The 63,437-nt window shown below is 44.7% G+C and overlaps 3 protein-coding genes across 14 annotated transcripts; 2 read left to right on the top strand and 1 right to left on the bottom strand.

The window, feature by feature from the left end:
- Positions 1-2,233: 2,233 nt before the first annotated feature.
- On the top strand, positions 2,234-4,123 carry ACTA1 (actin alpha 1, skeletal muscle; the record flags this gene model as incomplete). Of its 2 annotated transcripts, none has more annotated exons than XM_080616608.1 (6): positions 2,234-2,362; positions 2,660-2,855; positions 2,988-3,149; positions 3,370-3,561; positions 3,680-3,861; positions 3,980-4,123. In XM_080616608.1, 6 exons carry the CDS (start codon positions 2,234-2,236, stop codon positions 4,121-4,123), a joined length of 1,005 nt encoding a protein of 334 aa, XP_080472734.1. The 2 variants fall into 2 exon arrangements, with proteins under 2 accessions (XP_080472734.1, XP_080472733.1); XM_080616607.1 differs by having other exon boundaries at positions 2,531-2,855.
- An 18,805-nt stretch (positions 4,124-22,928) lies between these two features.
- CCSAP (centriole, cilia and spindle associated protein) lies at positions 22,929-36,946 on the top strand. Of its 11 annotated transcripts, none has more exons than XR_013956562.1 (5): positions 22,929-23,294; positions 31,073-31,356; positions 32,937-33,190; positions 34,436-34,515; positions 35,145-35,194. XR_013956562.1 is itself a non-coding variant. In XM_080615018.1 (4 exons), the coding sequence occupies exons 1-3, from the start codon at positions 22,973-22,975 to the stop codon at positions 34,491-34,493; spliced, it is 678 nt and encodes a 225-aa protein (XP_080471144.1). In that variant the 5' UTR covers positions 22,929-22,972; the 3' UTR covers positions 34,494-34,515; positions 35,145-36,946. The 11 variants fall into 11 exon arrangements, 5 of the variants coding, with proteins under 5 accessions (XP_080471144.1, XP_080471142.1, XP_080471141.1 ...); XR_013956563.1 differs by having other exon boundaries at positions 32,937-33,126; positions 34,422-34,515; positions 35,145-35,156; XR_013956560.1 differs by adding an exon at positions 35,947-36,946 and having other exon boundaries at positions 32,937-35,409.
- Positions 36,947-41,167: 4,221 nt separating this feature from the next.
- On the bottom strand, positions 41,168-59,132 carry RAB4A (RAB4A, member RAS oncogene family; the record flags this gene model as incomplete). Its single annotated transcript, XM_080616525.1, has 8 exons — positions 41,168-41,290; positions 43,131-43,291; positions 45,092-45,187; positions 46,168-46,322; positions 47,423-47,485; positions 49,214-49,328; positions 50,503-50,583; positions 59,102-59,132. 7 exons carry the CDS (start codon positions 59,130-59,132, stop codon positions 43,176-43,178), a joined length of 657 nt encoding a protein of 218 aa, XP_080472651.1. The 3' UTR covers positions 41,168-41,290; positions 43,131-43,175.
- Positions 59,133-63,437: the final 4,305 nt, after the last annotated feature.

Raw genomic sequence — 63,437 nt, 5'->3', positions numbered from 1 at the left:
TGATCTTTGTGCCCAGCTCTTTTCTGGAAACTAACTTCAAAACTGAAAATTCCTGGTTTCTACAGCAAAAAGTCTTGTACAAAGAGAGAGTAGAGTTATCTGACAGAATACTTACTTGTTCCTTAAGTTAGCTACACAGGTAGCTTTGAGCAACCTGGTCTAGTGGAGGGTGTCCCTGCCCATGGCAGGGAGGTTGGAACTATATGATCTTTAAGGTCACTTCCAACTCAAACCTTTCTAGGATTCAAATGTTTTCTGACTTGGGACCAAAACCAAATTCATTCAGTGAATGTAAAGCGTTCAGTAAAACATCAGATCTACCTGCTGAAAATGATCTTTTGTGCAGGACTCTAAAAATTTAACATTGCCATTGGGCATTTTGCTGTGAACTAGACTGGGGTAGAGAGAAAGCTAGAAGAAACAGAAGGGACAGAGTGGGTTTATGCTTGTGTCAGGTTCCATTGAAGGATTAAGAATGTTTGTCCTTCAGAGACATTAGGCTTTCTGTTACTTGATTTCTGGTTCAACACAACTGTCTGTATTTTGGAAGCCACAGTGGAGCATTACAGCTCTGTAAATAGATTTGATGGCTGTGATGCCTTTAAGTGCTTTCAGGCTTCAGAGTTTTGTACAGCCAGTTGTTGATGACAGAAATTCTCTTCAACAAGAAGCTGAAGAACAGTATGAGAGATGAGAGTGTTTTGTCCCCAGCATACTTCAATACAGTAACTTGACAGGAATTAAAAATCTGTAGCAGAATGAAACAAGAGATCTGCCAGAGGTAAAGAGGAACACTGCCAAACTGGAAGAAAAGAGAAGAAAAGTTCTCTGCTTCTCTGTTGACCCGTCTGCTCTGCCTTGCAATGGAGGAAGTCTGCTGCAGAAACACCTTCATTTGCAGGAGACTCCTTGCAGCATGAGCCGTTCTGGCTTACCATTTCTTCTTGCTCTTCTCCTGATTCCCTAAATTTTAAATGGCTTTACTCTTGGCCAGTTGTGTCTTCAAAGAAGGTCTTGAAGGTTGATTTGCATCAACTCATTAGCAGGGCTGAAAATCTGCTTGCATTTCTACCTCTTCTTCCCATTGGTAACAGGAATGCCTCTATAGTCTCTCAAGTGTCCCACATGGAATCTCTGCTTAAGCATCTGTAGCTGTATAAGATGTACTGTTCGTCTTCACTTGCATAGTACTTTCATCTCGTCAGAGATGACTTGCCTGTGACACCGCACTCCTTTTGGAAAGGGTGAGCCACAACGATAGCTGGGAGCATCCCCTCGTTGCCCGGCCGAGCTCAGTGGCCATCAGTGGATACTCAGTAATGGCACCAGCATTCACAGCTACGTCAGGGATCAGACGGTTGCTGGGATTAATGCTTCACTGGGTGTCTCTTCAGGTGTTTGTGTAACAGATGTCATCCCATGTGTTTATTTTCCATTTTTAAATCACAGCAAAGAAACAACACACAATGTTTTCTTAATTCAGTTTGTAAAGCTGTGGCCATCACCACATGCAGTGGTGTTACGTGCAAACCGCGGATCTACCTTATCATGTTACCTGCTCTCACAGCCCCTTCTTCCCCCTGGCACCCACCTATACTCAGACGTGAGGTCCGTGCTTCCCTTTGCAGACCCAAACTTCAGGGCCGCGGCAAGTCACGGCCATGCAGCCGAAAGCCCCCCTGCCTCCCCTGGCCCGCTCCGCCCTCACACTCCGCCGGGCCCTGGCCCGAGCCCCCTCCGGCCGCTGCCTCAGCAAGGCCGAGTCCCGGCGCTATCCCCCGCTGGGCGGCGGCGGCGGCCCCCACCTGCCTGTCCCTTAGCGGGCCCTGCAATGCCGGGGGATTATTTCAGCCGCGGCCGCGGGTGGCTGGGGGGGCTCGGCAGACGCGCCTTATACGGCCGGGCCCGGCTCACCTGGGCCGCGGCCAGAAGCGCCTTCTTTGGGCAACGCCGGGCCGGGGCCGCGCCGGGCCCGACACCCAAATATGGCGACGGCCGGGGCCGCATTCCTGGGGGCCGACCGCCGCCGTGATAAAAGGGTCGGTGTCCGGCGGTGGCACATGAGCTACCCTGCGAGCAGCGGGACGCCTCTCTGCCAGCCGTCCGACGCGCCGAGCCGCAGCCAACACAGGTAAGCCCTGCAGAGCCCCGGCCCCGCCGCCCCTCGGCGCGGCTGCCGGCCGGCCGTGAGGCTGAGCCCGCGTCCCCCGTGCTCCCGCAGACAACCGACACCATGTGCGACGAGGACGAGACCACCGCGCTCGTGTGCGACAACGGCTCCGGCCTGGTGAAGGCTGGCTTCGCCGGGGATGATGCCCCGAGGGCCGTGTTCCCCTCCATCGTGGGCCGTCCCCGCCACCAGGTACGCGCCGTCCCCTTCTGAGCCTGCCCTGAGGCTCTGGCGCAGCCAGAGCTCTGGGTCCCCACTGCCTCCCAGCCTGCTGCATGGAGGGAGGATGCCCGGCCTGCTGGGGAGCCCCGTGCTGCTGCCCGTGGAGAGGTTGCTGAGCCCCCGCTTTTCTCCCTGCAGGGTGTCATGGTGGGTATGGGTCAGAAAGACTCCTACGTAGGAGATGAAGCCCAGAGCAAGAGAGGTATCCTGACCCTGAAGTACCCCATTGAGCATGGCATCATCACAAACTGGGATGATATGGAGAAGATCTGGCACCACACCTTCTACAATGAGCTGCGTGTAGCCCCTGAGGAGCACCCCACCCTGCTCACTGAGGCCCCCCTGAACCCCAAAGCCAACCGTGAAAAGATGACCCAAATCATGTTTGAGACCTTCAACGTCCCTGCCATGTACGTGGCCATCCAGGCTGTACTGTCCCTGTATGCCTCTGGCCGTACCACTGGTGAGTGCAGGTGTCCCGCTGGCCCCAAGCAAGGATGCCCAAGACTAGTCCCTGACAGCTGACGAGTGCTCTGTCCCCAGGGCAGGACCCTTCGTGGGCTGTGTCTCAGGTGACTGCTTCTTGTTTCCCCAGGTATCGTGCTGGACTCCGGTGATGGTGTGACACACAATGTCCCCATCTATGAAGGGTATGCCTTGCCCCATGCCATCATGCGCTTGGATCTGGCCGGCCGGGACCTCACTGACTACCTGATGAAGATCCTGACTGAGCGTGGCTATTCCTTCGTCACCACAGGTACGCACTGTTCCGTGCCCCGGAACATCCCCTCTCGCTTCTGACCCTTGCGTGTCTTGGGGTGCTGCAGCTTCTTGCCCCATTGCAAGCCCTGTGAGTGCTCCCTGTTGGGAGTTTGTGTGGTGCTGGGGGTTTGGAGTCCCGGCAGACCCATGGAGAAGGTGCCAGCGTTCCCTGTTTCTCCTTTGCAATCACTGATGCCTTTTCTCCCTCCTGACAGCTGAACGTGAGATTGTCCGTGACATCAAGGAGAAGCTGTGCTATGTGGCGCTGGACTTTGAGAATGAGATGGCCACCGCTGCCTCTTCCTCCTCCCTTGAGAAGAGCTACGAGCTGCCTGATGGGCAGGTCATCACCATTGGCAACGAACGTTTCCGTTGCCCAGAGACTCTCTTCCAGCCTTCCTTCATTGGTGTGTGTGCCCCACTCCCTCTCCTCTCCCCTGCCAGCTCCCGCTCTCCAAGTCCTCCGTAGAGCTCTCGCTATGTTGCTTAACTTGTGCCTGCATTTCCCCTCTTCCCTGCCCTCAGGTATGGAGTCTGCTGGTATCCATGAGACCACCTACAACAGCATCATGAAGTGCGACATTGACATCAGGAAGGACCTGTATGCCAACAATGTCATGTCTGGGGGTACCACCATGTACCCAGGTATTGCTGACCGCATGCAAAAGGAGATCACGGCCCTGGCCCCCAGCACAATGAAGATCAAGGTAAGGCTGGAGCATGAAGGACCCAGATGCAGGAGCAGCCACCTTCTGCCCTTCCACAAACCCTGTGCCATGCAGTGGTTTCATGTTTACTGATCTCTGCTCTCTTGGCTCTTCCTAGATCATTGCCCCACCTGAGCGTAAGTACTCCGTCTGGATCGGTGGCTCTATCCTGGCCTCCCTGTCCACCTTCCAGCAGATGTGGATCACAAAGCAGGAATACGACGAAGCTGGCCCATCCATTGTCCACCGTAAATGCTTCTAAACATGTTTACATGATCACTTTGCCAACCACGCTCAGGATGACAACCTTCTAGGTTGCAGGCTGCCGAGAGCCTGCAACAGCCATGTAACTCTGTTTTGTAGTGATTTCTGGTTACTGTTGCTGCAAAGCTCCACGTGACACAGTGTATGTAAAGTGTACATAAATTAATTTATTTTACCTCGTTTTGTTTGTTTTTAAAACCAATGCCCTGTGGAAGGAGACAAAAAACTTCAAGAAGCATTAAATCACCAGTCATTCTGTCACACCCCTAATGTGATGGTCTGTCTTCATTTGCTTGGGCTCACCCATCGCCCGCTGACATAGGGTGCTGTCTAACCGGAAGGGCAGCGGGTGGTGGGGCTGAACCTCCTCAGACGTGAGTGGGACTGGGGAGGGGACAGAGCCTCAGCCTGAGGGAGCAGCTCTGGGTGACTGGGTTGCAGCTGGCTGGGCAGTGCTGGGAGCAGCCTGGGGCGTGATGCTGTGTGTTGCATCATGCAGGATGGGTGCCCACTGCTCTGCTGTGTGATCCTCCCTGGCGTGGGGAGGAAAGGGTTACCCAGAGCCTTGGCTTGCAGGTGGTTTTATTTGGCTTAGCCTGCCAAAAAAGTAGCCGTGGCACACTCCGAGGGGTGATGGACAAGGCGAGGCTGGGGCTGAGGGGAGGTGGGGGTGCAGGTTAAATAAAGAGCTTTCCACTCCACTTATGGGAAACCCGCCTGCTGCCGTGATGTCCCTGGTGGGCTGGGGGCAGCCAGGGCCACTTCCTCACCCTGCCTGACACGCGTGCCCTTGCCAATGGTCACGCATAAGGGGCTTGCTGCAAAGGGACAACTCCTTCCTCTGCCTTCCCAGAGCTAGATCCTTTGGCCAGGGACTCCCTGGGAGCCCAAAGGAAATCCCCAGGGGCTTCCCTCTGCTGCAGGCTCTCGCCTGCCTGTTTTGCCTGTGAGGAGGCAGAGCAGGGTGATAGGTGGGAAGCTGCTCCTACCTGTCTCACTTCTCTCTTACTGAGGTGGGGGGGCTCCGGAGCACCCTTTTGCTACCACTGCACCCCTCAAACAGGTGCTGAGCTTCCTCAAGGAGGTGCCCTGAAGCCCCTCCATGCTTGGCACATCTCCCTGGGTCAGGGCACACATGCAGGAGCCGGCAGGAGGACTCCTCCTGGAGCACAGGGCCCTGGCAGGAAAGCAGTGCTTGAGTTTTGTGGGATACAGCAGTGCTGGGAGAAAAAGGTGATTTTCAGCTAAATTTCCAGCCCAGGAAGGTGTTTTGCTCTGCTGTAATTATGCTAAGGATGAACTTGGTTTGCATTTTGGCTGGTTTTATCTTCATTACAGTGAGGCCCATACATTAGTATGCTTTTTTTGTCACCCTGTCCCAAAGGAAAGCTTGCAGGAGGATCCTTCCCTGGTATCTGTGGGCAGAGAAGCCCCTGGGCAGCCCTAGGAACTCCTGAGCAAACACTGAGTGTCGGGGCTTGGACTGGAAAGCAGGAACACAGTTGCTTCTTGAAACACAAACAGGAGCTTTTACTTGCCATTTGTGCAAGTTGTTGCATAGTGGCACCATACTTCTTCTGACAGCTCTGTGCTGGGTTTTGGGGAGATGCTTAACTAAGTCTTCAGTACTTGACCCCCGATTTTGGGTTCAGTTGTGGCTTAAGTGGAATTATGAGATGGATTTTAGGACCTGCTTCTGTTATTTGATTAAAAGGCAGTTTCGGAAGCACAGGTGAGATGTGTTTCTTTTGTTTGCCAAAGGGAACTGGCACCCTGACACACTTCTCTTGGGCTCCCAAAATGCAGAAACAAAAAGCACTTTGACCTACAGTATTTATTGGGTTTGGCTTTGCAGAGGGAACCTGAACACTCCCTGAGCACCAACTCCAGTACAGCTCTGCTATGTACTCAGTGAATTCCCCATGAACATTTGGCCAATGATATTTGTTCAGTGAGGTTTAGTAAAAGGATAAAATAGAAGCCACTTGAAAAGTGCAATTATTTTATCGCAGGAAACTCCTAAGCAACAAATCTTTATTTCCGAATCTTTATTTCTGAAAGTGAAGCATTTCAATGCTTCAAAAAACCAAAGCCCTTCAAAGAACAGTTGTTTTAAACTCCAAACACTTGTATTTTATAGGATTTTTTTTTTTTTTTGCTGTTATTTCATTAATCTGCATAAAAATATCATCAAATGGAACACTGCCTGGTAGGGTTTCTTTCTTCCTTTCTTTTTTTTTTTTTTTTTTTGAACCAAACAGGCACTTTCATTTTAAAAATAATTGAAAAGGCTGTTCAGATGTATAGATTGCCATGGTGCATCTCCTGGGGCTAGAAAAAGGAGCACATTGAGGGTGACTGTAACCTATTGATCAGCTGATGGATTTGCAGGCAGTTGCTGGTATGGAGGTGACAGATGTCAGGGTGGGCAGCTTTAGTGATGGGGCCACTGGGAGCATCCCCTGGCCTCAGGCTCTTTCCTGGGAAGCGCTGGCAGCTTTGCAGATCCTCTTCAGTCCCTCGGGGGCAGGAGAGCCTCTGAGGGGACCAAAAGGATGCAGCTTGAAGCCTGGGGAATTAAGGTGTAATTGCAGCTGGCGAAGGCTCTGGCTTATATTTGTTCAGGACTTGAAAAATAAAGCAGCTTCTGATCGCTATGCAGTGAGGAAAGCAGGGATTATTGCTGACTCCCACTGGGGAATGAGAAGATGATGGAGAAACCTTTCATTTCCCAGGGTGTCCTCTTCTCCCCGCTGCCAGGACATCTTGTCACCCTTGAAACTACGCTGCCTGGTGCAGAACCGGGGCCAGCAGGGTGCAAACTGCAGCGATCCTGGGCAGCTTATCCCTTGTGTTTGCAGGGACCACAGCCAAACCCTGTCTTGTCTGAGCTGCTCAAGGCTGTGCTCTGCAACTAAAATGTGCAGCTCGGAGGCAGCTCCGGCCGCCGTTGTTCAGGGAGTGCCACAGGCAGCCCCGGAATGAGCCTCTCTTTAACCCCACCTCGGGGAGCTGCACATATATAGATAGATCCCTGATAGCAGCTTTCTTCCTTGGCACATCCCTGCCACCGGTAATACCCTCTAAATATGTTCTCCCTGCCCTGCTGCGCCCTCACTGCTTGGCTTCCAGCAGCTTCTCTTCCTTCCAGGGAAAACAAGGCTTGAAAGCTGAGAAATCTCACTGCTGGAGGGAAAAGGAGGAGGGAAAAGGGTTCTCACACATGCTCAGCGATGAGCAGCCTAACACCCATGACAACAGGCATCAGTCCTTGACCCTGGCTCCAGGAGGTGTGAGGACCCGAGCTGTATTTGCAAAGGAGGTCATGTCTCGTGGCTCTACTGGTGAGGTTGTCCTCTTTCACCAAAGCAGGAGTGCTTCAAGTAGGGCTTCAGGTCCATGAGTATAAGGGCACATTTGTACGGATGCAGCTCTGTCCTTTTCCCAGGGGAAGAGCTGCACTGGTGCCAGCGCACGCAGGCAGGGACAAAGATGTTCCCACAGACAGTGCAGCTGTGGATAATGACCCTTCATCTCACACCTACTGGTCCCTCAGACACAGATATCACCTAAGCTAGTCGAGTGCAAAATAAAGTGAGTTTACATTGCCATTAACGGCGGCTGGTGCTGAGCTTAGGTTGCTGGTGTTGTGTTGGCTAGGTCAGAGCTGGGAAGGGGACACCCAGAGAACAGGGGAAGGGCTGGTCACCGGCATGGTGCAGGACCCACAGCACTGCCAGCCATGATGGGGAGCAGAGAATGACAAGACAGTCCTGCCATTCCCAACCCCCCCTGTGGCTGCAGGGAAATGGGTGGCTGCAGATAGAGGGATGGGAGCCCAGCAAGTGGAGGCAGATCTGAAGCAGATCAACCCAAAAGAAGCCATCCAGGTTTCTGCTTCTGTAAGGTTTCTTAATTCCCTTTAGCAACTGTAATCCCAAAGAATGGTTAAAATAACAGAGGCATGAAGGCCTAAACTGGTTTGAGTTTGCTGGTGATGAACAGTGCTGTTATGGGCTATCTGCCTGTGGAATACAGCCAAAGAACACTGCAGGGAGCTCTGCGTGCTCAGCGCTACATCCCATGCTGCAAGTGAAGTGGTGCTGGACCTACCTAATCCCAGCAGCACTGCTGCAGGTGATGTGCCATGTTTCTGTGACCACAGGAGCCAAGCAGTTTACACTGGGAAGTTGGTTTCCTCTGTGACCATGAGCAAGTCAACACTCATGGCTCTGTCTGTTGCCAGCAAAGTGGCTTTTCTATCTCAAAGGAAGATAATGAGGAATAGCTAATGCTCATGAAGGGTTTTGAGATGTTGTCATAGAAGGTGCTTGGGGAATGTGAAATACTTGTGATCCCAAATTTAGCTCCGAAAGTCACGCAGCCCAGTTTCCTGGCACAAATACCAGAAAAAGTCTGGAAATCTGAATGTTTTCCAGGCACAGCCACAAGCGGAGGCTGCAGCTGCTGGAGGTGCCAGGGATCTCCGGCTGTGGCTCCAGAGAGTCCATTGCCTTGCCCAGCACTCTTCCTCCCGAGCTGTTCACACCAGCAACCCAGAACACCAGCAGTTCCTGTCCTTGCTCTGGGTGTGATGCCTCCATACTTGGTCTGCAAGAGGATAGGATTATTCTTCACTTAATTAAAGTGGTAAGTTCAGGAAGATTGTAGCGTTAAGGTCCTTTCCAACCCTAACTATTCTATGATTCTGTGATTCTGTGATTCTGTGATTCAATCCAGTCAACTCAGGGAGAATACAAGAAATCTCTCTTGGGATAAATGTTTTAGGAAAACCATGGCAACTGATTTTAGATCTACTACTCTGAGATTTACTTCCTCATTTTGTTTTCTTTAGCTCACCGAAGCCAGCCCATCCTGGCTGAGACTGCACGATCGAGGGGTTATGATCCCTCTGTTAATGTGTGACTGGTTAAATGCCAGACAGGTTAATAAAGAAGATTGATCTGCTTAGACAGCAAAATATGGCATTAAGTGGAAGTGCTAAAATCCAAAGTCCAAGTTAAAAAGGGTATCATTTCATCCATGAGGTGCTTAACCTCTGCTGGCACCTCGCTTTATTTTTTCCTAGTACTTGCTGCACATGTTCGTGTGCGGAGAAGCAACTTGACATAACCCCTGTCATATCTTAACTGCTATCCAGAAGCCAGGGGTAGCTCTGCCTAGACTGGAGGTGCTTGGTTTGGTTCCTCATTGGCTACAGCTTCCCATGGGAAAGGCTGCATCGGGATCGCAGGCAGCCCAGGAGAGCACCTGCTGAGCCTGCATCGCTGCTTGAAAATAAAAGGGGAGAGCAAAGAATAACATGGAAAACATTGCAAGGTCAGCAGACGGCACGGGGAGGGCCTGTGCCTGGGCAGGGGATCTGGGCAAGGACAGGACAAATACCAGAAGCTGCGGACACGGAGACACAGCCAGGTAAGGAGGAGGCGTCTGGGATGATCTGCAGCACAGGAATGACGGGGAAGGCTCCTGTATTGACATTACACTCAGTATTAATGTTTATGATTTGTGCAGGTTAGATTTGACCTACTTCAGCCAAGTTCCAGCCCATTTATCCAGTCTCATCTGCCCTCGATTTAACGATTTGCAAACCTGATTCATGCAAGTGGTCCTCACTGAAGCCACTGAGAAGACAACGGATCTGGTTAATATTTATGTGCTCGTATGATCAGGTCCCACATGAACAAAACAAGGCCATAGCAATAAAAGCAATCAGATGAGAAAGCAGAAGGGAGGAAGAAGGAATAATTCATTTATTGTTGTAAGTTCAGAACCTGGCAGCGCTTGAGCCCATGAAGGAAGAGATTAAAGAATTGTTATTTTCCTGAAACATGTAAGATGCATACATTAAACTATTGCCTGTTCTGTAGTGATTTTATTACTGATTTCACGGTTCATATCCATTTTTCTCCATTTTCTGTGGAAGAATCAGTCTGAATTAAGGACCAGTTGAGCAAATGAGGGTATAGAAGAAAATGGAACGCAGTAAGACCGAAGTCTGGACCACAGGTATTCTGTAGCAGTAGTAGCTTTGGCAAATAAGATAGATCAGAGGGGAAAAAAAAGTGTTTAAGAGAAAAAGCTTTATGACATAGCTGTTGTCCCATTGGTTTTGTGCTGGGAAAGAGCACTGAGCTGCAGAGCTGGAAGCGAGGGCAGGCTCAAGCCCTGAGGAGTTACTTTCCTTCCCAACCCTGGTTTATCTCTGACTGGCAAGATGATAAGTGGCTTCTGAGTAGTTTTGGAGAAATTACCATAAACATACTTACCACATATGGGAACGGTGTTTTTATATGGTAAGTGCAACCGTGAGCAGGGTTTGCTATTGCTAAATGAATATTTAAAGCAAACGTGTGATAAGTTCTTCAGTGGCAGTTTCACTTGTGAGTCACGTTGCACAGTCCCCAGCCATGACCCTCTCTATTTATAAAGCCATGCCTTGCTATATCTGACTTGCTAAATAAGCCTTCCAAATTGCGGAGGGGGTTCTGGTGGCATATTACGGGATGCAGGGAATAATTTAGAAGAGTAAGGGAAGTTAGAAAGGGCATGGTGAATCTCCTCACGCCTGCTGCCTTCTGAGGAGTAGAGCTAATGTGCTGCTTGGCTTTTTCACTGTGAAGAAGCCCCGGAGTCAGGGGCTGTTGACCAGTCTGCTGGGCACAAGGTGGGGGAAGAAGAGCAGAGCAAGGATTCATCTGAGCCGAGCGCCTGGCTGTGTTTTAGGAGGTGTGAGCAGCAGGATGAGGTCACCCCAGGGAAGCATGCCCAGAAACCCACTGCAATCCAGCCGGCTGGTTCGCTCCCTGTGCACGGTGCCTGCAGGCACAGTGCGGAGCTGCTGGAGCTGGTCCTTACTCTAGGAGCTAGTCCCTGGCCAGCCAGTGTGGAGGAGCTCAGTGGGGGTCCCCGCTGGCATCTGCACAGGGCCCTGCCGCACATGAGAGCTCTTTCCGGGTCGCTGCCCGCCGACTGGCTGCCAGCCATGGGTGCCTCGGTGCTGACAGGGCTTAGACGTGCGCACATCTCTACAGCTGCCCTGGAGCTTGATGTGGGGCTGGCGAAAACAGTGTGCTCCCAAGTGCTGGGCTGCAGAAGCCCTCCCAGACACCACATCAGCGTCCGCGTCTGGCACAGAGTATCTGGCACCACCTGTGCAGATTGGCGGGGCTGCAGAGCTGCCTGGTTCTGAGATTTTAGTGACTGGAGATACTGGTTTTATTCCTGCTTGCCTCTTGTGCTTCCTGGAGCTAACTGCTTTTTGGTGGACCCTGTTTGACTCTGAAGGACTTCATAGGAAGCTGATTTCTGCTCTGCACAGCCTAGCAAGGCTGGGCTACCATAGTGTTCATTCAGCTGTGCCAAGCACCCTCCTCTGCAGCAGTCAGTCTGAGCACCACGGGGACAAGTGTACTGAAGCAGTCACATAATGGTACAACTCCAAATGAGTTAGCGTTTCACAGCCAGAGGGAGATGCTGCTCTGCCCTTGCCGGAGTAGGGGATCAGGATCATGAGGATAGCAGGGATGACCATACAGCTGTGGGAGTGCCAGCAGCACAACCCAGAGTCCCAGACTCCTGATTTCCTCTCCCAGGAGTAAAGCTGCTGTTAGCAAAATGCATGGCTCAGGTTTGCTCATGGATAACACCAGTGTTTCTCCTAAGTGAGCACATCGCTGGTATTGAGCATCTTCAGTGAGCTTGGCTCAGTGCAGCTTCTTTAGTTCTGTATCCCCCCAGTTCCCTCACCTTGTCCATCACCCCTGATCCAGGGGAGCGGTTGGTACTGGCAAAGGAGCTGGAAAGCTGCACAGCCAATTCCTTCACTGCTCCAAAACCAGCCCACCTGCAGCACCCTTGGTCCCATTGGAAGGGAGACCAGCACACAACCCTCCACATGCACTTGAAGCTGACACTTAGGGTGTGTTTCTGGACATTGATGGTTTGTTTTGCACGGAGGCCCTGGGAACAAGGGGGCCCAGCTACCTTCTGTTCTCTGTGCCACCATGGTGGGGCATGCAGGGAGAGGTCTGATTCATGGGTGGCTCGGGCTGGATTCACACCAACAAGCAGGGGAGATGAAAGTCAGCCTAACTACTGCCGCTCTTCAGAGCCAACAGGTTTCCTGTGCCGAGTAGGTAATCCATTACGCACAATATACGCAGATGTCAGCACTTTCCAGGGCCGCTGCTCACAAGTGGTGCACAGGTTTTTCCAAGGGCATCCATTTGTCAAAACTGTTCCCAAGATATTTCCGGTGCCTGTGGGGGAAGCGGTGCTTCAAACCAGGGCTTTTCCCGCTGGGCACAGGTTGTGCTTACCCCCCGTCCTCTGTGAACCAAAACCTGTGTGGCGGCAGATTTGAGGTATCCGTTTCGTAAGGATGCTGCAGGGTCCGTAGCTGCTGTTGGAGAGCAGCTGGCCTTATTGGTGACTGTCCTTGCTTTGCTGGAGTATTTTAGGATAGAGAGCACTAGAGGGGTGAGACAGGTGCCTGAGGACAAACGTATTCAACATTTAATCTGGAGAGACCCGAGGAAATGGCTGTGGTGTTTGCTTTTCTGTGGTTTAAATCAGTGCTGTGTTCTGCTGAACAGCTCGGTATTCCTCCAGGAGGTAATGAGGAATCCCTGAAGACGCAATGGGAGGTTCTACAAATTCCTGGGCAGCACAAAGAGCTGCAGACAAACCCTGTGCTGAGGTAGGCTGGTGGTTTAATTAAGGAATGGAGGAGGCCAGGTTGCATGTCACCCCATGCAGAAGGGGTGGTGGGGAACAGAGCAGTGTCAGACCACAGGCCAGCATGGCTGGTGTCCAGCCCCGCTGGCTTCTCTGCAGTGCTGACAGACGGGCTGAGCCTCTGCCACAGCACTGTCCCACTGACAGCCATGATCCACCAGCTTGTGTCTCACCCTCCCCAGGCTTCCTTGTCGTGCTTTGCTTTGCTTTGCTTTGCTTTGCTTTGCTTTGCCTCATGGCAGCACCGCAAATGGCTCCATCCCACCAGCAGAGCCAGGTGGGATGCTGAGGTGAGGAACCTGGACCCAGCTTGGTCCTTCCTGAAAACAGAACTGCGAAGCTGGGGTCCAGTCAGTAGCACTTAGTATTTATGTGAGTGCTCAGGCTCTAGCTGGGGTTGCTACTGAGCCAAAGGCAGGTGCACGGTGAGATTTTAATCACCCTTCTCAGTGGAGGCTAAATGAGCCCTGACTACACTGGCGTTTCCCAGTGCAATAGCCAAACCTCTGATCAAGCCTCTCGCTAGCTGCAAACACCCGCACACATGGGGTTTGCACATCTGCACACTCCAAGGGGTTAAAAATAGATCCCCCCCCGCCAATGGCACATATTATGTCCATTTAAAGGTGTACCATGCCTTCCATGCATATGCATCCTGGCACTCCTCTGTGAGACCTGAGAAAATGCCTTCATGGGGGTGACATTTTGTTCAAGACCCTTTGTGGTTTTTTACAGCGCGACTGCCCCAGCTAGCTCCCCTCTGAAGCACTGTTTCAGGGGGGCTGCATTTACTCCCCACTGCCCTGTTCTGAATGGGACCTGCAGCATGACCGCCAGCACGTTTGTGGTGCTCTCACTCCTGCTGCTGTGGTGGTCAGCAGCTGATGAGTTTGTTTTTCTGAGCAAGGCAGGGACTCACTGTCTAAATGAGTAACATGTTTTCATTTCCTTTCCTCTCCTCTCCTCTCCCTGCCCCCTTTCCCTTCCTTTCCCTTCCTTTCCCTTCCTTTCCCTTCCTTTCCCTTCCTTTCCCTTCCTTTCCCTTCCTTTCCTTTCCCTTCCTTTCCCTTCCTTTCCCTTCCCTTCCCTTCCCTTCCCTTCCCTTCCCTTCCCTTCCCTTCCCTTCCCTTCCCTTCCCTTCCCTTCCCTTCCCTTCCCTTCCCTTCCCTTCCCTTCCCTTCCCTTCCATCTTTTTGATCCTAATGGTGACAGGGAAGACTCGTTACAAAAAGCACTGTCCTTTCTGCCACTTGTTCATGTCAGCCATGTGGGTTGGTGGTGCTACTTTTGGGGTGGACATCCCAGCAGATACCTTGCACGTGTTCCTCTGTGTGTCTGCCACGTCTGTGCTGTAGAAAACAGCTGGAGCTGGTTGCATCAGCCACCCCAGCTCACACATGACCCACTCCTGGCCCCATCGGCGCTGCCACCTCCCACCACAAAAGAGGCGGTAGAGAGATGCTGTGTCCTGAACACAATGCAACCACAGCATGGATAGGGTCCATTCCCAGCCAGCACTGCAGGGCAGGGGGTTCCCACGCACAGCTCCCGCAGCCAAGGAGGCTGCTTGGGATGCGGATGGGATGAGGTGATCAGTGTAGCACAAGAGCGGGCACCTGGGCAGATTGAGAAGGCAAAACAAAGCTGAGCTGCTGCAGGTCCTGCCATGGAAGGGAGCAACAAGGTGGGAACTGGCGCGGTAACACTGGTCTGCACCCTTGGAAGTGTGTGCTGCCGCCGCAGTGGCCAGGAGCAGGGAGCAAGGCAGGGTGCCCACAGCACAGCACAGGGGTGCCATCAGTTTTCCTCCATAGAGCGACACTGGCAGGAGCCACGTGCTGCTTGAAAAGAGACTTTCTCTGCTGGCACCCACCAGGTCACACACAGCCCAGGCCACTGCCTCGCGCCATGTGAAACTCAAGAAAGCCTGGATAACCTCCAAAAGGCAGGCGAAATTCCCATATCAAGCAAGCCTTGCTCCAGCTCTGCTAAAGCCCAGCGAGGTTTGCCTACGTGGGAGGACCTGGGTGCTTTTATAAGGGGCTTTATTCCTCCCTCGGGAGCCCCCAGCCAGTCAGCACAGCCGAGGCCATATTAGGGATGCTGTTCCCGATGTCCAGACTGCACGCTCCATCACATTCCCCATAGGAAGGCTCCTCATGAGGTCCTCTCTATCCTGCCTTAAAGAGGCAGCGAAAGCGGCGGCTTCCAGGAGAAGGGCAAGAGAGGATGAGGCCCAACTGCTTGTCCTCTAAGCCAGCACTCTTTCCAAACAGGCAGCAGTGAGAACAAGCCAAGATAACAGCAGGGAGGGAAGGGGGAGCCATCAGCCTGCCCCCAGCCTACGCTTTTTGTTCACAAGGCTGCCTTTGCCTTCCCCACCATTTCCCAGTTTCCTTCTGCTGCTCCTGGGCAATTTTGGAAGCAATTTAGGAGCTCAGCTCAGCAGCTGAGCCTTGATCCTGTTACCTGGGACTGAACCTTGGCAGGGCACAGCACTGCTCCATCAAGAGGCTGGGACTCCTGCACACTGCTGGGCACCAGATGGGGCAGGGAACCCCTCCTCGGGGGGCTCCCTGCATAGCCCCCCTCCTGCCCCCTGCCCCGCTGTGATGCCCTCCTCACCCCCCATCCTCAGCTGGAGCCAAGAAGTCCTTTGGAGCTGCTTCTTTAGGTGGGCTGGGGAAGAGCTTTTAGCACTCGAACTGGTGCTGGAGATGCTTCACAAGGAAGGTAGATGGCTGTGGCACCTTCAGTGGATGATCTCAGAGCATGCAGTTGTGTCAGCAGAGGTCCATAAACAGAGTTTATGTTGGGATGAGGTTTATTTTGTGTTGAAGACCTATGGTTTCCAGGAGGAGGAACAATGAGATTAGGTTATGCTGATTTCCCAGGCTGACAGTGAAATCAGCCGAGAGTCAGCATTGAGCTGACACTAACTTCTAGTGTTTAAAATCACATTCAGGAACATGCACTTGAGCGTGGCCTGCTCCTTAGCCCCCTCATTGCAAATTCTGTGGTGTTTTTTCAAGCAGTAAATTATTTTCCACAATTCATTTCTTATTACCCCCCAGTTTACTCCCTGGGAAACCAAAGCCCATCGCTGCACAGGCTGGTGCTAGATTCAGGAGTGGCACTGGGCCCCATGACAGGCAGGTCCCAGGTTTGCACATAGGGAATGGTGAGGCATGCGGGTTCCTATGCTGCAAACAACAGCCTGAAGCCACAGGAAAAGCTTCTGTCCCCATGACCTAGAGGCCACGGGGACGATCTGAAGCACTGATCATTCCAGCAGCACCTCCTCACTGCTGGGAGATGGGGAGCAGGTTTCAGCACAGGTGCCTCCGTTTTCCCCCCAATGCATTTGTGTTCTCCCCATGACAGGTTGGTTCTCAGAGGCAGCCAGCCCATGACGGAGACTTGTATTCCTTTGCTTGTGGCAAATGCTGTACCAGGCTCTTGGGTGCTGTGCTGTGATACAGGAGCGAAAACAGGAGAGAAAAGCATGCATGGGATTGAAAAAGGAATATGAAGGGGAACACCAGTAAAAGTTATCCCTATTAGCAGCTGGATTGCTGTCCCAGAGCTCTAGAGGGGAGGGGGTATGAGCAGAGAATAGCTTTGTGCAGCATTATGAACTCAAGATAAGGTTGGGGGAAATCGTGTGGGCTCAGACACTTCTCCAGCACCTCCCTCTCCCTGAATGGGTGCACGCAGGCTGCCTCCTGCCTTGGCTCATCCTGAGGCTGCTCAAGCAGGAGATAAAAAGGGCAGGTGAGGAATCTGTTGTGATTCACCTGCCTCTTCCTCGGCTGGCATGTAAACCTGGCTTTTTATCAGGCTGAGTAGGCACCTGTAAATGTGTTACTGAGGGCAGTGCCTTGACAAGCACTCCTAGAAAGGTGGATGGAAAGCGTGGACCTTCACCAAGGCTCAGAGGAGCAGCTGAGGTTGCTGCTGTGGGTGCTTGGGGACACAGCCACTCGGAGCTATAGTGGTAAAAAGCTTCAAGGGCTCTGAGAAAAAGGTGAGATTTGCACAAGTAGCAGGATCAGTGCTCAGAGCTGCTGGAAGGGGGGCTGCAGGGCTTCCCCTGCAGCCCATGCTGGCCAAAAGTGAATTTCCCAGAGCTCTGGATAACAGCATCAGGATTTCTGGGGGACCTTTCCACTACCACTGGCTAACCTGGTCCCCAGAGCATTTGAACTGGCTCTTCTGATCCTTCTTCCATGACACTGTTACCCTGTGGGCAGCTGGTGCAGACCTAAAAGGGATAATAGCCCGTGAAACCAAAGAACCCGCGTCTGAGGGATTAACCAGGCTTCTATTAACAGAGCAATGGCTTGTTTTGTGAAGCGATCGGGACAGCTACCCCTAGTATTTGGCAGAGTTTCCCTGATCTAGGTGAAGGTGGAGTTTCACAGGTCTAGGGAGCCTGTGTTTTTGCCCTGCCTGGCAAATACTCTCGCTGGTTTGGGTTTTATACTGTCAAATACTTTAAACCCATGGTTGTCTATGAGAAACAGCTTATTTCTTTTCCCTGTTTTCTCTCTCCTCCAGACTTTACCCAGGCAATAGCTCAGCAGCCCAATCTCAGATCATGACAGCTCCTGCTTCGGCTGGAAGCCAGTCTGCCAATCTGAAAGATGTGTTGACATGTAATTTTACACTCCTGCTACACATAAGCTGTCCGCTGTTCCCCCTCATTGCCCGGAGCCAGAGACAGGGGCAACGGCAAAAGACCGCAAGACAGAACCTTCTGTAAACTACATGTTTCTGTGACCACAATATGCAGAACGACATCAGTGGTCATTTTTCATTACCTGCCACCTTTTGCATACAAATCAGGCAATCTCTTTGCTATGACTTTGCTCTTATTTCTGTCAGAAATCAGAACATTTCCCTGGCCAGGCTGCTGTCCTCCCTAGAGAGAGGATCTGGTGCTCCCATTCAAAAGGAGGTAGTAGAGGAGATTGGGACTCCTGGGGTTTGGCATTGATCAGTCACCTGTCATGGATCTGGTTTGAAAGTCTCAACCTACCTGACCACCTGGCTTGCTACCTGTAGGAGAGCAATAATAAGGATTAAGAGGCATAACTGACCTCCTCAGGGGAAAAGTGCTTAAAAAGGAAAAAGCTTGTTTAGAATTTCAGTGTTATGGTTTGAATGGTGTCTTTATTTCGTTTTTTAATGAACGGGAAACCCCAGCAATACATGCAAGGGAGGAAGTTCAAGTGTTAACATCAACCACGTAAATATTGTAGTTCCTCATTCAGGAATCATTTAATAACTGCTACTCTCAGCCTCTGGAAGTCTCTGCCATGAGGTAGTGAAGCCAAAACTCACTAGGATTAAAAAAATAACAATGTTTATACAGCTACGCTGAGAACATCCAGAGGCCAGGGAATGATTCTTGTCTGGCACATGCGGAGCTACTTGGCTGTAGCTGGAGGGGTAAGGGAGGAGTTGTCCTTCCAGGACAGTCTCAGCATCTTCCCCTAGAGCTGTTGGATGTCTCTGGAGCTGGATTGGGCTGGTGGCTGGGCTGGAGGGACATTGGCTCCTGTTTCTTCGTAGTTGTTGTACTGTAAGACTGATCGTGGCAGGCTGTGTGGAGCCAACAGGCACCACTGCTGCGTGCATCCGCCTGAGGTAGCATGTGATTTTCAACCTCATCGCTGCTGGGTGTCTCTGCATGCTTCTGTTACAGGTCTTTTTATACAAATGGTCCCCAGTTATTTTCCAAACCTAGCGCTGCTGCCAATCCACCAGGAACCGTGGGATGTATGGGCAAACTGTAGGATGGGGCTGCTCTGCAAAGGAGAAACTGGAGCTGGACTGTGAAGGTGCAGCTTACCTTGTAGCACATGGCTGGCTGGGCACTCATTTTCATGCCAGCAAGGGATAAAGGCCATAAATCCAGTGCAGTACAGTGGAGAGGAGGTGCGGAGACAGCTACTATAATACTACGTTATTCACGTAGTGCTGATACCTTGCAGGCTGGTATGAAGAGCAGATGCCTGCTCTGGAGAGTGTAGAGTTTAGGGAAAAATGGAGAAAATGGGAACTGAGAGACTGCGCACCAGGATCTGGTGTTTGTCATTCTGGCATTTCGTATGTGATGGCTGAGAAGCAGGTTAGTGATGGGCAGTAGGTTTATGGGCATGACAGGATAAGTTTGGCCCTGCAAAAGGTAAACCCTTTCTTCTCTGTCAGGAAGGGAAGCAATCAGAGAGTATCGGTGTACCTCTGATACAGCTGCATCTTCCCAATCTGGGGACAGAAGTTCTGTGGGAAGGAAAAGCCATAAATGATTGTTGCTCTAAAATGATAACTGGGAAAAGCAGCAGCCTTTTCATAGACACAACTGCCAATCTAAAACTGTGCAGGTCGGCTCAAATTCACATTTTGTACAAAATAACATTTTCTAGAAGGAAAGCAAATGCTGCAGACCCCAGAGCTTGCCCATCCATTAATGTCAGCTGCTCGTATGGACTGAGCAGAATATCAGAGTAAGAAATCAGAGTCCCAGTGAACTGGGGAATAGCCTGCTCTCCTCTCTAGCCAGCACTACTGCCACAGACCTCTCCAGTGCTGCCTTCAGTTATGGGTGGTTTTATACCAATTGTCCCCTGCCATTTTTCAAGAAACACCCTCAGTTACAGCAGGGCATGGTGAGACTGCAGTGGGACCACAGGGGTACCACTAAGGGCAATGGGAGAAGGCAGCAGGGACAACCCATCTGCCACTGGAGCCCTCAGTGGGGATAATGAATGAGCGCAACAGCTCCCAAATGTATTTTCTGGAATAGCACTGAGGCAGGGAAAACCACTGCATCTGCCTGGTTTTCTTCTAGCAAAGCACATCAGCAAGGCTCCTGCACGTCTCCCTGGGACAGGGCACCCTGTATGGCACAGCATGGCGAGAAGGCGCACTCAGAAGGAGCTCCTTGCTCATTTTTGGAGCTGTTGTGTGACGGCAGGCATGTCAGCAGTGCTATTTCTGTGCCTGTCTTCCCGGTAGATGCACTGCCCAGGCTCTGCTCCCTTGTAGCTCCATCACCGCCTGTCCCTGAGAGCAGCCAACAGGGTCGAAGGAAGCTGAAGAAGCTCTAACTGGTTTCAAAATGGGGCTTAACAGGTTTATGAACACAGCTGTATTCTCGTTTACACCAAGGCACTATGGGGTGTTCTGAACAAGTGGTTTAGGGACACTTAAAGAATCACCATCAAAGCTATTAGCAAAAGTAGTTTTAATGTGAATTTATAAAAGCGAATTTAACAAAGTTTGATGGCAAAGGTTCATTCTATTACTGCATGGATGAAACATACAAAGGAAAATCGAGTTAGAATTGATTTAGAATTATTTATACAGAGACTGAAGATGCAAAAGGGTAAAGGAGATGCTCCCACTGAGTCAGAAGGTTCAGAGTAGACCCCCTTGCTTTCTAAACCTCTGATGGAGCTTAGGTGTGACTAGGTCCAATCTTGGTCCCAGGCTTGGTCTGTAGGGTTGCATGTGTAATCCATTGGGATTCAAAGGACATCAGCAAAAGGTGGTCTTAATATGATGTTGCAAAAGGTGGTCTTAATATGATGTTGTAAAAGGACCAGTTCCTCCCATATGGGGTTTTTTGACCCAGCAGCAGACTGCAGTTTTAAGGTGGATCGCAATGTCTAGCAGCTGTCTAAGGATATTTGCAGTTTAAGGTGGAACACAAGATGGAGTAGCAGTCCATCACTGACTGATTTGACATCTAAAAAGTGAGCCAATAGGATGTACTGCAGTCACAACAGCGACTTTTAGTAGAGATCTGAGATAATGACATTCATGCTATAACTGCAGTAGGTTAGCTAAATCATTTTACACACACATGCAGAGACACATATATATATATATATGTATATATATTTATGCATAAAGGTATTCCAGTTAAAAATTCCCCTGGAGTTCAGTGCAATATTCACTTCCAATATCTCAGCATTGGATTGGGTTGAGGCTTGAGGAGTGGGGAGTCTTCAGCCTAGGCCCCATGACCAGCTTTTGGGAATGGTTCTCTGGACTTTGCAAAATTGAGATTTCATGAGCTCTGAGAGGTGCCCCACTCAGGGGGAGATCCTGGTCTCAGCCCACTGAGCTTCAGGACTGCTCGGAGGGCTCGCTTAGCACCACTGTTTGTAGGGTCGCAAGGTTGTTGGCTTTAGTCATCAGCAAATTTCCCTCCTGGACACAATCTGAGCTGGTAGTTACAGTGGTACTGCTCCACTCAGGCTATGACCGAGGTGAGGATTGTTCCAAGGCTGCCAGGGGATGACTGATTATTCCTGCTGCCACTTCCCACCTTGGCCAGGCAACAGGAGTTTCTGATAGGGTCTAGGGACGTTCCAACACCCAACTCATTACACAAAAGCCAAGGCCTGATGGGAATTCCTGAGATCCTAGAGTAGCCTAGAGGAGGAGAGAATGCACACACAACATTGCAAAGCGTCAACCTGTCCATGTAAAAACTTACAGCTATATTCTGCTTGATCTGAGCAAACCAGTTAAACTAAGTCCATGTGCTTATGGTAGCGTATCAATGTACTGTACAGGCAGAGGTGCTGTGTACCGCCACCATCCCCTCACATTAAATCCATTTTGTTACACTGGGCAGCTGGGCAAGTGTTTTCCATCCTAGGAATCCGTGTCAGCTCGCACTTTTTCACTTGTGCAGGTTAGGGGAGGCACAGGGCAAGGAAGAGAAACTGTTTGCCTCCTTATTGGAAAAGAAGCAGCAGCTTCCTGGAGCTGCTTCTGGAAATCCATCAGTGCCCCCGTGTGTTGAAGCAGTGGCCGAAGGGGCGGCAGGAGAACCAAGCCCTGTGCACGGTGGGGTGGAAATCAGGCTTGTGGCTACCCAAAATGCAGCGTTTGTGACCCCTCAGCCCAAGGGTTGGGGCTGGATGAGAGGGTCATGCTCATTCAGAGGTGGTGTGAGGCCATGGCATCGCAGCAACGCTCCCCAGGACACTCGTATTTCTTGAGTGTGATGCCTTAAATACGGAGTCAGAGAGAAGGGAATATCCAGAAATGGCTCAGGGGCCACAGGGTGCAGGCGCTTGGCAGGGACATGGTGATCAGCCGTGCTGTGTCTGAGTGCAGCCAGGCTGGAAGAGGAAGGCCAGCCGCAGAGGCTGCCCTATTTTCTGCATTCACCTCCAAAGCACTTCATTTCCCAAGTGACTGCAGCTGCCTAACACGGGGCTGGATTAGGCAAATCCTGTTCTGGCATTCACTGGAGATGGGTTTTTAAAGCAGATTAATGCAAAACAGGGAAAGGTCCCTGTTGTTGCAGCTGTCTTCATCTCCTTTCAGCAGGCCCCTTGCTGCTACCCATCTTTTTGTCTTGTAGGAGCAGAGCTTAAATCAGCAATCCCCCCTGCGGTGTTGCTGCACAGAAAAGGAACTGTTGTTGCAAATGCATGAATTCTGGCACATGGCATGGACCCTCCAGTATTAGATGTCCCCTGGCAGTAGCAGGGCACAGAGTTTGAAATCTGGGGTCCTGTACCCCGCCGTGGCCTGGCCATGGCTCACCCTGGCGCAGGAGGCAGTAGTGTGGGTGACGGGGGCTGCTGCGTGTGCAAGGTGATCCTCAGTGTGCCAGGGCAGAACGTGGGGCCTGCTTCTGTGAGACTGTGCCTGGTCTGGGTCATGCTTCTCAGATATGGCCAGAGGGTTGGCAAGGCTGCAGCGCTTACGCCTAAATCTATTCTGTTATAATGTACTGCTCTGCTCTGTTCTAGTCTAGTTGAGTTCATGTTTAGCCTAGCCTAGCCTAGCCTAGCCTAGCTGAGCCGAGCCTAGCTGGGCCTAGCCGAGCCGAGCCTGGCCTAGCCGAGCCGAGCCGAGTCGAGTCGAGCCGAGCCGAGCCGAGCCGAGCCTTCGTCACACGGCGCGCGGGGCGGGGCTAGTTGCGGGGGGCGCTGCGCGCAGCGATTGGCGTGGGGCTGGCGAGGCGGGGCCTGGCGCCGCTGTTTGGATTTAAACGTTGCAGCGGGAGGGGGCGGGTTCGGTCGTTCCCGTTTCCCCTGCTCTCGGCTCCGCCATGGTGGTGCCGGCGCGGCGCGTAAAGACGGAGTACATGAAGCGCTTCAAGGAGCCCAAGTGGGAGTCCTGCGGCGCTTGCTACCTGGAGCTGCTGCGTTACCGGCTCAGCCGCCGCCTCCTGGAGCAGGCGCACCGGCCCTGGCTGTGGGACGGCTGGGAGGACGACAGTGGGAGCGGCGGCGGTAGCAGCACTGCCGGGTCCCCCTCGCCGCCGGTCGCCAGCAGCCCCGCGGCCGCGCAGGAGGAGGAGGCGGCGGCGGCACCACCTGCACCGAGCGAGGCGGGACGGGGCAGTCCCGGTCGGGAGCGGGGTAATGGCGGTGAGTGTGTGTCTGTGTGTGTCTGTGTGCTGCGGAGCAGCGCTGCCCGTCGCCGGAGCCAGGCGGGTCCTGATCGGCCTCAGCGAGGCACGTCAAAGATGGCTCCGGCCGCCCTGCCGCGGCGGGGCTGCTGCTCCCCCATCCCGGGGTGACCGCGCCGCGGCCCCGCTGTCCGCGGCTGGCCCTGCCGGCCCGTGGATGTCCGCAGGGCCGGGTCCGGGGGAGGACGGTGGTGCGGCAGGGCCAGCGCAGCACGGGTTGTGTCATACATCTGGGGGGTACAGCTTGGTACCTTCCAAATGAGGTGTGGAGGAAGCCGGGCAGGGCTCGGAGGCACATCGGGACAGCACCGGTGGCTGTTCCGACGGAAGAGACTGAAGGGGATGCTTTTAATGGGATCTTTGCTCTAGGCCTGCGGAGAAGCCGTAGCTGCGGCATCGGAGGTGTTTCTTTAAAGAGCCAAGCGGTGGTAACTCATCCTGAGTCACAGCCACTGATGTAAACTGTTGCCATGGGAGCGGAGCATTTCTGCAATTATATAAGCTGTTTCTCTGGCAAAAGCAGCGGCAAGTTGGACTGTTTGCCAGTGGCGGGCACTTAGCACGGCTGCTTTCCTGGATGTGCGCACATAGTCTGTTTCAGCTGAACACTTGGTTCTCAGTTCTGCCTGAGGTTTGGCCTTGGGTTTGCAGCTTGGTGCAGACAACTTTGTAGGCCTGAGCAGCTGCAGAGCTGCTGATGTCTTGCTCTCTTCTAGCATATCTTACCTTTTGGTATCTCAAGAATTACCTATGCAGGGGGTAGACAGGTAATGACACTGTCAAGCTTCCTAGGTTGGTGGGGTTTGTATCCTATAGCATATTATCTCTTACCTATAAGGAAAGACAACTTTATCTGGCAGCCATTGATTGGTCTTTTGCAATGCCTTTTGAATCCTCTATGTATCTGTTGTACTGTAGCAAGGAAAGTCCTGGAGAATTGTTCAGTTAAGCCTCACGCTGCCTGGATGGTTTTTCTGGTTAGTTTAGTTGTTTGGAGTGGGGAGATTAATCTGCTTCAATGTCCCTTGGGGCCTGAGTTTATGAGAATAGTCTATATTCTGATACTCAAGACTAAACTGTGTTCATAATCCTTAAGGATTCCGTGTTATACAAAAGCTTAGCTTTGCTGAAGTAATCTATTGAAAAGGCCTGGTGTCTCAGAGCATGCTGACTATGAGGTTTTGCAGTGAGCTGCCCTCCTCATGGCTGGGTGTTTCTGTGGTGCCAGCCCCATGTTGGGGTGCACACATCTGCTGGCTGCCAGGGCACCTGCAGGTCTGGCTGCTGTTACTGGTAGCCTGGTTTTGGTTGGGCTGGTTTTGGCAGTGAGTGAAAGCTTGATAGCTGTGGATATGCTGCTCATGCAGGCACTTTGTCATCAGTGATGTGTGCCACTATCCAGTGCATCCACCGCTGTATCCTCATTACAGTATCAGTGGCCAAGGGACTGTAGCATGTTAAGCTATGGGATTTTGGATGATTGTGGCTTTGTAGCTGATGCACCATTGCCATGGCTGCTGGAAGGGAATGCCTAATGTTCTATTAGGTCCTTGCTATTTTACACTTCTAATGGGAGAAAAATCTGTGCCTAACATTTATTTCTTTGCTAGGTGGCTTACGATAAACATTTTTTTTAAGCTCTCCAAGTATTCAAGGGCTTTACTAAGTCCTTAGCAAAAGGACCAAAAGCAGCTCTGCTTAGGCATCAGGATTTAGTGGAAAGTTATTGTACATTAGGGTATATGCTAATGTATAGGCAAGTGACTTAGTGTTGAACAATTGTAAGGATGTTTCCTTTGCATTGTGGCTGGCTAATTAAAACCTGTGGAGGAGATAACATGGAGACTACCACTTTGAATCTTCTATTATTCAGCCGCCTTTTCTGGAGGAACTTAATTATACCCAAGTGCTGTGGGGGTAGCTGAGTGTGCTCATGTTGATGACATCTTTTGTCTTCTGAATCTGAGATCCACCCACATGCTGCAGCATTCTGGTTGTTACCTGGCTACTGCTGCTTCCCTCTGTTCTGTGGGGAACCTGATTTCTGGCAGAGTAGTACTGATAATGCTTGTGGACAAGAGTATTTGGCCAGCATTCATGTTGCCTAGTATGTGTGATAAAGCCAATTTGTAATGGTGTGTGGCCATGGTTACTTTTCCCTTATGAAGATGAGCCTGTGAGTGTTTGTAAAGCAGTTTGTACAGCATGCCTTTAAGATTTAGTGGCATTCATCTAAAGTACAACCAGTGTGAACATCTGAGATACTACATAGGACAAATGCATTTTGCCATGGTACTTGTAAGCTGTAACTGAGTGATCTTAAGGTGTGCTTGGTGGCAAATTTGGGTTAATTCCTTCTGGCTCTTCACTTGCAGCAATTGTTCTGTAGAACATGCCCAGGCACAGATGTGCTTTAAATACAATCCAGCAAAATCTTGACCTAAATCAACTGGTCTAGTTGACAAATCCTCAAAACTGTCAACACAGCTCGGTGGGCCAGTAAGTGAAAGACAGGAGCTCTTGGCAGCTGTGCTGCTGTCAGACCTGTTGCTTGTGAAATGATGCCACTGCACACGCATGCTGGATGAAGGCATCTTTCAGCCCTATTGTCATTTGCCTTCACCATGTTTGTGCAGTGGTCTTAAATGGCAGTAGTGACAAGCTGCTGTCAAAGCAATTGCCACACAGTAGCTGGAAAGTGACTGATCTGTATTAGTGCAACTCTGCAGAAGATCCAGTTTCAAACTTGTTCCCTCATCTTGCCTGCCACTATGTTGCAGGTGTATTTGCTGGCCCAAGAACATGGGGAGGAGTAGTTTGTGGTGCAGGAAAGGACAATAGTGTCAGCTTAGGGGTTTAGAGTACTGTGATTCAAAGTTGCTCCAATTTTTTTGATTGGAAACAAGTCATTATTTTCTAAACTCTGTTGCAGGTGAAGTTTGTGTGAATCTATAATCAGCACTGAGCTGCTGCGTGGTTGGTAGCTCCAATACTGCTTCATATAAGATTTCTTGAAACAATGATGTTGAATTCTTTCAGCTGTAGTAACTACTTTCTACCCAGCTGTTCATACCCACAAGGGAGTATATGCCCTCTTCAAGAGGCCTTAGAGACCTGCTGTGTTTGGAGAAAGGTGGTGTACTAAAGCAGGAAGCTCTGAGTTCTGCCCATGGCAATTTAAGCACAAAGTGCTTCTCCTGAGTGCGATGAGCAAACTTCTCTATTGAAGTAATATTGAAGTATATTACTTCAGTACAGATTAGACCTGTGGGTCTAATCAGAAGGTTGTTGATACTTCTAGTAAGTCAGCAGGGCCTTTGACATGGGAGTCCTGTCTGCCCCATAGGGCAAGCAGTACTGTGGGAGGGAGGGAAGCTCCACTGGAGCTTTTCCTGCTTTAGCCCTGGAGGGGAGCTCCTCTGTGAAGTGGGCAATGCAGTGGGGTTTAAATGACCCCTTCTGGGCAGGAGCTTTCAACAGCCATACTGGGTGGGCCTGGCGGCCTTGTTCTGCCTGCTGAGCACTTAATCCCCTCCTGTCCAGTGTGCTCTGCTTAGCATCCATGATGCAGTTTTAAATGTTCCTAGCTTTTTCCCACTCCCGTCTAATGCTGCTGCCAATCAGTTCTGGGTTTCCTGTGTCTGCTGGAGCTGGCACACTGCATGGGAAGGGGGACATAGCCAGGTGTTGCTGGTGTTTGGGTTCCCTGAGCAGCTGGGTCTAACTCCTTCCTTGCTATCAGCTGCTGCTTTTCTACCTTCCTGTGAAGACGAGTGCCTAACAAAATGGCTTGGATATAAACTAGTTTTAAATAAAAGGCTCAACTGTTACAGATACCTGCCTTGTGCCTTCACCGAGTTCTGTATAAATGTAGGAGTGAATTAATTGAAATACCTTCTCTAATAGCAGCTGCTCATAAGATGCTATAGTATGCTCTGGCATACAGCATTTACTGTAAAACTGTGCACAGGACTCTGCATGCCATTTATCCATATGCTTTTATTGCTATTTTGGGACAAGCAGGCTCAGTCATTTCTGTACCAGCTGGAACTATATATCCTAGTGAGCAGCATCACCCAGGCATGGCTGCTGCCTTGAAATAGTATCTTAAAGCTGGAGTTTCCATGCAATTGCAGAGTCCCCACTTCCCTGTATCTTTTAAGTCTCTAAATGCCACCTCTGCTTCTCATGATCTCCATGTTGCTCCATCCTTCTTTGCAGAGAAGGAAGATGCTGTTTTTCTCTTGAACAGAGGATGGAACAGCTTCCCAAAATGAAAGCACTCCTGTTTCAGAACTGGCAGCAGTATGTCCCCCTGCAGTGTTTTATTTTCTCAAAACAGTGCTTCCTTCTGATAATGGACCTAGCAGTCCCTTATTAGGAGTGGGCAGGGTAGAGCTGTGTGGATAGTATTTTGTAAAGGGATAGGTCTGTGCTGCCTGTAATGAATGTGAGCTGCCTTGTTAGAGGTGAAGCTGTGTGTCCCAGAGCTTACAGCACACTATGCAGAGCAGGTCTTTTACCACACTGAGGTCACTGCTGCTTACTTTTTATCCAGCCTTGGCTATAATGACTGAAACTATGTGCACCCAATACTGGGATACACGAAATTCTTCTGGCTGTTTTTTGTTCTCACTCTGTCACTCCTTTGGCCTTGACTGCTGTTCTTGGTTGTGGGGACAGTTAAGTGAACTCTTAACATACAGCTCTAAACACTTTCACATTGCTCACTACTCTCACCCAAATACTCAGATGTACTGCAGTATCATCTGTAGTTGAATGCCGCACCTGCACAGCTTGGAAGACCTGTGTGTCTAGGCTAGCCTGAACAGGGCCCAGCACCAGGGCCCCTGTACTGGCTGGCAGCAAGTAGAGGATGTATTGGCAAGACTTAGGGCTAGTGAGAGGGAGCCTGAGGCTTGCCTAATGGGCATGCTGGGGCATGTGGCAAATCTTCATGTCTTTACCCTACAAGCACGAAAAGCAGTTCGTAAGAATGATTGCTATTTTGTCACGGTATTGGCAGGACCTTCTGCTTTCAGTGAAGACCCTTAGGTAAAGCTTGTAACAGTGGTTTGTGATCAACCTCCTGGTATGTAAGCAAGCCTTAGATGAACTCCTGTCAGTGGAGAAATTCCCTCTGTATGTACCAGTGTATCCTGGTGGTGGCTGAATTATGCTGAGACTTGGAACAGAGGTAGCTTGCAGCTGGTCCCAGCACAACCAGAAATAGATGGTATGGCAGAAGACTTCCAAATTCAGCATGTTTGTCAGCAGAGTTTCAATGTGTCACTGTGTGTGTCTAACAGAAGACAGCATTTAATGTGCAAAGGTGGACACTTGAGGGGGAACCCTTCCTAGTGGACTGCTATGCTGTTAGGGTAATAAAAGGTATCACTGGCCTAAAAGTCACACAGATTTCAGATCGATGTCTGCTGCTGCCCACAATGCTTAGGGGTCATGCTCAATGTCTACCATACACCTCCAGCTTGTCAACACCACTGTTGAAGATTAGCAGGATGGAGAACTAAACCAGGGTTCTGTGTATTTTTTCCAAAGTTGTATTTCCCAGCATGCTGTAAGTGCTATATTGATTAAAATTACAGAATCAAATCATTTAGGTTGGAAAAGATCTTTAAGATCAAGTCCAACCATTAGCCTGGCATTGACAAGTCCACCATTAAACAACATCTTTAAGTGCCACATCTACACATTTTTAATAGCTGCAGCGATGGTGACCCCACCACTTCCCTGGGCAGCCTGTTCTCTTTCCTTGATAATCCTTTTGGTGAAGGAATTTTTCCTAATATTCAACCTAAACTGCCTCTGGGGCAACTTGAGGCCATTTCCTCTTGTCCTATCACTTGTTACTTGAGAGAAGAGGCTGACCCTCACCTCACTACCACCTCCTTTCAGGTAGTTCTAGAGACTGGTAAGGTCTCTCCTGAACCTCCTTATCTCCAGACTAAACACCCCCGGTTCCCTCAGCTGTTCCTCGACAGACTTCTGCTCTGGACCCTTCACCAGCTTTGTTGCCCATTTCTGGACCAGCTCCAGTACCTTTATGCCTGTCTTGTAGTGAGGGGCCCAGAACTGAACACAGGATTCAAGGTGTGGCCTCAACAGTGCCCAGTACAGGGGGAGGATCACATCACTGGCCCTGCTGCCACACTACTGCTGATACAAGGCAGGATGCCGTTGGCCTTCTTGGCCACCTGAGCACAAACTGCTCATGTTCAGCTGGCTGTTGACCAGCACCCCCAGGTCATTTTTCTCTGTACAGCTTTGCAGCTACTCTTCCCGAAGCCTGCGATGTTGCATGGGGCTGTTGTGACCCAAGTGCAGGACCTGGCACTGAGCCTTGTTGAACCTGGCCGCAACCCATCAATCCAGCCTGTCCAGATCCCCCTGTAGAGTCTTCCTATCCTTCAGCAGATCAACACTCCCACCTAACTTGGTGTCATCTGCAAACTTACTGAGGGTGCACTTGATCCCCTCCATCCAGCTCATTAAGATAATTAGTTTGGACTAGTAGTAAGAGACTAGTTCAAGACCTCTTGTTACCAGTTTGTAGACCTTATGCATCTCAAAGGTGGTAAAATCTTTGGTCCTCCTTTTCTAGTCAACTTTTCTCCATGGTTGTTCACTTGATTATATTTACTGATGTCATAAATCAGACTTGTTCAAAGCAACTTTACTGTAAGGCATGACTTTCTTACCAGCCTCTCTCTTAGATTTATGAACTATTGCAGTGCTATACCAAATACTGGCTTCCTTCATCTGAAGTCTAAGACACAGATTTTTGAATGTAAGTAGTAAGGAAATGTCAAGAACTGCTGTGAGGCACCACAAACAGGAAAACTAGTTCCTCCATAGCCCTAGCTCTATAATGCAAGAAGATTGGATCTTGTTTCCCTGTATTTTTATTAATTAATGTCTTATATAATCTTAATTCAGCCTTTAATGTTGGTCTGTGTCTGCAAAGCTGAGACAATGATACAGACTTTAAATTTTTTCATCACAAACTGCTTACCCAATGCCTGGAGGACAAATGCTGGACCCTTGTTATGGAAAGTTTAAAAAGCATGTGTATGGGGGAAATAAGCTTTGGGGAGCATTGCCTGTGGAGTGTGGTACTTTAAATGTAAAACACGCATCACAGAACAGATAGCATGGGTGATGTCTACCACTTTGTAAGTCTTTGCTTCATATCCCCTCTCCTCCATAAGCAGAAAACTACAATCAAGATGTACGTATAATCAAGGTACTTGAAAACAAATCACTTTTTTTCTTTCAGTGGAAGCTTATAATAGAGGACTTTAATATTGCACATGCTCTTATCAGGCTTCATCTCTGGCTGGCTGGCAGCATCTCCATGGCATTCAGCAGTCCGTATGTTCGCTGTCTGAAAGATGGAAGGATGAGATAGTGAAGACTGAAGATCACTGGAAACAGTTCTGAAATACAGCCTGGAGCTGTTGGTTATCTGTGGCCTTGCTAGTGAAAGGCATGTTTGAATATGTGAAAGCTGATGTACAGAGGGATGGGCTTAGAAATATTGTAGTCACTAAAGAAAGGGTGAAGCCATTTAAGCAAGGTATACATCTGTTGCTAAGGAAGTAATGACTTCTTCAATTCTAAACCCAGCAGTTTCGATGATATATTGAGAGGCTGTGCAAGTCATACCTTAATATGTTGTTATTAGGAGCTAAAAGCATAAACTTTGTCTTTCTTTAGAGAAAGAAAGAGAAGATAAAGAAAAGCAGCAGAAGGAAGAGCAAGAAAAAACTGTAGAACACCCTTCTGTAAAAGAAGCAGACAAAACCAGCCGTCCAGGAAGACGTCCAAGTCAAAGTGCCTTGTCCAGTCGGAATGATCGAAGATCAGCCAAAAGCCCTCAAAAGACAGATGCACCAAAGGAGAATAAACATCCATTTGCTCTGTATGGGTGGGGAGAAAGACAGACAGATACTGGAAGCCAGAAAACTCACAATGTTTGTGCTTCTGCTTCAGCAAATGAAGTAAGTAAAAGCTTCTGTTTTGTTAAAGGGTGGTGAGTACTTAGTGCATGGATAAAACACATGTCTAATATTGAGGTAAAACTTCTCAGGGATGCCTCTGAGTGCCTGGAAATTCTAGCAATAAATTATAAATAAATTAAAAATTATAATAACGAACCTGAAAAGGTTCAACATGTCTGAATCAGACAGCTCTTAACTTGGTTTTGAAACTTCCCATGTTTGACTAATACTGGCAAGTTCTGATTAAATCTTGGCTATCTTGTTTCTGGCTGTTACAGTGCTACCAGCAAAACTGGCTGTTATAAATGTATTTCTGCATTCTGAACTTCAGGAACACAAGAGAAAAGCAGCAGCAGGCAGTTAGCACCAGGCATCCCACCGCAGGCAGGTATATGCACACTGGGGTAGAACATGTGCTGTGAAAGAGTGACTTGTGCTGGGGCACTTATGAGGAATAGGAGCCTCACTGAGAAGGAACAAATGCTTTGCTGCTGAAATGTCTGCCTAGCAGCCTGCTTCAGCAGGTCACTAGCAGGGAACTTCTTGCTGACAGCAGAATGGTCTATGAGATGGGTGATGGATTGCAGGGTTGATAAATTAGCAAAATAGCACAGATAAAACTCATATGGTCATGGACAGCACCAGGATTCTGCTATGGTGGGGTATGTTTCCTGGCTTAGCAAGAAACACTACAGTTGGAGTGTTGCAGCAGGTCCATTTCTTTCTTTTCTGTAGTTCTCCTAGTCTGGTAAAACATAGCCATTACTATATCCCTGCCAGCATCTTGTCTTTATCATTAATGTAGAGTCTGAGCCTATGACCTGAGATATCTGAGGATGAAGGTGAATGGTGTTCTTGATCTATAAGATAGAGCTGACTTCTGATGGACTCTTTTGGAAGGGGTTTGAAGCTTAAGTCTTTTCCTTTCTGGGCATTTCTGATACACTTCCAGTTATGTAATGTTTTATTGCTAAGATGCTTCTTTAGTGGGAAGTGACTGCTTACTCCCTCAGCTAGGTCCCCTTTCTTTAATGTTTGAAAGTTTTTACATTCTTCTAATTGAGATGGGACATAGTTTTAAATCTGGAGATGGAAGCAAGCAAGCATAGAAGCTGGCTCTTAAATTTGGAGGAAATATGATTAATATAAACATGTATGTAGGTGTGCCTGCAGCATGTTGTCAAAATTATGTTCTTCAGTGTCTCGGGATTGGTTTTACTATTTTAGCTTAGGTTTTAAGGGATGCTTTGGGTATATTGAGGGATGTTTAAGAAATTAAAATGGTAGAAATAGGGAACTTGAGGTTTTTAGAATATGCAAGAGTAAGACCGAGAAACATTCAAGAATTTTGGAATTGTTTAATAGTGTGAAGTGGGAAAGATAATGCAGAACAGAATTGGAGGTATTTTCAATAAAATTCTGTACTCCTGTTAGGTATAAATTACAGAAGAGAATATAATCTCGCTAGCAACCCCTGTTAATTTGTGATGGGAACTGGGACAAATACAAAGTCATCCCCAGCTTCCCTGGGGGTGTTCTGAGGCTGTTTTCCTGCTGTAATACTAACTCTGGTCTTCTAGATTCATGAATCTGCTCTCCGAGCAAAGAACAGGAGACAAGTGGAGAAAAGGAAGCTCTCTCAGAGGCGGGTACGATCAGCAGAAGCAGAGAAAGCCTGGCGAATAAAGCCCTCCCCTCCAGATAACCCTTGGATGACAGAGTACATGAGATGCTACTCAGCAAGAGCTCTGTGAATCTGGATTCACTTGGGTATCTTCAAAAGAAGTTACGCATATCAGGACACTGGTGCAAGGAACCAAACTACTTATGCAAGGTTTTTATAGGGAGTTTCCAGCTGTTAAAGTATTTGCTATGATGTTTTTATCTTGGCTACCTACCTCACAGTGGGGTGCATTGTTGGAGCCATAGTATTTGAAGAGGCTTTTAGACAGAGCTACCCAAACTTTTAAACAATTTCCCTTTTTGGGAATTTTTCTAATGCTTCAGTTGACTTGTTTTGGGGTGGAAGGGGGAACTTTAGCATACAGGGAGTCAAACACTCTTTTGATCTTGGTTACAAATAATCTATTGTCCCTTATTTTAAAAGTTCAGGTTGCAGGGAGGTGGTGCTGGGGAAAGACTTGAAAGGTGTGATGGAGGTGCCTTTGCATTTATAGTACTATTTGATTTATTACTTCTACCAAAATAAGTATATTGAGACAGGTAACAGGAAAGCCAGTGGGTCTGGTAAACAGCACTAATAAATGTACATGCTTTAGGCAGGCAAATACTAAGTGTTGTCTGTACATAGAAACTTTCAGAAAAACCTTGTTTGATTAGTGGATCTGCTGACTCTTACTGCTGTTTCTAAGGTCATTAGAATAAACTACTAATTTTCAGGGTAAGAAACAGCTACAGGATTGTTTTGCTGTTGCTGTGCCTGTTGTACCAAATAATGGATGTAGACAATCATGATCTGCTAGCTGCTACTCAATAAGCAGTTGCTTGTTCTACCAGTATGAAGTTGTACCACTGTATTAAGCTCATGGTCATGCTTACTCTATGCTTAATCATGTAAATGTGCTTGTTGAAAGAGAAGGCTTGCTCCTGTCTAGTGAAGTTTATTTTTAACTCTTAAGAGTAGCTATTATACTCAGTGGGGACCAGAGTGCAATATGCATTCCATTTGGTGGCATTGTACAAGTATACTGTTAGAGGTTTTAAACTTGGGAATTGTGTGGATAAGACTTGCAGATGAAGTCCTGAGCAGCTTTCTGCCTCTCAAAATTGGGGTGGAACCCCTTGCTATAGGGGTGAGAGAAAGGAACATACAGTGGACTTTGAACACTCACTTCATAGGTCCTACTTCTACATAGCAAGACAGTCATTGTTTGTGATATCCTCAGTGGGCGCTTTTCTCCTCAAGGTGCTGTAAGTTATTTTGTTTTCAGTTGGATAACTAAGCTTTAGGAAGATGACTGCTGTAGTTGTGAGCTTAAAGTTTTGTTCAGATGTGTTGTGTGTTAGTCACATGTGTTGGTTTCCTCAGTTTAACTGTCTTGCAGCTTGTGTTTTGCAGACTGAACACCTTCTCAAAGGAAGCACACTTGCACTTCTGTAGCAGATGCCTCTGCTAGTATTAGCTTCATCCCACAACCTGTGAGTAAGCAGGACTCTTGAACTCCTAGTGCAGCACATAGCTACATGCTTAGTGTAAAGTTTCATTTTAAGTGTTATTGAAAGAAAGTAATCTCACAAAGGGACTAAGCACTGCTGCCTCCTAGTGTTAATGGCATTCCATCAGTACAGGTTTCATTACTCCCGATTTTAATCTTATTAAAGTGCTAGAATCAATGAAATTATAACCTGATTTTTTTACTTGCCTTTTAAGCATAAAGTTATAAAAATACAGACAACTCTTGTTCAAATCTACCTGATCTTATGGCTTTTAAGTCTGGGATTGCAAAGTATGATTAAGTATGTTTTTTATACAGCAAAAACTACTGTATTCCAACTCTTAAGTAAACCACAGGCTAAAACTTCCTAAAACTGCAGAACAGTGAGCAAAACTGAGGCAAACTATTCCAGAAGATGTCTTTATTCCATATGAGATTCCTTTATTTTCCTTTTATGCTTTGTTTTCCTCTTTAAATAGCTGCTTTAAATATGCTTAAGTTGCTTCTGCTGCTGTCTCAAGTCAGAAATGCACCCTAACTTTGAACAACGGTATCAAAGCACTTACTCAGTGGTGTTTAATAGCCTTATTCAATAAAAACTATCTGTTCCAGTTGCCCACAGGCTTTGCAAGCTCTGTGTAACAGGAGGTGCATTCTGTCACATTAAACAACTTCCTTGACTGTGTGGGGCAGAGCTCATCTTGCCATGCTTTCGAAGACAGCTTCTATGGTTCTTTCTTCCCACTGAGAATGGAGGAACTGAGATGACTATGTGCCTGCCTCAAGTCCCCATTTTTGGATAAGATGGACCTCCCATCAGATGCTGGTCTTTCCAGTAATTATAGAAGGTTTAAATGTCTTCTGCCTTGGATACCAGGTATCAAACTTAAAACGTGTAAAACCAGGCTTGTTCAGGGTCTTCCTACAGGGTGTAAGAATCTTCACCAGCACCAAGGCTGCTGTGTACTGAGGATCTAGTTCTTATCCTTGTTGGGTCAAGAACTGTCCCCATCAAAACCATCTGCTAGAAGACAGTAGTGACACTAATCAGGTCAAGTGAGTCTCAGTCATGCTTTTTCAAATGGTTTGTAGCTGAAACCGATCCTGGGTGCTATGTTGGTACTGTCCTGGTTTACAGAATATAATGCCTGAAGTGAGGGATAAATCATTCTACAAGTCAGGTAGCCTTCCTGTATTTGGGTGTTGTTTGGCTTAAAAAGGCTAGTAGGTTTGCTAGACAATGTGAAATAGTGTAGTTCTGATACTGCAGAGTTGTACATGCAAAATATTTGGCATGTGCCAGACTGAAGTCTGGAAAACTGTTATTTTAATGTTTTGACATTAATAAATGACAAGCCAATTGACTTGGAAAGCAAAACTCTTCAAGTGTAAAAGCTTTAACTATATTGCATAGATTCTTATAGGAGATGGCTGTTTTGCATCAAGTTGGACTCACTAAAAATGGAAAACCTAGAGAATGTCACCCAATCAAGTAAGGAAGTTCTGAACTTTGTCTTGCATGGACTCTTGATTTCAGCCAAGTAATGAACACTTCTCACTCCTGTTGTAGACGTACAACTGTTTGTAAGAACACAGTAAATACTCAGTTGTCCCAAGTCTTCATTTAAATAACTGCTTATTTCTTTTTATTTCTGAAAGTACTTAGCTAAGTGAAACAAGACATTTTAGATTGTGTAATGCTGAAATTTTAACTGTAGTGTTGTGACAACTAGTGTTTACAATGTGAAATGTTACAATGAAAACTGCGTAAGAATGTCCCTGTGAGCTACAGTAGCATGCCTGTTCAGTCACTGCTGTCACATCTTTGCAACTATAGACTACTGACTTTTTCCACTGGAAACTGAGATAGTCCAGGTGATAGCTGAATTTACAGCCAAACTTAACAAAACTGAAACATGAATTTCTGGTAAGAATTTTATCCAGGTGGCCAATGCACAATTTAATCAATTTTTTAACATGTATGGAAGTGTATCTGGCTTTGGCTTTTTTTTTTTTATGGTATAATGCAGTGCCACTGAATGATAAAGGCCTCTCTTTGTTTTTCTTACTGTGATAAGGACCAAATGCTAGCAATCTGAGGGCCTTATGTGTGGTAAACCTGTCAGTTTATTTTCCAGCTCAGTTAGTGCACTCAGCAGCAAAGCCATATATAGAGCCTGACTCAACACCTTGACAGTAGCCCCTATAAATTAGGGGTACAAGTGAGTGGGAAGCTGCCTCAGCTCTTGTTAGCACTGAATTCACTTTAAAAACAACAGGAAAATACCATCTAAGCTTGAAGCAATATGTGTTTTTTAAAGTAAGTTTTTAAACAGTATTTGTTTTTAATGCTTCTGTATTGTCTATATTTATTAGTGTAGTGTCAACTTGTACATGTGAATAAAATGAGTGATACAAAGTGCCTTGGCTGCTCGTAGTGGCTGTTTTGGGGGGTCTTGGGTTTTCCTTTGCATGGCGCTTTAGAGTCTGCATGCAAAATTGGTGGAGAGTTAGATTACAAGTCCAGAGCTGAGCTTGTCTGTTCCTCCAGATTCTTAATACCCTTTTCCTCCTGACTGGCTTTTTCTGCTACTAACAAGGGCCTAAACTATAACTGTCTGGATTGCTATGCATGCTGAAGCCTTTGGGAACCTTAATTTAGAACTTGGGAAGAAGAGGGTAATATGGGGGAAGAAACTAGGAAGCTGCATCACTAAGAACAAGTATAATCTTGCAAATAAGAAAAGTCAAGTTATTAAAGGATGGCTACGCTTAAGTTCTACATGCTGCTGGTTCTATAGTAAAAATAGAGAGCTTATATTTTCATTCTCTGTGGATGTACAATGAATGTATTCCTTGATTATTATGGTGTTAAGTCTTTCAGCATACACAATGTAATGCAAATGAGCTGCACAGAGTAATCAAGCTTCTTTTTATAGCATTCATTTTTTAAGGACTTAGAGCTGTGTACTTTTGAGCTATGAGGTACCTCACTGAATACAAAGAATAGAATAGATAGATCAGCTGTGTATTCAATCTGAGATGCCTAAAATGAGAAAACATCTTCTCTTTTGCTTTAGCTTTTAAAAAGCATTAGCTGCTGAAGCCATATTATCCAAGTGACTTAGATCTATCTCATCCCTAGTCATTAGTGCAGAAAGACACAAGGAAGCCAAGTGCAGCATTGCAGGGTTGGAGCCCTCCTGTGCTGGGGGCAAAGCAGGCCCTGCTCCCAAGACATACATGGGAGCGCTCCGGCACGTCCAGCTGCTTCCCCAGCCACATACTGACTATACCATGACTTCATCAGAAGTCTTTTTGTTTAAGATTACCTAAGGTTTGTCATGTTATGGACTTCACTTGGTAGGCAAAACTTGTACAAGTAAATAGGATTTGCTGTAAAACACCTAGAAAACCAAGAAAGATTCTTTATTTAGGGCTAGATACAGGCATTAAATGAAATAGTGTAGGCCAAAAGACTCATTAAAAGGCAAGACACAGGCTTTAATAAGACATTTAAATCCTTTAAAGGTCTAAATAGCTAAGGCTCCACATCCAATAGATGCCCAGAAGACAGGTACCAAGTATTATTTCATGTAAAACTCCAAGCTATCTTGCTTTGGTAAAGTAAGAATTTTACATTAAAACCATACATAATTGAACATATTTCTCCCTTACTGTTAGGTGAGCTAGGTTTGGTTTGCAAACTATAATGCTAAAGCTTAAAAATCTACTCCAGGGCTGTTATTGGCATGATGTTTAGGTTTTAGAAATTAAAACCCCCTCCCAGGAGAAATAGTAAGCAGTATAGCTTGCACTGGTGACAGCTATTACTTCCAACAGGATTTCCCTCAGGAATTGCCATTTTAGGAAATTTCTTTTCAAAAATGTCAGTGACAGGTGCAGCATAAACAGTTGTGCTACTACAAAACATGCACACTAACCTGGTTAATGCGTATATAAGGTAAAAACATGTCAAAACTCATAATGACACTATTCTTGCCTTCCAAGTAGGAAGGGGACAGCTTAAGACAGTTGGTTACAGAAAGAATAAAACTGTGCTCTTTTTTTATGTAAAGGGAAAAGGGCAGGAAGAAATATAAGAAAATCCCAGCCCAATCCCTATAATTTCTATTTAAAAGCAACAGAATTAAGTAACAGTCCCCCACTCTTTTCAACTGCTACTGTAATAATGGAAAGAAGTTTTGATCAACAGCCAAGACCACTTCAACCACTGTAACAGTGACAGGAGGGAGACTTTCAGTCAACTTCACTTGTACTGTGTCCCAGCTGATAAGCAAGTACTCAGCTTTCACTTTTGTCACTGTACCAAGAGACCTGATTAGATTGTGGTAAGGCGGGACGGGGGACGGACACACACACACACACACACAAACTCCCCCATATCTCATCTTTTCCCAGCATTCCAGAACTCTGGCAGAAATACAACACACCCCAATTAACAATCTGCCATTCAGACTGGTGGAGGAGACAATTATGTCCAACACTCACTTCAGATGACTTGCTTTTGGTAATTACTTCCACTTCTGAGTACTGGGAGCTAAAACATACTGAGTGAGGATTAAGACAGGTAAGTTTCTTTGGAATTCTTTGATGTTTGTTTAAATGCATACTTCAGCTGCTTCAGAAAATACTTTACACTCCTGCCAGGAAGAGAATACTCCTTGCGAATAATTGTTACCAGTTATATAACAAATCTAATCCTAACTATAACATAGGAGAAAGAGAGATAATATAGAAGTCTTTGGACCCAACAGCCTTTTAAAACCTAAATGTAGGCTTTTCAAATACAAAGCAAACTTAATTCCTTTTAACACAGATGACCTAAGGTGTATAGTTTTCAGATAAGCAGCCACTTGAACCAAAAATGTCAGGACAAAGGGAATAATTTTAAACACAAAACTAAACCCATAAAAGATGGTCGTATACCTCTGTGTAGCACAAGAACAAAGCAAGCTCTTGTGCTTTAACTGCCCTCTGAATTACAACAACACTTCAGTTTCCTGGTTTAAACGCACATTTGACAAGTAACCCTTTAAATAGAAGATACTCATATACAGACAATAGTAAAGCATGCCTGACCCCATAATTTCAGTACTGGGTTCTGATCATAATTACTTTGTGTTAACTTGCACTTCCAATGAGACAAAGTAAAAATGTCACTAGTGATTTCTGTCACTGCAAGTGCCCTCCTGATTTGGTTGAATTCAGCTAACTCCAGAAACACTAGCTTAGTTCTGCAACTCTCCATCTGGCAAAATAAAAGCCACAGGACTCTTACCTGATCAGTTGTCATAGCACAGTAAAAATGATATGCAATACTTGTGGTTCAGCCCTCCCTCTTGGACTTCTGCAAGTCTCTTCTGTCTCCAGCTGAGGAATGAGGACAGGATTGCTAATCTCTTCCCCACACCTCTTCCCCACAATAAAAAAGGTCAGGAAAGAAAGTCTGAATTGTGTGGTTTAACACAGGGGAAAAAAAAAAAAAAAATTCAGTACCAAGGCTGAAATTCCCCTTGATAAGTTCCACAGGGAGAAAAGGCTACGTAAGTGGTACGCTTGGTTTTTACCTTCCATCACAGGAATCTCCTGGCGGGCAGTGTGGACAGCATTTCACACAGTGCACTCACATGAAGTTCAAGGATAGAGCTCCAGCAAGACAGACAGTTTCTAATTTTAAAGTCTAATTTTAAAAATCTAAGTTCTTAATTGTACTTTATGAATGTTTAAGAAAAAGAAATTAGTATTTTAAATGTCATACATTCAAGATACTTTAGAACCACCTATTTTGGTTCAGTTTGTACATTGCCAGGTATGATTCAACAGAGATCATATTTCCACAGTGGATTGCTCTGTTGTTGTCAGAGGTTAGGAGAACTCCTGCTGTGATAATTCTCCGTAAGCCCATTCCCCTACCCTGGAACCACAACACACACAGAAGATGCACAGTTCTCTTCACATATACATTCCATCTTTGTGATGCCAGTGCTATACAAAACATCAGGACCAAGAAAAAAGATCCAAGTCAGTCAACAGCCATTTGAGAGACTTACAAGTATTTTTTCCTAAACTTTTGAAGTTTGATAAAAGCACTTCAGAAGTTACTTAAGAACTGTGATAAAATAGGATACGTGGACATCAACAAAAATGACTTTTCCAACTTCCAACTATAATAGTACGTGTAATCATGGGTCCTAACCATATGCTGAGGCTCAGCCATGTCAACATCTTGTTAAAATGTGGCAAGCTGAGTAGGAAAAAATAAACCAACAACCCCTCACTGACACTACCAGTGGTTTTATAATTCAGGTCATAAATATAAACTACTGTGCAAACAAACAAACATGACAAAGCCTACCTAGGTTAAATCTGTTTATATGATAAAAAAATAAAATATTAAACTGCTTGTAGTGCAACATTCTATCAGCATACATAAGTATACCATGCTTTGTAAATTTACTGTTACATTATTTACAGTATATAAGCAATGTTTTAAACTAGAGGTGAAAGAACAAAAATAGATAATGAAAATGGTTACATACAGGTATGAGTTTTAATACTGTCCACCAAATTAGCAAGTTTGCTTCACAGACTTGTCTGTCACATGAACATTCCTGCCCCACACAACACGGTTCTGTTAGCAGTGGTCTGCTCTGTCTGTAGATAGTGGAAAGATGTTTTTAAAAACCACACAGCCTTCAAGCTGCTGTTTCTCCAAACACCATTTGCAAGGACAGCTGTAAAATACACAGGAACTCCATCAGTTACCTGCATCTGATTAATCTGAAAACTCAGCTCCTAAAATAAGATAAAGAATTATTCACTTCTGCAGAGCCATACCAAAGCTCAACTAAACGAATGCCATTTTTCAGCAGTCTCCCAGGCAAAAGAGGATACTTTATGGGAGGAAACTAAGGGAGGAAAGCAGTTGAAGATTCCCATCCATTATTTACAATTCTGAGCTTTAATTGGGAGATAATCTCCCAGAGCACAGAACCAAATAAGAGAATGTAGAGTCACATGCTGCCTTGTTTAACCTTCTGTAGAGCCTCTGCTGTATGCACTGCTCAAACTGATAAAAAATGAATACAGTGAAAAAGATGCAGCATCTGTGCCTGCAGTACTTGATTAATTTGATATCACTGTCCTCATATTAGAGAAATAAGGATTATGTCAGAATAATTAACTACACAGGGAGAAAGAACTGTCCTAAGAGCCACTTGCATACTGCAAAGAGTTATGTAAAATCCATGAATATTTAGAGGTGTCTTAAGGACAACTGTTTATAAGAAAGACTAACTACCAAGCTGTTCTTAGGAGTTGGTTATGTGACTTTTATGTCTTCCCCCACTACTGCTAAAGGGAAAAAGCTGTTCCTCACCTTCTCTGAAGGAATGTCTGTGGAAGACAACTGCACACCCATTCCACAGGCTGCAACAGCCCCAGAAGAGCTACTTTAGATGACAACACTGCTTAAGCAGAAAATACTGATACTCTCTTGTTTACATTTCTGCTCACAGCAGACAGGAATGAGAATGAATTCAGGCTGCTTCTAGGTAGGAAGACTGAAAAAGCTACTGGGAGTTTGAAATACAGTATAATCTTTAACAAGTCTTGAGTTTAAACTTCGTATTTTGAGAAAAGACTGTATAATAGCTTTGGACAAGATAATTGTCCTGGGTTCAGCAGTAGCAGTCATTTTACTCCTTCTTAGTAGCTGGTGCAGTGCTGTGTTTTTGACTTTCAGCCTGGGAACAGCACTGATAACACCAATGTTTTTAGTTGCTGGTCAGAATGTTTACTCTGACCAAGGACTTTCTGAGTCTCATGCTCTGCCAGGGAGGAGGGGAAGCCAGGAGGAAGCAGAGACAGGACACCTGACCCAAATTAGCCAAAGAGGTATTCCATACCACAGCATGTCATGCCCAGTATGTAAACTGGGGGCAGTTACCCAGAAGGGTTAGATCACTGCTCAGTCGGGCTGGGTACTGGTCGGTGTGTGGTGAGTAGTTGTATTCTCTTTCCTTGTTATTTCCCTTATCATTATTATTATTGGTTGTAGCAGTAGTGGTTTTGTGTTATACCTTAGTTACTGGACTGTTCTTATCTGAGTCCGTGAGTTACATTCTTTCGATTCTCCTCCCCATTCCCCCAGGATTTAAGCTGCATGGCTGGGCTTAAACCACAACAATAATGCACCATACATTTTGTAAATTCTTATTTCTAGTAGTATTTGTCCATGATACAACAGAAATGATTCACCTTCTCTTCAGTGCATTACGTAACCATTTCAGGAATGCAGAATTCTAAAATGTATTCCACAACACTACTCAGAATAAGCAAACATAAGAAATACTTCAGTATATATAATACTTCAGCACCCGTCTTGCTGTAGTGGGCAGGTGATAGAAGAAAAAAAAAATCGAAGTATAAACAAAAGAATCCATTTTACTGTGCATCATTTCACTAGATTCTGTGTTACTTTCCAGGCTAACCCTGAAAAAGCCAAGCACTCGATACAGCACGTTTACGAAGTATGGTAATTTACCCAACACCTTGAAATTTTTGTAACCTTACCTTCTGTATCTAAAGTAAGGATTTGGGATTTTGTGTTTCATTTCTTTAACACCCACATTCTTGAGCACTTTGTGCTTGTGCTCTACGTGGTGATCTCAACTGTCTCAAGGCAGCATCTCCATACTGAATACCTGAGCCCATTCTTTCTGGATCCAGTTCTCCTGATGAGAAACAAAATGGTCACAAGAAGATGGATTATGTGCAAATAATACATTCCAATTTAACTGACAACATTAGAAAAGAGTATCTAATTATATTCTACTCTAGTTATGGAGAGATCTATTGCAACTCTGTTTACTTTTAGGCAATCCCAAACTTGCATCATTTTCTCCTGTAATTTCAACCATGTGTTCTTAATCATAATGACAAAGCAATTTGTCTCCGAGTCAAGCTGCAACAAGAAATGTATTTGCACTAAGTGCTTATAACAAAGGAAATGTCCAAAATGTTTTCTGCAAACACTATTAAAACTCACCTGCTTTCAGAGACTAATATGCAAAGGAAGTAGCACTGTAGATACCAAGCCAAACAGAAATGGATCAATCTGACAGTAGATTTCCATAAAGCACTGCCCCCAGAGAAAAGATCTCAATCCTCCCTACTTCTAGTATCCATTTCTGCCTTCGCTATAGCTTGCCTTCAGAAATGTTCTTACAGCTGTATGGTGGACTGACCAAGATTAGAAATACTTACTTTAAATAAAAATTCAATACAAAAATCCCTCTGAATAGTTCTGAAGACTTATTTAGGTTCACTGCACACTTGTGATCCCTTTGTAAGTTAGTAAATGACACCATGTTGACAGGACAATTTGACAGCAAGAGGATAGGGCTGCCATTCAGAAAAGACCTTGGTTGAGCTGGAGGAACAGGCCAGCAGGAACCTCTGAAATTCAGCAACTACACACACAGAGCTCTCAATCTGAACCTGAATGTGCTTTAAAGAGCAGGCTGGACTAGAGACCTCTATAGCTTCATTCCAGTCTCGATTTTTCCACGGTTCAGTGCTTCTGTACTAGCACAAAGAAAACAGGAACAGCTCACAGAAAGGATGACTTATTTCTCTTGTGGTAATGCCTCTTTAATCAGACATGGAACTACAGTATTAAGAGAAACTAGCTATACTTTGCTTTTTGGTTTGGAGTTTTTGTGTGTTTAAGATGAAATTTGCTGTTTGGCATCGATTTGATGCAGTAATCAGAAAATTCCTATGAAAAGACCATATTCTTTTAATCTAAAAATTTGTGTTTGGCACTCAAAATAGGTAATTAGAGTCTGAGACAAACTTTTCAGTGTAGCTAATACTTAAAACTTTGAAGATATCAAACAGCTAGAAGAGAGGAAAACTGGAATGCAAATTAGCTGAAATGACACCTAACACTTAGAAGCCTGTCTCCAACAGAAACCTGCCCACTTGTGTTGAGAAGCTTCTGGTCTATTTCTGATCTGCAAATATAAAAATGGTTTCAACGGAGAAGCAGGAAGGTCACTTCAGAGAAACACAGTTGCTAGGAAACACTCCTGAAATCTTTAATATTACTGTTCAAATTCTCTTGGCTGTATTTCCTGCTACATATGAGAAGCAGAATTAAGAATTATGTCTGCCCTGATCCTAGGTTTTTGTCCTGCATTGCTGAATCTGTCTAATGTCAGGCTTGATATTTGTAGGGACATTGCAATCCACAGAATGCACAGCCTACACCCAGAGCTGACTTAAGGTAAACACTGTAAAAACATCCATAATTTACACACCTCCTCCCTCTTAGATATACAAGTCTTGGACTTCCATTTCTATGAAAACATATGAGAAGCAGCTATAAGACAACTGGGTTATTTTACCACAACAAAATGTTGGCTCTTTGGATTAATTCTATTAGAGAACTTTGAATGATGGCATTTCCATGGATGATTTTAGTTTTCAATTAAAAAAAAAAGAAAAAAGAAAAAAAAATCTCAATTTACCTGATTCAATTTTATTGAGTATTTTTCTTGCACACTGTACAAAGGCCTCTTCAACATTTTCTCCTGTTAGCGCACTTGTTTCTAAGAACATCAGCTCTGCATTTGACGTCAGAAAAACAATCTCAAAACAAGTCTGGATATAACAATATATACCTGATATACTAATTCAACGCATAAAAGCTAGGAACAATAAAAAATTTCTTAAGGAGAGCTACTGTCAAATAGTATGGTCTGGAAAAAATCAGTTTTTGACAGCAAAAACCACATAAAACTTCCTCTGAAATTTATACAGTAACTCTAGAAAGCTGGAATCCAAAGATAACTTGGGCTATGCCTGCAAAACAGTGAATGAAACCAACTTCATATAGTTTCCAATTAATATAAAAAGCAATATGCAAAAGGACAGCCAGTAGCCACAGCTGATGGAAAAGACTATTTGTAATTGATTTATAATAGACAATCTAGGTTTTGCTGATGGCAGGACTGCAGCACAGCAGCTCAGGCTGAGACTGGCTTTAGCTGCCACACAAATGTGTCCTCAGACTGGAAATTCTGAATACTACAGACCAGGTAACAGTCCTCCAGAGCCATACCATGCACTGAAGTCAGTTTCCCATGAGTAAAACTCATTGCTTCCAACTGCAATACACCCTTATCCAAACTTGTCTATGATCTATACAACTTGTAAGGTGCTGAAAACTAGGAAATTGCACTCTTTTCTCTTCAGCCCTATAGAGGCAAGGTAATACCTGAAGCTGTATTACATTCCCTAAGGAGTGTATCTCCACACAGAAGGTATTCTTTAAGCTGCAACAGGAAGAATCACTGGTAATGAGACTTAAATAGTACATGTGGTTTTCATTGCAGGCACTTTCTTCTCTCTATACCTCATGTACTGACAGAACCCTATTTCTGTAGAAATTTGAGGAGGTACAGTAGGCAATGTCCTACCTAACTGTACATATATATACATAATTTTAATAATATATAATTATATATATTTTGTATATTATAGATTGCATAATTTTTAATATTATGTGTCTTTGAATCCTACACAAAGATTTTATGCTACTTACCATTTTCTTGTGCAAACCGGGATGCTTCTAAAAAAGTAACTTCACGATCTGCATCAAGATCCTTTTTGTTTCCGCACAGTATTATCACAATATTTTGACTTGCTAACATTCTTGCATCCGTCAACCAATTAGTAAGGGCGTTGTAGGTTTCACGGCTATGTAGAAAATAACACCCTTTACTGGAACATGCTCATTCGTTGTGAACAGATCACTATTTACCGAACTCACATTTCACTAAAATTCAGGAAGGCAAATCTGTGTTTGTGGCAAACACCAAATTGCTGCTAGTCAGGCAAGTCACCTACACAGCTCAATATGCCAGCTATGAACTGGGAAGAGTAACAAGTTCCTTCATGAAACTATTTAAAAACTTAGTTTTTAAAAAGCAAAATTAAATCGACCACAATATAGAAATCAATACATATAATTATTAAATACCCAGTTAATGTAAAAAGCTATGACTTTAAGCACCAACCTAGTTTCAGCCTTCACATCTGTGACAAGACCAATAATATACCAGCCAGTTACCCTGCACACACCATTAGTCATTGTAGTGGTGGTCAGAGATAAAGCTTTCAAGCAGTAAGATTGACAGATGAGTCCAACTCACCTTAAGCACGTACCACAGATTTCAAAGACTGTTCAGAAGAGAACAGTCCACTCATAGGACAAAAAAAACCCAAACCAAACAACAGATCTAGTGAATCATCATTAATGGACACAAAACTTGTCTGCCAAGTATCAGTCTACAGTGGCCAGGAAAAATATTGTCACTGTGTAAGGTATTCTATTGGCTGCCTCTATTAAAATATCAAGAACTGCAGAAGTGAACAGAATTTTGGACTACAGTTAGGAAATGTGTAAGAAGAGCTAGCTTCTCCAGAGAATGATCTGTTACACCAACAGCTACTAATACTAATAAATGGTGTAACACCTTGGTTAAAAGTGGTCAAAGCCTGCTCTTAGTTTCTCTTGCAAGGCTTCCTGAGTAGTACGCATGTAGTCCATCATGATCAGACCAGCTACTGATGGGCCAATTCCCAGTTATTTGTCTAACCCTTTGAGGCTGTTTACATTTATGACATTCACAATATCTCATATAAGCAAGTTCCAAAACTTAAATATGCACTAAACCAGAGATAGTTTTTATATTTCTTTTCTTCCTGCTGTTACAGGACCACATAGCTGGGGAGGAATCATTATGCATTAATAGTATCTGGTAGTCTATAAGCAGAACAGTTGCTGCCTTTCTTACCTGGTTATATCATAGACAAGCAAAGCACCTGCAGCTCCTCTATAGTAACTCCTTGTTACAGACCTGAAACAGAATTACAGATGTACATTTCCATAATGACTTCACTGTTTCAAATCTGGGTTAATATAATGCAATCTGTATTATGAAACACATTTTTCATTTACATAGTTTAAATAAAATGTTTTTTAGAAAACATCAGTTGTGCAGCAGCAGACTATTTACAACAAGACTTTTGACAAAGCACTTTCACTAAATATAGCTGTACAGAGATTCTCAAAGTCCATTGTGACCTGTGTGCCGCTGAAGCTACACATTATCATACCGTCCTGATACAGAACTGGGAGCTGATGGTACTATATGTGGCATAAAACCAGTGTAATTAACTTGTATTTGAACTCTCAGCAGTGAGGAGAGAATGAGTAAAGTAGCTGTAATTGAACAACTTAAGACTCATTAAATTGAAGAGAAAAAGGCAAGGAAAGCAAACAAAGCATCCTTCAAAAGGTAGCCAAAGAAATAATAAAACCTGCTAAGTACATAGAGGTGTGACCAGCCTTAAAAAGAAAACAGTTAGATACATTATAAAAAAGAAACAGGGAGGGGGGTAAAAAACCTGCAAGCCTGTGACTGCTTTAAACTGGTTTGGTTCAGCTGTCCCTGATCATTGTGCCCCTCCTCACCGGCAGACCATGGGAAACTGAGTTGTCCTAGATCAGGGTAAGTGCTACTTAGCAACAACTAAAACATTGGTGTGTTATCAGCATTGTTCTCAGACTAAAGCAAAACACAGCACTGCACCAGCTACTGGGGAGAAAATTAACTCTAGCCCAGCTGAAAGCAGGACAACTTGAAAGAGCAGAATTTGCACAAGCTTTTGAAAGTACAGAGCCTCCAAGATTCTCAGAATCCCAGGATATCTGGCCAACACACCAAAGATATCTTGATAATGGAGACTATATAGCACTGCCCAGCTTCATCCAGCCACAGATGTCTCTAGAGAACTTGTCTAATAGAGGACATTAACTTGGATTGCTGCCCATTACTCAGACTTCCATCACCATGCTCACATTTGATAACCACCACCCTCCCCGCCCCCAGCCAAAGAAACCTCCCACCCATACCCCAAATATAAAAATTGATGTCCTATCCAATGGTGAATGTACTGAGGAATACATCAGATATTCACTGAGTTTGACCTATTCCTCAGATGTATGACATTCAAAATACACCACTGAAAGTACATTGGTGGATCTCAGCTGACAAATAAGTTTGTTAAAGAAAAACCAATGAAAAGATTTCAGTCTTGCTAGAAACGTATTTAGCCACATGAACTTGACAACTGACTTTCTTCCTTCTAATAAAATAGTATTACACTATGTATTTATTCTCATGCAGATTTTAAACAGTTTACAACTTCATGGCATTTACTCATTCCCACCAGAAGAAGGTCTTCTAAACACAAGAGTTAAGCACACTCAGTTCTATTCTGAGCTTGGCTGGTGAACAAGCTTTTAGCCACCTATTCTGTTCATACACGTTAACTATCACAGAAAATACCCAAGGAAAGAAAGGGCAGAACCTCAGATCTGCAAGACAGCACTGCTTTACAGAAATCAATGGATTTATGCCGCTATGTCCAAGTTGGAAGATCTGGCCTAGAAAATAATATGAAAGCAGACAAAACAATTCCACTGACCAAGAAACTATGCCTACTTATTAGTAGGCATAAATAATACACAATACCAACAGCAACAATTTACTAACAAACAATAAAATGATTGAAATGGGTACCTGAATCTCTCTTGTCCTGCTGTATCCCATATCTGCAGTTTTACATATTTACCACCAACATTTATGATCTTTGAACCAAATTCCACTCCTATGGTATGATTTGAGTCATCCTTGACTACAAAAAAAGAAAAAAAAAAAAAAAAAGGAAAAAGAAAGCCAGATTTATTTAGAGCAAATAAATAGGTTTTACATAATCCAACTGAGGTACAATCAAAACTCCTCAGTGCTCCAATTACAAACTACTTCCCAAGCCACCAAATTCAGTGCCATTTAGAAGTCTAATGCCACCATGCAGAAACACTCTTACAATTTTGAACAGTTTATTCAATTCAAAATTACTACTAGAAAGGACTGCCTTAATCAAACCATTCCCAGGTCACATTAATACATGTCAAGATAACTTTTGTATGCTTCTTTTTCCCCCATCTGTGTTTTCTGATATTTCAGTGCCATTTAAAATTAAAATTCATGGAATGGCAGAACATACAAGGACACAGTCTTCCCATGAATAAGTAAGAGCTACTTCTTTAAAGCATGAAGTTAACATACTTGCTGTATGTACACTGTTGCTCTCACAGATTCCCAGTTCAAGATCAATCATAGTATCATGCCATGTTCCTTAGTGATTACACATTCTTATCCTAGAGTTACTCCTCAAGAGATAGGGTGAATTACCATTTGGTTGCAAAAGATAACAGTCACCTTTGATTTACAAAGGTTTCTAAAAATGCATATTATTTTTCTTTAATCATGATGCTAAATGCACTACCCAATATGAAGTATTCTTTTGTATCAGCCATTCATATCTAAATAACATTTACAATGGAGTCTCTTTACCAGTATTTATCATAAAACACAGCCCTTAACAAAGAACACAGAGTATCTATTTATTTAGAGAGAGACTGCAGACTCTCTAAATCTACTCAAGCAATTCAACTTCTCTTTCATCTGCTTAGCATTTTTTCTAGAAAAGCCAAGTCTCCACTATATACCTAGGGAAGCTTATAGCTGCAAGACACAATTATCATAAAAAATAAGTCTATATTTTCATCAACATTGAAAGTAAGAGAGTAAGAGGAAATACTAGTCAGTATCAGGCTTCTGATTAGAGGCAGTGACAAATAAAGATTACAACATAGTTGTGAACATAATTCTCAGTCAAAATCTTCACCTATACAACTAAAAGAATTACATGAACTTCTATACAAAGAATAGGTACTCATGTAGGCAGAGCCTTCATCTCTGATACAAAGCAATGGAGAACTCTTACCATGTTCACATATACTTACATTTCTTTTCAATAAATTGGTGTAGTAAGCAGGATTTTCCAGTTCCAGCATTTCCTATGACCAAGAATTTAAACAGGAAATCTGAAGATGGAAAGACAAAAAAAAAAAAAAAAAAAGAAATTGCTGAATTTCAGTACACACACTTTTGTCACAAGACCAGGTACACAAGTTAGCTATTCTCTATTATCTGTTATTCCAAAAAGAAGGGAATAGATGACAAAATTAACAAAACAGCATTAAATCTTAAGAATAACCAGTGTGTTCAATAGTGATATTACAAAGTAAGAGCTAAGAATGCCATTTGTTCATCGAGATAAAAGAATGACAAGAAGAGACAGAAACGGCTGAATTTGAGTTCAGTTAATACAGGCCAAATTACAGTTATATGGTTGGCTTGTATTCCACAATCTGTTTTAAGGGCGTATAAAAGATTAACTATAGTCAGTACAAATGCCCTATATAAAGATGTCATATCTTAAAATCTGTATGATTTTTACTTTCAAAATTTATTTTATTCACAATAAGCTGAACTTCCCTATATTAACCACTTAGTACTCATAAAACTGAATAACTACAGTATTTTTCTACAAATGTACAGACAAGGAATATTTTTACTCTGGGATGCCTGCTTTTCCATTTCCTCCACATGGTAAATTAAGATACAGGTACTTTGGCATTTTACCTATTTATTGAGCCATTTACATCAGTGTTTATTAGTAATAAATAGTTTTGGGGTTTTTCTTAATAAATTCGAGATTTATAGTCCACTGGTATTGTTTTAACAGTTACATATAATGCTTTAATCCTACCTCCCCAGATCTGCTTTCAGTTTAGCTACAGACTGAAGAAAGCTTCCTTGTCTTAGCACTCTCAAACACACACACTGATAAACTGTGATTAGAAAGTTTATAATTGCTTCCCCTAATATAGAAGCAACAGTTGGTGCAAGATTCACTACTTATTTGTTTACCAACAGCAGCTTGTTTTACAGCCATCTTCACAATTTATTGCACATTTTCTCTTATAAACATAGTGGGTAAGCATTCAATGAAAATGAGTAAGTTTGAAATATCAACAAAGATAAAAACTTACCATTAATTTCATTAACAGTGTTCACAGCTGCCAAATGGTTACACAGATATTGGCCCAGAGGATGGCAGAATAAAAAACAGAATGAAGACTATGCTAAGCAAGTCAAAGCACTGACATGTTACTCTATCAGAATCTTGTTTTGAGTCTTTAGTTTTACAAATAGAATTTAATATGTACACAAATCTACACGCTCATTCCATTTCATGCAGGAATTCTTATGGTACATCATATATGCTCCCTAGCAATGGTAAAGGCAACAAGCAAGTTTCTCACATGGTAAGAAAATTTCCGTTGGTGAAAAGTCAATGGTAAAACAGAGGGCTACTACTGTTGGGAATGTCCACTATCCGTTGTCTTCACCTGTCTTTCAAATTTTACTCATATTTAAAATGAGGTAGTGTTTTACTAAGGATCTTTGCTTCTTTTACATTTTACCTTTGCATGATTTTTCTTGTTTCGAATGTTGTAACATGCTTGGCACAGAATCTGCATTCTACCCTTCTCAGAAAGAGACTGCTGTTTCTTGCTCACAGATATGACCATTTACATGCTTAAGACATTCTGTTCCAAACTGCTCTCACTCTTCACGCCTCCACCCAGCTGCTCATGCTTTCTGGATGAAAAAAAATAAGTTACAAGAAGGTTTTTGCTTCAGGTTGTGAAAATTTTGTGTGTTATCTCCTCTAAAGAAGGGCCGTTCACGTATTCTCAACTGCAAAACAGGCTGAAGCTGAGAAACACTTCATTCTAACCAAACTTCACTGTTAATATGAAATGTAGATACATAGCCTCAAAGTGTTAGGTTAAGAGAAAAAAAAAATCATCTCTGGAAGAAAGCCAAGTTTCTCTTTTTATGTACCAAATATCACTAGTTAGCTGCCTTGTGTACCTTTTTGTATATTTAAACTACTGTGGGTGTGTGTAATCTCACTGGTTTTACCACTTGCAGAGTTCCTCAAAATGTGAGACACAGTCACAATTAAAATAACCTGCTTCTGGTCTCCGCAGTTTGTCCGAAAACCAAATCTGAAATCCAGTTAAAGCTGGGTCTCCTCTGTATCTAGTGAAAGCTGTTTGGCAGTTTTTCTTGTTAAAAACAACTACAAATTTCAAGTCCAACTTCTTCCCCCCTGCCCCGGAAGTCTCAGATTATTGACAGTACTGAAAAAACTAATGTCAAACTAAACCAGGAGAAGAATAAAAGCCAAACTCTACTCCTATACTAATTTGCTCTGTAACTGTAGGCAGTGGTTAAATGTGGTTGATGAAGCCATGCTTGTGCAACCCTCAGAGTTGTGCTGAACATTTAGCACACTGCTCTGCTCTGTGCAGACAAGCTGCAGGCCAATGGGCAATTGAGACAATGGTGTCACTGTCAGAGACTGATCTGGAATAGCTTCAGAACAGCACTGTACTTTCCTGAGGTGTTTTATGTTAGGGTGCTTTATATTTTGCTCGGAAACAAAGAGTGGTATTTCGGGATTTTATATTCATCTCTTTAAATTGAGAACATATTCTATATAACAGACTCTGAATTCCTATCAAGATTCTATTGTACCAGGCAACTTTAAAAGGGAATCTTTCCTACAAATAAATCACTTTGATAACTATTCAACATCTGTCTATTACTTAGTAGACAAAAAAAAAAAAACAAAACAAAAACCAAAACATTTTTCTCTGGCAACACAGCAGTGAAACCTGAAACTGCAGGTACAAATCACTTGTTTGCAGTATGAAAGTAAGATAAATGTGTTTTAGCCTACCAAAGAATGGAAATATCAAAATATTATAACAAAAACTCAAAACCTTTCTGCACCAGAGAAGGCAGCAATGCTTCCAAACACATGTAGGCTCATACACTAAATGATACTTTGAAGTTACATTCACAAGTGCAATGTATTCTATCAGTTTAAACTCCAATTTTATGTAAATTGTTCAACATAGCAAAAGGCTTTTAGACTTATGTTAACAGTTTATCCACAAGCACGAGATAATACATTTCAGGAAATACTTCAGAATACTTTGTACATTTAACCAACTGCAAGGAAGGGAAGAAAATGGATTTGACAATGCCAAAAGTCACAAATACCCATATGTGTTTCTAAGCTCACAGCCTAGCATCTTAAAGTACTATCAGGCAAGCACAGGAAGAATAGCTTTCATTTTGTTATTCTGGAATTTCTTTCTTATAATGTCCTTCTGTACGATAGCAGGGACCACATCAGTTAAATTTTTATACTGTTTTTATTGCTGGATTTAAGACACGAAATATCTTCTCTCTGAACTGTACAGATGTATCTCAAAATGTACAACAGTTGAGAAACAGAAACTGAATGAGACAGGACTGATAGCTTCTTTTAGCCCAACTTTAACATCACTGTATATTCACACTGGGAAAAACTTTTATATATTCATTCTTCACAATTTCCCCAAATGCAACTCATACGGTAATGTGTCCATTACTGCTTAATTGCTCTAATTTTGCTTTTTGGTGTTCTCTTCCCACTTGTCCCAGAGGAGTTAAGTCGCTTCATTTTTACAGCCCTTTTTATTTTTCTTTTTTGTGACTGACAAAGCAGCTCTGAGCTCCAGCATTCCACTCAGCTGCCAAGCCTGTCACCCTAGAGAAGTTTTTCTTTTGAATTTTGTTGTCCTTCCTTCATGGAAAAGCTGAAAAGCAACATCACTCAGATGTTACAAATGGTTGCTACCATGCTGGCTACTGAAAAAGTCAGAAAGTTGAAGTACTTCGCCTGTAAATAAGATCATCATTACACAAAAAGGATTTAGGACAAAACCTGAATTCTGTGCCAAAAGGGAAAAGATTACATGACATACGCTACAGAAAGCATAAAGAGATGAAAGATAACATAGCATGGCTGTTTAAGTAAATAAGGCAGTATGAAAAAATCAGCTTACTCTCCCCTGTGAGCTACATGCATCACCTCATCCCAAACTAGGTAGGGGGTGCAGGGAACAAAACTTATTTTCTATCATAGGTGAAAAGGAGTAAAACTGAGGCTCCATCCCAAAGATGCACCAGCAGCTAAACTACATAAACTACATGGTTTGGGGGGTGGCTGGGAGACAGGAGAGGAAGTTGAGGGTAAAGAAGAAGGGAGACAATTGCGGGCTTTGACTCAAGTTATCAGCATATGATGATGTGGAAACCACCCCCAGACATCTAGCCTCCTCCTTTAACTGAAGTTTACTCCAGCAGAAGGAATAATTGAACTGCTTCTGAGCAACATCAGCTTAGTCGTTAAAATGTGATGAGGACTAAATTGTTTCTTATATGCTTGATAATAAAGAAGGGGGGAAAAAAGACCAAATTATATCCTCACTCTCAGTTTGGTCTTCTTCAAACTCTTTGATAAAGAGTAGACTTTATATTCACTAATGCTGACCTTTTGGAAACTCTTATTCATGTAAAGAAAAAGTCTTCTACTAGTTAGACATCTTCTATTTTGCAGAAGTCTGCATAAGGAAAGACTGCTCTGAAGCATTCCTACTGGCATATGCTTCCTCTAAATGAGAGAAAAGAGCTGTTCTCCCCACTTACTCCTTTCTCCAGCAGTGTTACCAAGATAACAGGTAGCACAGATAAACCTGCCTTCTCTATTCTAATCTGTATAATGAATCAAAAGACGAAAGATCTGTTTCCTTATAATCAAAAAGAGCTATGCTCTCTAATCAATAAAATCAGATTTGAAATAAACCAAAGGCCAGGATGTAAGTGCAGGGAGCATCAGATAAGGGACAAGGGCGGGAGGGGGAGGTGAGGTGGGAATGGGAAGAAAAGGATGAATCAAATTGTCCAGATCAAAAAGGGATATTTTTAAATGGACAGAAAGCCTATACATTCTCTGAAAATGACAGACTGATGAACTTGTGTGACCAGACTGACAGTAGTAGACAGTGGTGGAGAAAACACACAGAAGTATGGACTAAAGAGATTTGATTGGAATCTTACATATCACGTTTACTCAAAGGTAGTACAACCTTTCTTCTGCCCTCCTACTGTTTAAAATCCAAAGGTTGCTTTGCATTTACCTATTAAGGGTAAGCTATTTTTAGGTCAGCCTACACTTACCATAAAACAAAACTCATATATTTTGCACTGTGAAACAGGAGAAAGCACACGTGTTGTTACAAGGTACCTATCTGCAGAGAGGCCACTGCATCTCAGAAAACTTGAGTTAAAGTAGTTTTCCTATAAGAGATTTTTTCCCGATGTTACATGATAAACTTTTAAAGAATGACCCTCCTGTCCCAAAAGCAGCAGTATAATGTTCTTTCTAAACTCAGTTTCAAAATTCATGGTTTTCTTGTATTTATGATTGCTTTGGTTTTGATTTTGGCACTTTGTAAAGGATAAACAGATCAGAAAGCTGAGAACAGAAGATACCAGCTGCTGAAACAGATATAAGGGACAGAAAATACAGATTACAAACAAGGAATTTTGTGCCAAGACTGTGAGAGGCTACAGAACTTGGTTTGAAAAAAGTGAAGAGATCACAATAAGGGACAAAAATAGGTGGGAAAAGTGGGTGAACAGGAAAGCTTCAAATAAGACAGACATAAGAAAGAAAAGAATTCAGGGAGGGAAAAAAACCAAACCAACAAACAGGGAAACACAAGTAAATCAACTGAGGTGGATAATGAAGTAAGATAGGTGGAAAGGACAGACCAGAAGAAAGACTCTTTGTTTCTCATGCATTGAGAAAAATGTATTAAAAAAAAAAAAAATTAAAATACTGCCTTTCAAAGGGAGGACAAGCTGCAACCTCACAACAAAACTGGTCATGTAAAAGTCAGACAACAAAATTACATTAAAGCAACCCAAAAAAAAGAAACCCAACCAAACAACCAAAAAAAAACCAACCACCCAACAACAAATATACCCCACCAATCACTTTCTTGAGCCTATCCATATAGATAAAAAGACTGAGGTTACATAACTAGAATGGGTCATAATCCAGGTGATAAGAAGAAAAACTCAAATCATGAATAAGCATCTATAGGGACAGACGCTACAGGGATTCCAGCACTGAGGTGGCAGTGACCACTGATCTCAGTCACGAGGGGGAAACTGCCCTAATACTTCTATCATTCTCAACTGTCCCTGTAACAGATGGTCAGAAACAAACCACTCTTTGTTAGGACTCGGAGCACATTAAAGCCCAGGGAGTTCATGCAGCACAGAAGAGCCATGATTTTATCACATCACACCCTTTACTTCAAACTGTCAATTTGAATGCTACGTATGTGGACAGGGCACCGCAAAATTAGATACTGATTACTGTTAAGGTCATAGGTGGTATAGCAACTGTTAAATTTTATGTTATAAAATAGGGTTTGTTCTTCTATTTACTCTAAAACTTTACAACCTCAAGTATTTTGTAGCTTGTATATGAATATAACAACCATTGAAACTCAAAGGAGAAATATATCAAACAAGAATTAAACAAACAAAAGGAATAACCCCAAAATGCAAACCTTCAATTTTAGGGGCTTGTTTTCTAGGACACCAAAACAATCAGAAAGCATCAACAGTGGGCTTACAATCACTATTTTGTATCGCTGGAATGAAGCAAAAAATGTTGAAATGTACTTAAGCTACAACCTATCTATTTGGCTTGCTTATTATTAAGGATCAAAAAGAGAAGCACTGCTGTCAGTGTTTTTGCCTACCAACCCACCTGCCAAAGTGATCCCAGGTCTTGATCATAAGAGTTGAGAGCACGAAGAATTAGTTCAAACTCAAATCTGTATCTACAAAGCACATCTCTCTGTGTTCTATATGTAAGTTTTACATTTTTCAAAAAAGCATGGAAAAAAAGGAGTGTCTGAGTACCCCAGTGTTCACACTTCAAGAGCTGCCCCACACTCTTGCCTCATTTTGCCCCTTAGTCCTGTGTGTTTGCTGTACACTACAGCACTGACTGGTGGGACAAAACATCTTAATGTTGATGATGACTTAATGTTACTGATGACTACAGTATTGCAAATATGCAGCAGAAATAATCAGACCAATTAGCCTACTAGTAAGAATTCCTGGTGGCCATGCCAGGCTCCCTCACAGTCAGCAGTTGTGTTCAATTTTGATTTGTACAAACCACTATTTATTTTCAAGACTCTGCTCTAAAAGCAAGAGGATGCAAGTCCAGCTCTAAAGTCTGAACGGAACCTGAAGACAAGATGTTGCAACAGAAAAAGCTAGCAAACAAGTGAGAAAGTTTATCACTTTTCAAGCGATCTTACTCCCCAACAACCTGTCACATGGACTTTGAATATGTTTGACATATGAACGACAAACGAATCACATGGACTTTGAATATGTATGACAGCATTTTTATACTGCAAAATACTTCAGAACTGTATGTTATGGAGAAGGGAAAAAACCCAAATTGATTCAAGCAAACAGGTGTTTCAAGCAAAGTTACAAAGAAGAGAAAGAAATACTACCCACTGTTTCCCACCTCCTCCACCTAGCCAGCAGTACCAGCTCTGTACATTTTTCCTACCCCTCACTTATCTTAGACCAACCTTAAGGATCATCTAGTTCCAACTCCTCTGCCCCAGGCAGGGACACCTTTCACTAGACCAGGTTGCTCAAAGCCCTGTTCAACCTGGCCTTGAACACTGTCAGGGATGGGGCAGCCACAGCTTCTCTGGGCAATCTGTGCCAATGCCTCACCACCCTCGCAGCAAAGAACTTCTTCTTAATATCTAAATTTCCTCTCTGTCAGTTTAAAGCCATTTGACCCTGTCCTGTCACTCCATGCCCTTGTAAAAAGTCCTCTTTGGATTTCTTGTAGGCTCCCTTCAGCTGCTCTAAGGTCTCCCCAGAGCCTTCTCTTCTCCAGGCTGAACAAGCCAAACTCTCTCAACTTGTCTCCATAGGAGAGGTGCTCTAGCCCTCTGAATATCTTCATGGCCTCCTCTGGACTTTGATGCTTCCCTTGTGAGGCACTGACATACTGCATCAGTGCCTGCACTCCGACTTACTCCTCTGGATGTTTTCTACCACAGCAGCTAGACATCCATGCCAACACAGGGATGTCAAAACGTACTCACTGATCCATTTGCCCTAACTCATGATCAGCTCTTTTTAATGCTTGCACACCTCAGACAGCAGGACTGAAATCCTAACCTGACCCTGAAAATAACACAATCTCCAACTAACGCGAAGCTTCTCCCGGAGGACATGCACTGTAACTTTCCTCCTGAACTCAACGAAACAAGTAGCGGTTGACTTCCCTCGCCTACATTTCGAGTCAACACCTGCACACCGTGTAAGACCATTCCGAACGCTCACTGCCGTGTCAGCCCGCGCATCAAAGAGAAGGAGGGAGAAACGGAGAGAGCACTCGCGGCAGAGAAATCCGCCCGAGATCGGGCTCAGCGCCCCGCTCCTCAGGAGCTGACGGCCCTGGCCCGCTCGCCGCTGAGGGGAGGAGGAAGAGGAGGGTCCCCCCAGCCCACCCCGCCCCTCGGTTCCTACCGTAGGTCTCGGACATGGCACTCTGCGACATCCCGGGAGCGGCCAGCCCCCGAACGCTCCTTCTCCTCCGCTGCCTGGGGCCGGTGCTGGTGAGCAGAGGCTCGCGGCCCGGCAGCGCCAAACGCGCGGGCCGGGAGGGAAGCGCACGAGCCACGGGCGCCCGCCCCAACCCGGCCCAGCCCGCCTCAGCCCCGCCCCAGCACCAACAGCAGCACCTACGCACGCGCGCCCACCCCGCCTCGCTCTTCGCCGGCGGTGGGGTGGGGCACAAGCCCCGCATTCCCGCGCAGGCGCGGGGCGGGACGCGCAGTGAGGCGGAGCGCGGTTGTGCCGTGCTGGGAAGTGAGCTGTCATCGTGGTGTACCCTGTGCGGCTCTGTGTGTGAGCGAGGCGCTTCCCTCCGCTCCTCATGGACCACGGAGCAGCTGGGGAGGCTGCGGCGGGGAGCGGGGCGGTCCTGTCCCTCACCGCTGGCACGTTATGATTGTCTCGAATCTGAGGCGATTCTGGTTGAGAGTGAGCACATAAGCGTTTCTTTCTCGGCGCAGGAGATCCCTGTGCCACTCCGTCCTGAAAGCTGCAGCCCACTGTCCAGCTCTGGGCGCAAAATGCCTGCCCTAGGCTCTTTGATATTCTGTCTGTCCCCTCAAACCCCTCGTCACCAGCATTTCAGTCAGAAGCGTAGCCTTTTGCTGACCATCAATTTGAGGGATGTGGTATATGTAAACTAACAGACTGGGATTTAGTTGGTTGGTTTAATTTTAGTTCTTATTTTCAGAGATTCTGACTTCACCATTCCATGTCTTACTTCCAAAATAAACTCCAAGGAAAGCCAGATTGTTGAATAATTTGATGTCTTCCTAACACTTGATGTCTAACACTGTGATCCTGGTTGGTCAGCCTGGTAGCAAGGGGCACTGAGTCCTCACTCCAGCAGCCTGTCCATCTTTTCCCTCCCTAGACAACACTTCCTCTCTGTCCACATTCTACTTTCTGCCAGTCCTTTTAAAAACTCCTCTTCTGTTTTTAGTCTTGCTGCTCACAACTTCCCATTCTTCCCACTTCTCCACCATCCCCCAAGCTGTAGGAAGAACTGCCTCTGCCTGTCCAAACCACCTCCTTACCAAGCCTTTCTGGTCAAAGGTCAGCTTTTAAGTTCCCATTAGTGAAACAATAGGCACTGAGCCAGCACCAAGAACCCCTCAGAGAATCTGCTGGCTGTTCTTGATGTTTTGGATACATATAGACAAAGATGCATATAGACTACTTAACAAGTTCATACTATTAACAGTAATTAGAGGTTATGTAGACAGGTCCCCAAAGTTATTATAGCCCTGATGCACAGAGGATATTGAGGTCTGAAATGTTGCACGCAAGCATTTCTCTGGGGTATCTGACCTCCAGAACACTGGAGGAAGCTGAGGGGTCTTCACATGAGCTGTGTGGATCCCAGTATGCCACAGACGAGAGCTTTGTCCCCCAAAATGGTATGTTTTGAAGCTCAGGTTAAGCTTTAAAGAAGTTTGGTCTAATGTCACCAAATCCGTGATAGATGTTGGTTATTTTTGATCAAACCCCCCCACCATAAGTGTTAACAAATAACTTACTGAAAATATGTCATGTTATAGCAATAAGAGAACATGGAGATTTAGACATCTTGCACTGTATAAACAGTACTTTAGGCTGAGACAAATTGGTCTTGTCAAATCTTGGTTTTTATTGTTACATGTATCTTACAAGACGAGCTTGCCTATATGGAGGTTATATTTAATAAATATGTCATCGTGCTAATGCCATACTCTTCTGCCTCCAAACACTCCCAGTTAGTTTACATGCACACATGCCAATAAAATACATTTAAACTGTAAAGCTTTCTGTAAAAGCTGTTAGTAATACTGAAGAGCAAGATGTAGGTTGGAAGAATGGTAAAGCAAAGACAGGACAATGTGAGAGGTGAATACAATTTGGTGTTTCGGTATTCCTGCTTTGAAGAGGAAATTAGAACAAAGAATAAAATTCAGAAATAATTAAGAAAGATTGCACTAGGTTAGAAAAAATACAGCTGGCACTTCAGAAATTTGAGAATATAGGGTCCCATATGCTAATAAAATAATTTTTTCTGAGTAATTTAAAAATAGAGTTAGTGTCCATCTTGAATAATATGAGGGTGAAAATGAACCCCAAAGCCAAAAGTTTAATTCATCTTCTGATTTATGGTTCCTGTTGTTTACACCTGCTAGAAACTTCTGGCTCATGTGAATACAGATACATTATGTCAAACTGTATCTGCAGATCAGGCATTTAAATGCTATCATTTCCTTCTCAAATTAGCTTCACCACAATTACTGTGCCAATAATTTGTTGTGGCTGTAAAATAGTTGCTCAGAAGGTCATGTTAAGATTTCTTTAAAAATCCTAATATCAGTGTTTACTGGTTTTTACTAGCTAGTAATAGGCATAGAAGAGAGGACCCACAAGATCTGCTCAGAGATCCAAACTGAGGATAGGGTATTCTGTGAAAGCTTGAGCTTCCAAAATAAAATAACCTGATTTAGGCCTTTGCGTGTTTGGATTTGGCATTTAATGACCCAGCATTGCAAGTTGCCAGATCCCTCTGTTTTCCTTTGCCGTACTGTAGGGAAACAGAGTTGCTTCTGGATCTGAAGCTGGGCCGTGTTTTGAATTCACCTTCATTGTGGACTGAGGGCTTCTGGCTGGGGCAGGAGTGCAGCTGGGGTGGGCTGTTACCCGAGAGAGTGAGAGGGCAGCATGCCTTGATTTCGTCTGAAGGTGGCACCACAAGGCCGTATTAAAAGCCACTACAGCAGCCTAACGCTGCTGTTTGTTTTCTCTTTTACTTACGGCTGTGTGACACACGGTTCCATCTGAGACTCAGGTGAAATGGGAATAATGTATTCTGCAGCACTTTCCTGTTCTTGTGTGCTGAATATGGAAAGCAATCCATTGTATGTGGAAGCGGCAGTCTTCAGCTCGATTTAAAGCAGCAATGAACTTGGATTCTACGACGCAAATGAAATATGAAGACAGGTGACTGACGCTCTGAGAAACCTCTGAGGTTTCCATGACCTCCTTGTGCTCAGTGTCATTGGCCAGCTGACTTCATCTGAACACAGCTGACATCATCTGAACACAGCTGACATCATCTGAACACTGTCATGTTCATCTTCCACAGAAACTGCCCTCAGCCCATGAACATGGTTGTCAATTCATGTAATTACAGTTGCGCATGGAAATTTATGGGTTGGCTACTTCTAAAATCATGGGCTCGTCCTGCAGCTGTTAGCCCAGAGTGACAGGAGCTGGTGAAGAATGTGACTGCAAAGATACATTGGTGCTGTAATTGCACTCTTTTATCTTGCCCTATTGTGAACTTTTCCAAGAATAAATAAGAATCCCACGAGCTACACTACTGTACTGGCAGCTGCTGCTAACTAGAGTCTGGCTATCTGCTTTATTCTTTCATCATGCTCTCTTCACAGTAGTAGGGAGAAGGCAGCCACACTGTGTAACCTGGTATTAGTGAAGACTCACCTGGGTTAGGCTCTTTTTAGGATAGCTTTATCCTATAATGCTATAATGCCGAAGTACAAATTTGCCCTGATGTGGGATTGAGTAACATCTCTTTTTGTCTTGCAGAACTCTATATAATGTTTTTAGGTGTTTTGTACAAGGAAACATATTAATGCTCATTTACTAGTGTTGTATATTTAAGAAAGAGATATACAGAATATACACATATATATAAGATTGTAAAGGAAATCAGACTATAGACTGTAGCTTTCAAAAACAGTGATTTAATTGATTTAATTTTGAAAAATCATGTAAATAGAGTGAAGGGATCTAAATACTTAGTTCAGCATGTCAAGAGAGGCACAGGAAAATGAAGCCATGAGAAAACTGGGACATGTTATAAAAGTACGTTACTCATTGACAGTGTCTAGAATTCAGATGGATTTGTGTGACACCTGTGTTTTATGATGTTAGCCTCATGGTGTCACCAATTAACTGCTCTGTTGGTGAAATAGTGATCATGGGATGTAATTGGCACTTTTAAAAATAGGGAATGGCTAAGGGGGTTGGTATTTTTAATACTATATACTTGAACTAGAAGATTTGTTAATAGATTACTCAGGGACATTTGAGGCCACATGAGTGTTCCCCTTTCAAGCTTAAAGCAGTTTTTCGCTGCTCAGGAGAACTTGCATATAATGAAAAGGGTTGCTTGCTCATTTAGGACACATTTGTTGAGTGAATATCCTCGAAGATACGATATAGCAGTCCTGATTCAATTCTGCCTCTTCAGTTGCTTTGAATG

Source organism: Psittacula echo, assembly GCF_963264785.1.
Source record: "Psittacula echo genome assembly, chromosome: 4".
NCBI classification, from domain to species: Eukaryota; Metazoa; Chordata; class Aves; order Psittaciformes; family Psittacidae; genus Psittacula; species Psittacula echo.
The sequence above is the reverse complement of the archived record's forward strand: the minus strand, read 5'-3'. Positions and strand labels throughout refer to the sequence as shown.

Coding starts and splice junctions, on each gene's coding strand:
- CCSAP (XM_080615014.1), top strand. CDS start 22,973: ATGGTGGTGCCGGCGCGGCGCGTAAAGACGGAGTACATGAAGCGCTTC. Junction 23,295..31,072: donor TCGGGAGCGGGGTAATGGCG/GTGAGTGTGTGT, acceptor GTCTTTCTTTAG/AGAAAGAAAGAGAAGATAAA. Junction 31,357..32,936: donor CTTCTGCTTCAGCAAATGAA/GTAAGTAAAAGC, acceptor CTGGTCTTCTAG/ATTCATGAATCTGCTCTCCG.